The 72,089-nt window shown below is 40.5% G+C and overlaps 2 protein-coding genes across 3 annotated transcripts; one reads left to right on the forward strand and one right to left on the reverse strand.

Annotated features, from left to right (window-relative positions):
- The first annotated feature begins 3,388 nt into the window (after positions 1-3,388).
- LOC110739589 (serine/threonine-protein kinase fray2-like) lies at positions 3,389-24,658 on the forward strand. Of its 2 annotated transcripts, none has more exons than XM_021920046.1 (22): positions 3,389-3,561; positions 6,173-6,336; positions 6,485-6,692; positions 8,144-8,398; positions 12,036-12,160; positions 12,246-12,290; positions 12,739-12,820; positions 12,905-12,973; positions 13,090-13,260; positions 13,379-13,444; positions 15,405-15,473; positions 15,647-15,784; positions 15,869-15,942; positions 16,790-17,035; positions 18,142-18,233; positions 18,346-18,422; positions 19,471-19,584; positions 19,667-19,703; positions 19,792-19,838; positions 21,568-21,629; positions 23,524-23,575; positions 24,194-24,658. In XM_021920046.1, the coding sequence occupies exons 3-22, from the start codon at positions 6,528-6,530 to the stop codon at positions 24,245-24,247; spliced, it is 2,040 nt and encodes a 679-aa protein (XP_021775738.1). In that variant the 5' UTR covers positions 3,389-3,561; positions 6,173-6,336; positions 6,485-6,527; the 3' UTR covers positions 24,248-24,658. The 2 variants fall into 2 exon arrangements, with proteins under 2 accessions (XP_021775738.1, XP_021775737.1); XM_021920045.1 differs by lacking the exon at positions 3,389-3,561 and adding an exon at positions 6,013-6,069.
- A 4,831-nt stretch (positions 24,659-29,489) lies between these two features.
- Positions 29,490-55,496, reverse strand: LOC110739590 (uncharacterized protein HI_0077). The gene is made up of 4 exons (XM_021920048.1): positions 54,832-55,496; positions 54,583-54,702; positions 31,990-32,220; positions 29,490-30,282 (listed from the first exon to the last, which is right to left on the reverse strand). The coding sequence occupies exons 1-4, from the start codon at positions 55,039-55,041 to the stop codon at positions 29,917-29,919; spliced, it is 927 nt and encodes a 308-aa protein (XP_021775740.1). The 5' UTR covers positions 55,042-55,496; the 3' UTR covers positions 29,490-29,916.
- Between the last annotated feature and the right edge of the window lie 16,593 nt (positions 55,497-72,089).

Raw genomic sequence — 72,089 nt, forward strand, 5'->3', positions numbered from 1 at the left:
CCAAAATATTACCGTCACCGCGATAACGGCTAAGGCTAATTTTCAAAGTCACACAACGGAAGTCTAAAAACAAAAACCAACTTTCAAAGCAAAACTTGAGTTCACAACCTCAAAACAAAAGTAGAATAAAATATTCACAAGTTGGAACCAATTTAAACATGGCCCTTCTCAAAAACTAATTAAAAATAAACACAATATTGTTAGTCTATAAACAATAACCAATAATTCAAAAATATCAAAACTAACAAACATAACAAATAACTCTCTACACTCTTTCCTATCATGCTCTTCATGCTTCAAATACCTGTTACTTTCTCTTTATTTCAACCCTCTACTCACCATATAAATGGGTCATAGTAGGGTCAATCCAAAGGAAAGTCAAACACAAACACAAACACAAAAGTACGAATTAGCAAAGCTGAGTACATATGCACCACACTAACATGAATTTCCTATCATCTAAATAAAATAATTAAAACATGCTCACCATACAAACACAAATCAACTTACCTTTGACTCATAACTAGCAATATTAATTATTAATAATAATTTGGGATTAGGCATCGAACGGGTTTCCTTCCTTGAAAATAGCCCATTTAAATATTGAGCTTCCAATCATGGAACTACCCCAATTGGCACCTACTATGTCACCTTGTGACAGAATTCCGGCGCATTAAGAAAGTACAGCGTCCTGTACCCCTGTAGAAGCTATGGTTAAATATAAAACCCCATAACTCCGCCCATATGTACATACTCAAGGTATATATGTTCTAAGAGTTTTGGTGCGTATCCTCTTCCACTTTACGTGATATACCAATTTAACATGTGATGACTCAAACCAATCAATCAAGAATAAACACAACAACATTCAATACAAACTTCCAATTCATTCTTGAATTAATTAGTGAGCACATACAATTTATTTTAATTAAGGTTCCTTGCCTAGTTTTGTGTACAAAATTGCACGATTACTACCTTGGTGCATAAAATGCACTACTAACTTCCTTGACTCCAACTCAACTTACATGAGCAAGTAAATAAATAAATTAAATTCTTGACTCAACACCAATAATAAATAGGTGAGAAATAAATTAATGAATCATGCTCAATAATTCTAAGTTTAGCTCTTTAATTCATATATAAGCCTTGCTTATTAAATACATGTCTTCTTGATACTTCAAAATAAAACATACTTCCATGATTCATACATATTCAACTTGTATCATGCTTCAAATAGCATAATCACATACTTGCATAATAATTTATGCTCAACCAACATCAATTCCAAGCATATAATCAACCAAACATGCTACTAATTTATCACTTAAATCATACTTTACAATCCTAGCATGATACTACGCATACACAAATATTCTTGTGCACATACATACCTTGAATAATGCCTAAACTCGGCCACACTCGCTAGAAATCACCTAGCTCAAAGCTTCCTACAAATAAAAATACATAACTATAATTAATCCACTATTCTCACAAATTTCCAGCAACTATAATACTCTTTAAACCTTACTAATTAACCCAATTTAATGACATAAAAGCCATAAAACCTTTTCTTTAAGTGGGTACTTCAAATCCTTTCAAAAAGACTTAGTTTATATGACTTAAATAAAATTCCAGCATACTTATTTAATATAAAACATCACTAATAGACTAGGAAATCATATTTAAATCATTAAAACCTTTTTCCCTTTTATGGGTAATCAAACCCTAACTCAATAATTAAAATATAGTGTGCATAAATAAATTCCAGCATTAATTTGAGGGCTTTAAACTCATCAAAAACATGTTTAAATAATTAATTAAACAATAACAACAACCTAGAATCAAACCCTAACCATATACATTAAATTCCCAAATTCTAGGGTTTGTAAATTAGGGTTTTTGATTAAATAAAAATCTGAAAATTATATGAATAATTTAACAACATCAAATACCCAAAATTAATACCAAAACATAATCGAAATTATGCTTTAAAAATAACAAAACAATAGAATTAAATTAGGGAGAGAAAAGAGTTTTTTTTTTTAATTTTATTTAATAATACCGAACCAGGCAAAAAGGAGAGAGAAGGAGGGCGGTGGTCACCGGTTGCCGGTGGCTAGTGGTGGCGTTGATGGCTGTCGATGGTGAGGGGAGAGAGAGAGGCGTGAGAGAGAGAGAGAGAAAAAGAGGGGAAAAAGAAAGAGAAAAAGGAGAGAGAAAATAAAGAGAAAACTTTTGGGATTTTTTTTTTGTGAAATCTGACAACTATGATTTTTGAGTGAAAAACCTTGGGGTTTTGAAGTATTTATACTCCCCTTTCAAAAAAAAAAATCATAATTACAAGATTGTCATTATTAAATTCTACTCCCCCTTAACTTCTTCCTTTGGGGCCAACTTGTTAGGCTCTTAAGTGTTCTTAATTCCCAACAAGTTGATCCAACTATTTAAATAAGAATGACCTAATTCAAAAACACTTTTATTGCCTCAATTAATGACTCATATTATTTTATACACACTTACAATATATTTAAATAATTAATTTCTTTTTAAAGGAAATGAATCATTTTGATTTATAAAAATAAATAAAATAAATAATTTATATATATAAAAATACAGAGTATTACAAAATCAATTGTCGATTAACATCAGGTCGAGTTCAGGTCGGGTTACAGGTCACTAGTTTCACCCCATTGTTCGGGTACAGGTCGGGTTTAGATCCTTGCTGGTTCATGTCGGGTTTAGATCATTGCTGGTTCATGTTCGGGTACAGGTCTGGTTTAGATCATTGCTGGTTCATATCGGGTTCTCGTGTCGGGTTTAGATTATTGCTGGTTCATGTTCGGGTACAGGTCTGGTTTAGATCATTGCTGGTTCATGTCGGGTTCTCGGGTCGGGTCATTTTTGACAGCTCTAGGAAGAATTAATGAATTATACAAATAAGTTAGTCAATTACATGAATAAAAAATATATTTTGCTATATTTAGAGCCAATAACCAATCACTCATATAACAACATATAATGTAACACCCAGGTCAATATGACCCACTATTACATATAGTCCTCTTTGGCACTAGTCCGCAAGGATTTGCTATGGTGCAGGACAAGAAGTCCTACCTAACAAGCCTCTATTACGTTGAGGTATCAACCCCCATATAACTCGAGCCGATTACAACCTGACCTAATTAGAACCCAATTTAAATAGAAAATGCAATATAAAAACCAAACCAAGCCGACTCAATAATTTTCAAAATTGACCCGAACCGACCCGCTAATCATTGAACTCGTTATAAACCAACACGTTATTTCCCGAAATTGATAAATCCAACCCGAAACCGAATAGTTAACCCGAATTGACATCGGTACCTTCAAAGCTCCAACGGTCCAACCCATTGAATTGCTCTAATTGTCAAATGTCAACAACTCAAAAAGGGGGAAAAAAAAACCCGGATGAACGTAGCTATACCTCCTCTTCTCTCTCTCAATTCTCCATTGAAGAGCATATGATGTTCTCCATTGAAGCGCCTTCTAATACCTGTATCCCCCTTTGAAGTAGCTTCTGAGGTAAGTTGTTGTTTCCTTTTGTAATCATCGTATCAATATCACAATCTAGGGTTTACTTTAATTTAATTTTCAGTGTAGTAAGTTTAGGGTTCGGAAATCTGAACTATTGGTTCTAAGTACTATGATTATGAAAGATCATAACCAGCGATTATGTTGTTAGTAGATAAAATTATGAGCCTAATTGATGATTGAATCAAATATGCCTTTTCTTCCTAAAATTATGTGACTTTTCTAGCCTTATGTGATAATTGAATCAAATGTGGTTGCTAATGTGTTGCAGAACCCTTTAATGTTAAGATCGAACTATGAAATAAGAATTAAACGTAGTTTATTTGAGCTTACTTTGATAATTAAGTCAACTTTGGTTGCCAATGTGTTTCAGGCTTTGGTTTATACTCTTTAATGTCAGGACGAAACCATGAAAATGGACCTTTTCTCCCTGGGCAAGGCAGCTGCCCCACCTGCCCTTGCTCAGGGATGGGCCTGCTTATATAAGGTGCAAAAATCATTAGGCATGTGAGAAGACACTTGTATGTTACAGATAAATGATTTGTAAAATCTTATGTGACAAACATGATACATTGATATGGGTCATAAAATAAATTACTGAGCTTACATGTTTCCGAAAATGAATTTAATTATTGTGCACAATGAATTGTTGTGCACAATGTATTAATGAGCTTACACGTGTTGCATCGAAGCACATTATAAATTTTGCAACTAGTCTATGCCCGATTTGGGAATCGGAATAGGGTTCTATTATTCATGTATGTAAATAATATTCTAGTATTCCTACATTTGCACAATACCTAAAACTATAGTTTACTTAAATAATATAATAAGTAAGAATAATCCAATCTTTGTCTGAATCTTCCAAAATAATCCCACCCTTTAATTATTCTAGAATAATCCAACCTTTAGGGGTTTTATACTCGTACAAATCTAAATGACCGATTACATAAACATGTTATTTTTTTCCCTTTTCCTTTTTATTTACATATTAATATAATTAACTTATTTTTCATCCCTACAATGAAATTAAAAAAAAATTGCTCCCACCACCTCTACCAAAATCACCAACCCACCATCTACGCCACCACTGAAGCCAACTCCGAACCCAGCTACCATAGCCACCACTCCCCCACCACCACCACCAACTCCGAACCCAGCTGCCATATCACCACCTTTGCTCCTCTCTACACCAACCACCCATCTCGACCTCACAACCCAACATGGAAATCACCACTGAACGCCTTTGCATCACTATCTGGGCACCTACCCCTTCGCCCTCAAATCCATGTGAGATTCCCCAAAAAAAATCCAAGCACCAACATCGCCATCGCCCCATGGAATCCACCCTAACCACCCCAAAGACCATATTAATCCCCCTTGGAAACCACCCAACTCGAAAATAGAAAGAGAGAAGAGGAGGAGAGAGAAAATGAGAAGGCAACTGTTAAAATTAAGGTTGGGTAAAGAGGAAGTGGCATGGTGGATTGATGAGGAGGAGAGAGAAAGGAGCAAAGGGGCATTTGGGAAGAGAGGAAGAAGGGGAAGAAAGGAAGCTACGGAGGTGGGGTGCCATGGGTGGGGAAGAGAGAGAAAGAACTAGGGAGAGGAAGATACAGAAAGAACTAGGGAGAGGAAGAGAGAGAAAGAAGGGGGAGGGTTATTATTATATTGTAATTATTAGAATTATAAAAATAAAATAAAATTATTTTCATATTTAAATAAAAAATTTAAACAAATTAGAACATGACACATAGATTGGCAACTAGAAACTAAGGGTCGGTGACCTGCTGGGTTGCTACAAGTACATGGGTATCATAGGTTGGATTTTTTTGAAAAAATCAAAAGATAATATTATTGTGGGAGAACTAGAAAAATGTTGTATTATTTTGGGCAACTTTTTTCTAAAAAATAATAGATATCATGAAACTACACGCTACGACGAATTAATTTTCTTCTTATAGGTTAATGTAATGTGTGGTCAAAGTCAAACTTAAACTTTGACTCTCAATTAGCATATGGAGTTAATATTTACACTTTGTTTGGACAAAAGGAAATGAAGGGAAAAGCAGAGAAGAGACTGGGAGGAGGACAGTTTTTCTTGTTTGGCTAAAGTTTTGGGGGAAGGAAGTGAAGGGGAGGAAGGGATCCATTTTTCTTCCCTCTTTAATAAGCATAATCCCCCAAGGTTGGAAAGATTTGGAGAGAAAATGGAGCTCACCTTTTCCCTCCTTTTCTCTTCCCTCCCCTTCCTCCCCTTTCCCTCCCCTTTCTTTCCTTCCTTCTTTGTTAAACAAAGTGCAAGGGACGGAGGGTGTATATGCTTTAAAATTGTAGTGTGAACTGATGATGTTTTATAGTGGTTTTCTGGTATATCTTATGTTCTATCATTAGACAACTTTGAACATAATTGTTTAATAAAACTGCTGTATCTTTGTGCAAAAATATTCCTGTTGGTGTTTTTTCTGCTGGCTTACTACTGGCATGTGTCCCTATTTGGTATCTTTAGATCTATTTGCTGCCAATTTTCGGAAATAAAATGGACTTGGATCCAAAAATGTGATATTTATCCCCAACTAATGCTTCTAGACATTCTTTTCAGACGTGATTTAGTGGAGTTTAGCACTGTATCTGATATTAGGTAACAACAAAGAGAATCAAGATTCTGTTGTGTATTGCCAGAGGTAGTGGATTCTGTAAAAGCCTAGCTATTTTAGCTTACAGCAATTGGGACTTGTGTTACTACTAGTGGGTGCTCCTTCATAGGTAAAATACTTGTCTCTACTAGGCTATTATTTTTGTGAGCAATGCCTTCCACAAGCTGCTGAGTTGTGGGAATATGCTGTCGATCTGGAGGATGTCTATATTTGCTTCGGTTCTTGCGTTCATTTTTTTTTCCCTATGCTGTCTGCAGCATCTGAGAGTGAAGAGGATAACAGAATGGCACTATAAGGACAATGGAGGTCCTAGAGAATAAATATCCCGTTGATGCAAAGGAATACAAGTTGTATGAGGAAGTTGGGGAAGGTGTGAGTGCTACTGTGTACAGGGCTCTTTGTATTCCGTTCAATGAGGTAGTTGCTATTAAGGTTCTTGACCTAGAGAGATGCAATAATGACCTGGTATGTGCTTACCTTATTATTTCTGCGCTTATTGTATGACTTCGAAATATTATTTGAATCTAGTTGTTGCAATCACTCCATTTACTTATTGCCTACATTTTCATTATTGTAAAATACTTCTTTTGGAAGTATTCTCTCTAGAGCACGTGATCACTATTATTTGAATGTTGTTGCAACCATTCCATTTACTTATTGCCTATTGGAAGTATTCTCTCTAGAGCATGTGATTACTATTGTATGTGTTCTCTATTTCATTATTTAAAGTTGTAAAGATTTTGGAGTCCCTATAAATATGAGTAGGGCGATAGAGTTACAAATTTACAATGGTGGTCTGTATGGGAGATGACCTGATTAGTAGTCTTATACCATGTACATTGATGAATGCCAAGAGGCTTTTTAGATACATGGATTCTAATTTCTAAACATTAGAGACTTCTTCGAGTTCTGGAGTGTACCCGTCAAGGCAGTCTTGTATGTCATTGAGTGGAGGACAAAATGAATGAAGTAAAAATTGGTTCAAGTAATGGCCACCTTATGAAAAATTCTACATTAAGGCCTTTCATTATTTTACTTTCTATATGTTTTTTATTTACTTATTTTTTGGCATGTTCTAAATTGACCCTCTACTTTTGAGTTTATCTCCAACGTGCCCTTGTACTTGTTAATGGCTAACTTTTGGTTTTTATGGTTTACTTTTGGTTAAATAAGTAAAATCACTAACAAACCTTCCTAATTATCAGAGAACCACACATTTTATGGAGGTGGAAAGAGGGCCATATTGCAATAGAATTGAATGACTGCTGCAGATGTGGTCTTAGCAATGGTTGAGTATTGTGAAAATCCACTGTATTTCATTGCTGTATGAAAGATGGCGGTTTATGATACTTGATATAATTGTTTGCATTGGTCATATATTGGTTAATTTCAGTATTTGGGAAAGCATTAGCCTTGTAATTTGTGTTGGCCATCTACTAATACTTGATAACCCCTTACAACTCAGAAATATATAATACCGTGATGGCAGTGGTCTCCAAGAATGAATCATTTACTCAACTAGGTGATTGGAGAAATATCATGGACCTATATTGTTGCCTTTCATGTTAGGTGTCACTCAATAAATAAAAGATATTCTTTGTCCTTCCATGTATTGGCATATTTTGACCGTATGATGTACTTGAGTCAACAGAGTTCTGTCATTGAGCTCTTGAACTCTGTAGGCATTGAGGTATGTGATGTTTTTGATTCTGCTTTGACCTCCTCTGATGTTATGTGATGCAACAGAAATAATATCTGTATTTTTCTTAGTGGAAAGTATTATAATATGTTTATTTTTTATGTCTTATCCAGGCCCAAATATATAGGATGAAGATTTTGTTTTTTGCTTGATATAATCTGGTATTCTGGCATAATTTTAATTTTACTACTGAGTGCATGTGCTTCATCTTATGCAGGATGGAATTCGTCGTGAGGTCCATACAATGAGTTTGATTGATCATCCAAATGTGTTACGTGCTCATTGCTCATTTACAGCAGGCCACAGCCTCTGGGTTGTGATGCCATATATGGCGGGAGGATCTTGCCTTCACATAATGAAGTCTACATATCCAGAAGGCTTTGAGGAACCTATTATTGCTACATTACTTCGTGAAACTCTTAAAGCACTTGTTTATCTTCATGCTCATGGTCATATACACAGAGATGTGAAGGTAGTATCTTCTGTTGTTTTTTTTTTTTTTTTTTTTTTTTTTTTAATTTTTTTTATTGATTTATTTATTTAGTTAATTATTTAAAATCTTTGTTCAACATATTCTGATGCCTTTTTACATTGGAGATTTGTGGGTGTCCTGCCTCTTCTTAAGCAAGCTTGAAATTATAATATCAAGCATCTCTAGATTTTAGTTTGTTTCGGCATTGTGAGTTATTGAAGGAAGAAGAAATAATAGTTAAGGTCTTTGTATGCTTATGTGCTAGTTCCTGAAATAATGCAAAAAAATTTTTAGGCAACTGTTCATTGCTTGAATTTGCCCGACTTCTTGCCAACGGTTATTGATGACTCATAATGCCAAAGATCTAATTTTGTACTCCCTTTGTTCTTAGTTTCCAATAAGGAGGGTTCAAAAAGTTTTTCATTTGGAATATTTCCATATATGGTTAAAATATTTCCTTCAATCTTCCTTTATATATTTGGTGAATGTGCCAAAATTTATTACTTTTTTTCTCTTTTTCAGACAATTTTGTAAAACAAAATTCCACTATTTTTATTTTCCCATGCATTCCCCATGCATGATTTTAAATTTAATCATCGTTCTTTCCTCCCAATCGCCACATTAATTACCTTGTCCCTATTCTCATCGTTTTCATTTTTTTTTTTTTCATTTTTTTTTATGTTTTGAATAGTGGGACTATCTGATGTAAAAATTGGAATCTTCATTATTCTAATTGTATATCTCTCATTAAGATTTGATATTCTTAATTTACTTCTTGATTCCTAATGTAAAGAACACATAAAATTGGAGGGAGTATTTCCTTTTAGAAAATTTGCCTATAATAACCTAACCTTTGTCTGATTATCCTCCGGGAATAATCCCATCTTTTAATTATTCTGGAATAATCCAACCTTTTATACCCATTTCTCATAGCAACCACAGTAAGCCATCAAACCCTTGGTAGCCACTTGCCAATCCACGTGTCACTTCCTTGTTGGTTTGATCTTTTTATCTTTAATTTAAAAATAATTTTAATTTAATTTTTTAGTTTAAATAATTTAATTTAATAAATAAAAACCCCTCTTCTCCCTTTCCACTACACACCCCAACACCCTCATTTTCTCTTTCTCCCTTATTTCACTTTCTCTCTCCTACTCCATGAATCCGCCACATCCATCACCTATGGCACCACCTATACCATACACCACCACCCTTTACCAGCCATGGCACAAATTGCCAACACCACCTGTGGCATTCTTTCTCTTCTTTATCCTGCTTCTTTCTCTCTCCTCCCCTCCCTTGGAACATACGTTGCCCCACCATCAACCCCACGGCAGCCTGTTGCTGTTGTACCTCATGCCCCACATGAACCGTCGGTAATATGGGCAGGTTAATTAAGGATCTGATGAGCAGATCAAGAATGGCAATTAGGGTTTGATTGAGGAAAATGGGATTGGGAATTAAGTTGTTGTTGTTGAAGAAGGGCACTATATTGTAGATCTGCGAACAAAGGCCACCCTTTTTTCTTCTTTAAAGGGGCTGTGATGTTGAGTGTAGCAGCGGTTGTGGCAGAGGTGGTGGCTGTGGCGGCGCTTATGCACAAAATTGTACGGCGGAGGTGTGGTTTTTGTGTGTGTTATTGGGTTTTGAAGGGTGGTTTCTGGGTAGAGGATGGTGTTGGATTGTTGTGGTTTCTTGGTAGAGGATGAGGGGATCAAGAGGAGGTTGTTGGTGGATGGGAGGAGCAAGAAATTGCTAATGGTGGATTGGGAGGAGAGAGAAATTGCTAGTGGTGGTGGGAGAGTGGTGGCTATGGCGGTGATTAGGAGGTGGTTTTCATGTTAGTTAGGTGGTGTTTGTCTGTTTGATGTTAAGAAGGGCGGCAAGGTGGTTGTTTTAGTGTTAGAAGGTGGTGAAGGTGGTGGTACTGGTGATGACATAGGCGGAGGGAGGGTGGTTCTGTTGTTGGTGGTGGGAGGGTAATTTATTTATTTTTTATATTTATTTTAAAGATGGAAAATAAGTTACTTTTTTTATACAATAAATTGAAAAGAAAAAGAAAAAAAAAATGACCCGTTGTTTGGGTAACCAACCATTTAGGTTCGGTAGAAGATAATACCCCTTAAAGGTTTGATTATTTCTGATAATCCAAAGGTTGGATTGTTCTTAGACAACCAGAAAAAGGTTGGATTATTCTAGGCAAATTATTCTTTACTTTTTATTTAAAGCTGGGTAGGCTTATGTGGATATTACATTGGTGTGGCTTCTGGTAATTTATTTTAATTTAATGTCAAAAAAAAAAAACTCTTTAATGGGGAAGCATTGTGGAGTTTTTTGCAACAGCCTTTTTTTTCCACCCTGCTTCATTAAGTAGGTATGGTCTTCAACGATATGGATGCATTAATAAGGTCTTAGGTTGTTTTTGGATGTTCGGCTCTCAAATTTCTTTTCTATATTCCCTTGGTTAAGTAAAGGAAACTCAAGGAAAGCAGTGGAGGGTGTAGTATCTTTATAGCTAGATATATCAATAGAGTACAACCTTAACTTTTTTATTTTAAATAATTGTTTACTACTCATCAATTCTGAGGGATGGTATTACTTTTCTTGGAGGTTCCTTTCCGAAGGAACCCTCATGAGTTGAAGGAGCTAGCTAATTTGATGAGATCTCCTTATTTTTTTTCTTGTCACATTCCCATGATAGAATCTTAGAGTCTTTGCTTTTATAAGCACTTTTGGAGAATGATAATTTCAAGATCCTTTACTTAGAGTATGGTTTTCAAGTGGATAAAAGCTTTTGTTTCAGTTTCTAATTAAGCTGAAATTAATGCTTAGGGTAGACCCCAGAAGAAATTAACTCCTCACTTTTTCCTTGTATTTTGCTAGTGAGGACATATTTTGATTTACTTTGGTTGGGAATCGTTGGATTGTCCTTTTCGAACTCATGTAATTGTTTGCAATAGTATTGGTAATCGTTTGCCCTTTGTCTTCCTTGGCCCATTGGTTGGCAATAACAAATGTTGGAAATGGTAGTTATTCTCTAATTAATTTTGCAACAATTTTCTCATGACAATGACATGTTAATGGAATTCCATCCTCGACTCGTTTTATACTCAGAAATTTCTACTACCACTCAAAAAACTTTTAAAACAATGAGAAATGGTAATGCATTCATGAAGAAAAAGAGAGATTTAGGGCTGGCCAATCATGGAGAAAAAAGAAATCTAGGTAATTGAAATTCATGGTGAAAAAGAAAGATTTGGGGCAGGACATTGACGTATCTTATTTTATATAGTTACATATAATTTCATCACCATTTCCATCACCGCCTACCTAACATATTATAATATTAGCTGAATTTCTTGAGCATTATGCCTTGTAAGGTTGTTCAAAAAAAATGAATGTTGTAATCATTCATATTCTAATTTCTCCTTGATTGCCTTCTTATGGAATCATGAATCAAAACAAAGTGTGAGAAGGATAGACTTCTAAGTTTGTTACAGAAAAGAAACCAAATAACAAGTTGATTTGTTGAATAAATTATTTTTATTGCTTCTAATGTGATGTTTCGGTATAAACTTTACATTGGATTTGCTCGTGATGTCTGAATCATGATGTGGTTTTGAATTTGTCATTGTAGGCAGGAAATATATTACTTGACTCCAATGGCACAGTGAAGGTGGCAGATTTTGGTGTCTCAGCTTGTATGTTTGATACTGGTGATAGGCAGCGGACTAGAAATACCTTCGTTGGTACTCCGTGCTGGTACTTGTCAATTATTTCATTTATTTATTATCTGCTAGTTTTTATGTATCAATTCCTCTTAAGGATTACTTTGATTTTTTTGCAGGATGGCCCCTGAAGTTATGCAACAACTGCATGGATATGATTTTAAGTATGTGCATGGCAATCTCAACAATGTCATTCCCTTTAGTAGAAAATTTTGTTACCTTTTAATCTTAAATTAATGTGAAACTTACTTGGTCATAACCTGTCTTTAACCTTTTCCATTCATGTATCTATATCAAATGGATTCTCGGACATGGGGTTGGACGCTTTATTTCGGACCAATGTCTGCAAAATATCCATAAAAAGTGTTGACTCTGACACCTAAAAATGCATCAGTGTTTCATACCATAACCCAAGTTTGATTTAGAGACTATCATTGTTTTCGTCTTCAGGGATTCGTAGTTTTGATATTGGTTTTGAGTCTGTTTGTTCTGCATTTTTTTAAATTTTTTTTTGTTTTATTACTTTTTCCTGCTTAAGTCCTAACAAGAATTTTACTACTTAAGACCTGTAGGTTTGTGCAATATTTAAAAGTTTATTTTATGTGTAAACAGAGCAGACATATGGTCTTTTGGGATAACAGCTCTTGAGCTTGCTCATGGTCATGCCCCATTCTCCAAGTACCCTCCAATGAAGGTGTATTAATGTTTACCTACTAATATCAGAGACCAATGCGTTTGTCTAGATCATCATTTCATTCTTTTTTATGGAACTTTATAGGTTCTTTTGATGACTTTGCAAAATGCACCACCAGGTCTTGATTATGAGAGAGATAAGCGATTCTCAAAGGTGGTGGTTCTATTCCTTTTCTTTGTTTCTTTTATTTTGTGAGGAGGGGGGTGCCGTTTAGAGATAAACTTTGCACAAATTGCAACTGTTTTCACCATTTTCCCTCAATTTTACAGTCTTTTAAAGAATTGGTGGCTGCATGCTTGGTGAAGGATCCAAAGAAACGACCCACTTCTGAGAAATTATTTAAGCATCCCTTTTTCAAACATGCAAAATCATCTGATTTTGTCGCTCGCTCAATACTTGACTACCTGCCTCCACTTGGTGAACGTTTTCAAATGCTTAAGGTTTGCTGCTTTTGTGTTGCCTCTGCTGGCAGCTTCAAATTGCCAATCTACTAATTTTCTATATTTATTAAATGTTTTTTTTTTTAAGTTTTGTTTTCTTCTTTGTTTTCCGTTGTAGGCAAAAGAAGCAGATCTTCTTGTTCAGAACAAAGATTTGTATGGGGACAAGGATCAGTTGTCTCAGGTAACAACTTATCTTGCCTTGTAGAGATAATGCACTTAGTTCAATGAACTTCCCAAACAATTTTCTTCTTCACTAGATCTCATCACGTGCTTTAAATCCACAATAAGATTCTTATTCTTCTTTAAATGTTATTGCCTAAGAGTTAAAGTCTTGTATGGACACCACTATCCCAGGAAGAAGTGTGATACGTACAGTTCAAGTAAAAAACATTATAGCATGAAAGTAGATAAAGTAAATTTGAGGGGATGCTGTTATTATGTGATGTGTTATCCATTGCACTCTGTTCGTTTATGTGTTTGTATGAGGGGATTATTTGAATGTATTGACTATTGAGGAAAGGAGGGTTCGTATTGCAAAAATAGGAACTAAAAAAAATAGTGGTCAGCTTGGCCTTCATAGTGATATGCTGCTATGGTATAGGCACTTGTATAGTTGTATTTGTTCATGCTCAGTGAGGAGTGGAAGGTGAAGGAAGGAGCGGAATGCACAAAGGGTGGATAAAAGGGCTGTAGTAATGACGTCAAAGGTGAAGTGTCAGTTAGAAGTTAATTTTAAATAAGTGGGTTTGGATTTTTGGTTAATCTCAATATGTCATTGGGGAAAAGGATGGGTACATGTATAAATCAAATTTAAGGTAGTTTTTTTGCTATATTATTTTTTGTGTCCATTTAATTTTTTTTTCGAGTAATTTTTTTTTTTTTTTTTTTTTTTTTTAAATTAAGAAGAAGGATTTAACGGGATAAGAAGGATTTATATAAGGTTTTCATTAATTTGGAGAAGGCATGTAATAAAAGTACCAAAGAAAATACTTTGGTGAGCTTTAACAAGGAAAGACATTTTGCGGAAATATATTTTTATATTAACATCATTAAGGACATATATGCGAGAGTTAGCGCGAGATAGTATACCACTATTGGGAAGACTGAAGAGTTCCTGTTAAAATTACTTTGAGTTCATTAAGGTTCTACACCTACCCCTTTTCATTTTGTCATAGTCATGTATTAATTTACGGGTTCAATTCAAGTTGATATGCAATGGTGCATGATTGTTGCTGATAATATTGTGTTGATTGATGAGACGCAAGAATGCGTGGAAATTAAATTGGAATTGTGGAGACAATTTTTGGAATCTTAAATTGGAAGGCTTTAAGGTGAGTAGAAGTAAGACTAAGTATTTGGAATGTAAGTTTAGTGGCGTTGGAAACGGGGAGGCGATCACCTTTGATCGAAAAATTGTTCAAGAGGTCTTCCACAATCCGTTATTCAAAAGGATGGGGGAATTGGATGGAGATGTGCTCATGGGTTCAAAGCAGGTTAGTTTAAATGGAAGGTGCTATGGGGTTTTTATGTGATCCTGGCATGCCTCATAGATTGAATGGTTAATTCAACTGAATGACTAGTAGGCCCAATTAGGCCCGGTAAAGCATTGTCACGTTCATAAGATGAATGCGGCGAAGATGCCTATGTTGCGATGGATGTGTACCCATACAAGAAAGGATCGGTTGAACAATGAGATAATTAGGAAGAAAGTAGGGGTTACGCCCGTTGAATACAAATTGAGGAGAATCGCCTAAGGTGGTTTGACCATGTAAAATGGAGGCCAAGTGTCTGGTTGAAGAGTGGCAAAGTGATGGGATTGCAAGGGGTAGGGGAAGACCTACCAAAAAGTTGGAATTGTGTGATTGAGAGTGATATGAGTACTTTGAGGATTGAGGAAATTATAGTGTTTGATAGGTCGGAGTGGAAGAAAAATATTCACATTGAGGCGTGTTATGATTTAAAATTACATTTTTGGTTTATTTGTTTTTAGTGTTTAGTTTCTATTATTTACTCAACTCATGTTTTGCAAACTCTACTCATTTCCTTTGTTAAGGTTTCTCAAGCCTTTATAGTGTTTTACTCTCATAGTTTAGGGTTTTAAGATATAGTTGCCACATTCTTACTTTTGGTGATTTATGCAGCAAGAGTACATTCGAGGCATAAGTGCCTGGAATTTCAACTTGGAGGATTTGAAGAATCAAGCAGCCCTTGTAAGCCTCTTATGTTCACTGAATTTACTCCAATCTCCTTGCTATGAATCTATGTGTAGATGCAAGTGTAGGTGTGAAACAAGCACCTGTTTTGTTTTTTTATGCAATTACCATATATATTAGTGAATTGCAATCTTGTGAATTATGTTTTGAATACTAAAGTGTTGCCGCAGATTCAAGATGACGACAATAGTTTAATTGCAGAAAACCCTAATTTAGGGTTGAAAGACGGGCTCAATGAACAATCTTTCCATACAGATAAACCGTCTTCCGAGGGAACGATTCATTCAAATACTTCAGATAGTCATGAGGTAACGTAGCTATTTCATTCACACTAAGTGGTTGGCATTTTTATTTGATGTATCCTTGATGATTGAGAACACTTCCTATCTCAGGATGGGTTTGATGATCTTGATAGCTTGGAAGGTTCACTGGCTTCATTTCCTATTCAACCCCTGCAGGCACTTAAGTAAGTTTGATTTCTATTTTAAGTTGCTCTACTGGAGACATTGGCTAAGAGCTTCCTGACCACCTTCATTCCATTTAGAACTGATGGTGCATTTTAAATTATTCAATGAACCTTTCATGTGATATACTGCCTTTTTTTTTTTTTTTTTTTTTTTTTTTTTTTCCTGCAATGGGGACATAATGGGCTGGTCTTTAAATTTTTTGACTAATAATATTTTGTATTAATCTTCATGAACTTCATTAAGAACCACTTACATAAGCTAACTTCTAACTACCAATAGCCTATGCCTCCTTGCTCACCAATGATGTGTGGGAGCGTTCTGCATCCTAAATTTCAGTGCTGCAAATTTTTTGTAGAGGCCCAGAAACTGCTAAGGATTTTCAAACAAACATCAACTTGACAGATGGGACTTTTTTAATAATGCCAAAATCACTTGCTGATATAATGTTTCTAAATATTCTTGATATACAGGTTCTAATTTTTCATCTGTAAAGTAAAATAGTTATAAAGAAGAAATGAATCGTGATTTGTAAGAGCTACTTGCAGAAGTCAGTACATCAGACTCATTTCCTTCTGTCTGCTCTATTACTCTGTTAAGCTCTTACTCCGTCATTCTTTTTGCCTCACTAGCTTCTCTAGATCCTCTGGCAGCCTTCCTCAGCTTTTTAAAGCCTCTTTCGCTCTCTTTGGATATGTAAAAATACTCTAACTAAGGTGTCTTTTTTTGCTTGTGTATCCGTGTGTGTGTGTGTATATGTTAAGAATTGATTCTTACCACTTGTTACTGGCTTTGATTCCAGTTCTATGCTACATAGGTGCTTACCAGCACTTCCTATTATTTCTGCAGAGGGTATTTTGATATTGGTGAAGATGACATGAAGAGTATTAGATACAAAAATGCATCTCTGACTGATGCTGAAATAAATTTTTCCAAAACTGAAAATGAGCAAGTAGGAAGAACTAATGGTGACAATTTGGTTCGGAGCAGCTCCCTACCGCAATTTGTTAATGCCGGACAGAAAAAGGTTCTTAGTGGTCCTCTCCTATATGAAAATGTGAGCTCGTCAAGGAAGATGATCACTGATGGGGATAGGTAATTCTATCTTGCATTTCTCTATCTCTCTCTCTTTATTTATTTTTTAAATTTTATTTATTTATTCTTTAACTTTTTTTTCTGGCTTTGCATTTCCAAATTCTTTATATATTATACTATAGTGTACCTGTGCCTAATGCACGGGATATTGATACCATAAGAAAAATTAATTTCAGAGAAATTTAAGTAATAAAAGTTAAGATTTAATTTGACAATATGATCTTATTTTTTGTTTTTTTATTGTCTTTGAAGAACACATAAGCTTAACATAATGAAGTTTTTTGAAAAACTGTCAGTATAAATTAGGTTAACACTTTGTTTGGATAGAAGGAAATCGAGAGAAAGGAAAGGAAGGGGAATGAAGGGATGGATTATCTTTGGATAACAAATGAGTTAGGGAGGGAATTGGTGAGGAGAGAAATAGAGGGATTAAATTGTAAGAAATTGATACCTCCAACAATGGAGAGATTTGGAAAAAAAACACAACATTCTTCCTCTTTCTCTATCTAAACACATTGTAAGTTGAGAGAGAAAGAAATGGTGTTTTTTTGTTTTTGTTTTGTATTATCTTCTTTTGTTCGGTTGTGTGAATGATAGGATTAAAGCTTTTTTTTTTTTTTTTTTTTTTTTGTGGGGGTAGGGAAGTAGGTTGTGGCATGTAGTAAAATAAAGGAACATTTACACCATGTTTGGATAACAATGGTGAAGGGTAAGAGAGGGGAAGGAAAAAGAGGGAAAGGAAAGGGAGGTGAAGGGAGGGAGAAAGTGAACTTCCATTTCCTTCCAAATCTCTCCAACGATGGAGGGATTTGATTTATTAAAAGGGGAAGGAAAATGGATCCTTTCAATTCCCTCCTTTAGATATCCAAACAAAGAATAATGCATCCCTCCTTTTCTCTTCTCTTCCTTTCCCTCCATTTCTCTCTATCCAAACATAGTGTTAAGAATAATTAAAATTGTATTTCGGTAGTATTCAGAATTTGATATGTCAGGGTACATAAGGTGCTTTTGGAGGGAATGCAATTGGTAAAATGGGTTTTTTCAAAAGTTGTGGTATAATAAGAATTCTCAATTGTTATTATGATTCATTTGAATTTCTATCACAGGGACAACATGCAACCAAGGCATCCCGCTGATAGAAATTACAGCGGCCCAATCTCATATCGTCAAAGGAGAGATACCAATAACAATACATTAGGTTTCTTATTTGCCAAATCTTATGTCTCAGAATTTTTTATTTTATTTTTTTTAATCTTTCTTTTCTTTGTGAAACAAGTCTCTCTTCTCTTTTTTCTTCCTTGTTATTGCAGTGGAGGATTCTTCAGAAGGGGCTGTTGTTAAGCGCAAAGGTCGTTTTCAAGTCACATCAGCTGATGTCAGCCAGAAGGTGTACCTTCTTTTTTTTTTTTTTTGTTTTTTCTAGTAAAATTCTTTTATCCTTTGTATGAACTTATGTTAAAGCACCCAAGGTCAGGACTGAAGTTGGATTGGAATTTTTATGTATTCCTTTTCTTATGCTGCAAACACATTTGGAGTTCACTTAGATATACTATATAGCTATGTTACTCAGACACAAGTCCACAAGTGCGAGAGCAGGTACATATCCGTGACACGTCAAGGTTAGAAATTTCAAAAATAGGGACGTCGTCTAAATTTGGATTAGAATTTGGGGACTTTGCATAAGTAGAACATATTCCTGTAAAGACATTTAGCATGAATTCTATTGTAGAAATACATAAAACACACTTTTTAGGCTGACTTGATTGTTAAAATGTTTATAGGAAGCCTATTTCTTGCACCTATTTTTCTCTTCCTTTTAATTCTACCTTTTCTTCTATGGTTATGTGGTTCAAATAGTGTCTAAGTAAGGATTAAAGTGTCGGGTAAGGATTCACTTACTACATTGTCAAGCAAGCATGTGAATATAAGTCTTTGTGTCAATATAACATGCACATTATCAGAGCGAGAACTTTGGGTCATCACTGTATGAAATCTTTAGTTGATAATGCTCCATTCGTTTTTGTTCAACTCACTTTCCATTTTAATGCGTTCTTTTTTGTTCTACTCTGCTTTATTCTATTTTAGGCTTGTTCCTTTTACCATCATACCCTTTTTACCTCAGTAAATTCACCTTTCAACTCACTGCCTCTTACTTTATTCTTCTTATCCTTATACCCACCCACCTTCTAACATTCTATTTCTTGTTTTATCCTACCTAGTCTATACTCACCTTTTTCAATATTATCTTAAATGTTGTATCTATAGCAATTGAGTAGAATATAGAAGAATAGAGGGAGTGGTTTTTCATTGAGTTGCTAACACTTATTGTTTAAAGTTGCTCCTTTGTTTGTGTATCATCGTTTTTCTATGGAGTTGAGCTTAGTAAGTTATCTTGTAGGCATGAGTTTATAACTTTGCCATTTAAATCTCTTTAGGGCCAAATTTGCCTCAGCTCTGGGAGCACAGCTGGGCTCATGCCTCCATACCTTTCTGCTAGTACAATCCTTCCAACCTTGCAGTATGTTTTGCAGCAGAACAATTTGCAAAGGGTTCGTATATATTAATTTTGAAAAGGTAGCATTTAGGTAGGAGGTATTTATTATGGTTATAATATGTGTTTTTTCTTTACAGGATGAATTAATCAAGTTAATTAAGCATGTGGAGCTAGGTAATACTGTTCTTTGCTGTTTAATGTGAACTCCTTTTTTGTTTCCATTATTTTGTAGTGGACCTCACAATTTTCTCTTGCTATGCAGGCAACATCTGTGAGTCTGCTGATGCAACGAGTAATAACATTTCACAGGTACTATTGTACAAAGTACCAACTGTAAAATTATCTGTGTATCAGTATCTACTATACTGATAATTATTCTGATAATTATTCCACTTGATTGTCTAAAGAAGGGGGAAGAACTAGTAACAAATAAAATGCAATTTTTGTGATTTTATTTCTCTAAATTTTTCTTTATTTTCACTTTGTTGTAGGCTCACTTTCACTTAATTAGCTTCTATGACTTAGTTTGAATTTAGATAATAATTATGTTAAGAAGTCCTATGAAGTATCTAATCCACCTGAGCGTGTTGAAAATTTGGCAACTTACTGTTAAGAACTAACATAACTAGACTAAAAATTATAGGGAAAGTTGTGAGGATTTATAATTTGAAATTACAAACTATAAAACTATAAATATTAGATATTCAAGCTTTTGAGAGTCTTGATTCTCTTATAATCACTAATGAAAATGTACTATAATATTCATCCTCCCTTTTTACTTCTCACAGATCTCCTCTTTATATAGCACTTTTCTGTCTAACGTACTTGCTTCTTCCTCTTCAAATTAATTCTAACCAGTTAATCTGTATGCATTGCTTACAATAGCTCTCTCTAATAAGCATGGCTATTATTACATTACCATCCTCCTAAACTTCCACCTTATCCTTAAGTTGGTTTGTAACCGTCTTCATTTAAGTGTTGATAACATTGGTCATCATTCCATTGGTTGAATTGCCAGGAGTTGCTTGGCATTGGAGTAGTAAGTCTGTTGGTAGATGAAGGTATATAATGGTTATGTTGCATTGGCTGGGTAGACTGAACAAGGGATGGGTGTTTGGATCTTGAAAAGTAAGTTGGTTAGACATAGGTTGTCTCATTAAGGATGTACCCACATCTATCCCTTTTACCAATTTCTCTTAGTAACATCTAAGATTTTCCACAAAGCCACGTAAAAATTAGGGAGGCTTCTCCGATACTCCATCCTTTGTCCCCACCAATATAACCTTGAGTGCATATCACTATGACCACTTCCAAAGCAACCTCCACCCAGTGGCGGACGAGGGGGAGGGGGGGTGGGGGACGAATTTTAGTTGTTCAATAACTCGACAAAAATCTCAAGAAAAAAAAAAAAATTGATCACAAACTGTTTGAAGTAGACCTGAGGTCATAAAGCACACCTCTCATTTGAAGTAGACCTTACCTTTGCAATCTTCCTTCATCTACTCTAAGGTTTATTTTTCTTTAATCTTTTCTTTCCTCACATGTAGCCATTATCATGAGGTTTTAGGGTTTTTTCAATAAAGAAATTCGTAAAGCATTGTGTTTGGGGATTTTATGTAGAACAGAGTACAAGATATAGAATTGAATCAAATTTTATTACAAAACTTTTTGAACAAAAAATAATTCAAATACCGTTTGTATAATAATAATCATAATTTACAATAGTATGGACATATGATGTATTCTTGTTTCAGTTTTAAATTAATATGTTTCATCTTTTCCTACTGATTTAAGGAATAGGGGGGAGTGGGTTATGACATCTATGTAACATTAGTAGTACGATGAATCAAGAATGTGGAAAATTTTCTTACATCGCCAATAAGGAGTATCTTCTGGCTGTTCACAGCTGGGTCATGACAACCTTTTGTTGGAAAAATGGGGTTCTAAAGTGACTTTATGTGGCACTTGAGAACAGAATTTTTAAACATTGTTATTCAGTTATTATCTAACACTAAGATAGTTATGTTGTTCTTGTCAGACATTGCCGGTGTCTGCTACAGAAGGTGAACTTTTGTCTCAAGTTATGCAATTACAACAAAGGTTTGTTATATTACCTCCATTTTTTTAAGTTGACACATTTTGACTTTAGCACTATTCACACATTTCCCTTTGACCGTATTTTGTGAATAAAATGTCATGAAAAATATGGTTAGGTTAGATCTTGTTAGATTCGTCACGATATATATTTTCAAAATATCAACCTTTTTATAAATTTTGGTTATCGGTAATTGAATTTGTTAATGGTTTAATCCTAATCAAATTACTTAGACTTCCTCCTAGAACTAAGTATATGATGTGCAATAATGTAGACCAACTCCTTGATCTTTCTAATCTTCAACAGCTCCTTGAATTGATTATTAGCCAAGAAAGTTTAAGCAAAAGCTAAACAAAGTAATTGAATAAATCGGAATTTTGTGTGTATGAAACCCACGAATTACAAGAGTATTTATAGACTAAAATAACTAATAATAAACCTATTAGGACTAGGACAAGCCCCTAGTCTCTAGCTCCAAGTAATCTAAATAGAATAGGATAACTAATTCTACTTAGATTAGAAAACTAGTAACAAACGTAGTTTGACTTGGTCTTTATTTCCTAAAACAAATCCTAATAAACTAAGGAAACATAACCAACTAAAATGACAGAAATTAAACTACCCCAAGTGATCAAAACAAGAAGAATTCTTTCAAATGAAAGGTAAAAAACTTGCAAGCAAAACTTCTAGAATAAACTAACTAAAAAACTTGCAAGCAAAACTTCTGACCACCGTGTAGGTGTGTCGAAGATGGTGCTAAGGAGCTGGTTCGTGGGGTCTAAGTCGGCGTGTGGCCTCCACAATCGTCATCTGAATCCAACTGCACAATTTGTACTTCTTTCCAAATTATGCAATTGAACCACTCTTGAACATTCCCTCCAATATGAAACCCAGTTGGACTCAATAGCAATATAATTGGCTTTTCTACAACATTTCCCACTTGATTCACATTAGATTCGAACCTACATTATGTGATTAAACAAACATGATTCTAACACGCCAAAACAGAAAAAAGTATTGTCACATCTTGCTCATCTTTGATATCAATCCTAACCCATGCCTCATTATTACCAAAATATAGAACACAATATTCACAAAAAAAGCCTCATCATAGTTTCTCCAGTTCTCCACTACACACAAGTACATTGCATGCCCTCAATTAATATACTTAGAATACCTACTTCACCTTCCTAGAATGTATGCAATTACTCCCTCTAAGCACCAAAATGATGCATTTTGTTTATATATTACTCCTACATTTAATGCAAATCACTAACTAAGAATGACCTAGTCAAATTGAATAAAATTCAAAATCTAGAACTACAGATTAATCCATAAATCAAATAGAAAGAAACCAATCAATAAATCTCAAAGTTATTCAAAATATGTTAAAACAATTTCAAGAACTATAACAACACTGAAAAATTTTATTCAACAAAAAAGGAAGATATATTTACAACTATTCAATACTACATGTGTTAAAAAATTTCAAGAATTGTAGCCCCAACAAAGGCACAGTTGAGATCTAAAATATCGTTGAATTGAAACTGATGAAAAGAAATCAAAAAGATTGTAGATTGTGAGTTTTGTTAACGCTGCTTTTGTAATGGGAGGTTTGCATAGGCCTCATTGGCAACAATGTTAGACACATTGTTTATATATAGTTTGATTCACTTTTACTATAAATCTATTTTTTGGCAACTTTTTATCACCCATCGTGCACCCTTTACCCCACAATATTAATACTTTTGCCCTCACTCTCTTTTACTTTATCCACTTTTTTTTTTTTTTTACACCCACACATGTTCTTTATATTTCTTAGAAATAAGAGTCTAGTAATCGAACTTTAGTTATGTGACAGATTTGTAATTGTTCTAACTTCTTTTGGTTACATGACAGAATTGGGAGCCTGGTAGATGAGCTGCAAAGACAAAAATTAAAGAATGCTCAGGTAAGTTGGGTTCTTAAGTTTCATTTTTGAAGCTGGTAATAGAGAGATCTAAGTCAAACAATTTTGTACATGTTCGGTTTTTTTTTCCCCCCCAACTTAGCCTCTAGTATAATCAAACATTCAACACCACTTTATTCAAAATTTCTCCCTGCTGAGTCACATAATTTAACTCACTATCATGATTCTTGTTAACTAATGTTGCCACAAGTGATTATCCAAACTGTTAAGCATTCAAAGGGAAGCTATTTTTCACAGTGTAGCGAGCAATGGCTTCTACTTTTATAATCTTCTGATCTAAAGCATGGATGATTACCATTGTCTTTCATTTCTGTTTTCCCTACCTACTATGGATGCTTTCAACTGGTAGAATGCAGAATCTAATGCTGATCTCTGTTTCTGTTTTATAAAATTTATGTAATTATTTGTTTATTCTTTCTTTTTTACTTTTTAATTTATGTTGTCTTACTGCCTATAGCTATTAATGTGTAAGATGCGATGCACTAAGAAAATAGGAAAGTGGACACAGGGTGGTGTAAATTGGCTGGGTAATGGTTTCCCGTGTAACTGGAGTCATTTTCACATAAAACAATTGTCATAGGATGTCTTTATTCTTTGCAGTTGGAACGGCAATTGGATTATTTTTACAAGAAAGCTGAAAAGACAAAAGATTGATTGCTGATTACCAAAAGTGCCTCCTTATGTAGATGGTGTTAATGGTGGCAGCGGAATGTTATCAGCTTTGCCTATGACACAGTTTGTCTCCTTGTGAGGATGGGGATGGTGGTGAACTGGTGGCGGTAGCATATTTTGATAACCAGCTTCCCTCTATACGGGGACATGCATAGCTTCCATATTTGCTGCATGTTGCAAGCTCTAAGGGCTGCATTGTTCATTTTTTTTGTGTAGAACACGGTACTTTTGTATAATGTAAGTCTATTTTCTTCTTCTTAATGCAATATTGAGTATTAAAGAAAGTATCTCGCTTGGTGTTGCCATGATAAAAAAAATTGAAACTTCTGCTATTTAAATTTTAAAATATATTGTATAAAAAAAAACACAAAAGGATGAGATTTGTTTGAACAATTGTATATTTTGCACTTTTGCTTAATTTGCTTCCTATTTCTTATGCCCTCCCCAAGCATCACGAAGGATTTTTTCCCAAATTGAGCTTTATTGGTAAATTATTTACCAAATTGGTCCCGTGGGAAAAGTATTTCCCAAACTAAGCTTTTGGGGTGAAACGCTGTCTCGAACAGCGTTTTACACCCAGTTTTTTTTTAAAAAAAAATCAAGTAAAACGCTGTCCGAGACAGCGTTTTACCTTGTTGACCTGTTGGTATGTATTTTGGCAAAATATACTAGTATATTTTGCCAAATTATACTGGAATATGTATATGGGCTTTAAAACGCTGCCTGAGGCAGCGTTTTATGTTGAAGCACAAAACGCAGCCTGAGGCAGCGTTTTATTTGAAGCATAAAACGCTGCCTGAGGCTGCGTTTTATGTTAAAGCATAAAACGCTGCCTCAGGCAGCGTTTTTCTGCTAGACTGCATTACCAGCAGCATTTGTTACACTACATCAGCAGCAGTTTCTGCAATCTGCTGCTGCCCCTACACATAACCCTCACCCAGCAGCATCAGCTCAGCCCCACCATGAACCACCACCCCCACCACCATCCACCACCATCAACCACCTCCCCCACCACCACTGGCCGCCACTCTCGACCACCCCTATGCAATGCAAAACACCCTAAACAACGCAAGGACATTCCCACCATCCCCATCATTAACCACCACCCCCACCACCATCAACCACCTCCCCCACCACCATCGCCCGCCACTCTCAACCACCCATAAACTACCATAAAACACCCTAAACAACGCAAGAGCATTCCCACCACCAGCCCCAACCTTTCCACCACCATCGACCACCACCGACAACCATCAAACACTGGAAACAACCCCAACAGCATGATAACCATCGTGAAACAGCACTTTAAGTGCAGGAGACCAAATATATGCTGCTTGATACATATAACGGATATAAAAGATCTACTAACAAAAGTCAAATTCGGACAAATAAGGGAAATAAACTTCAAATTGTACATAGAGACATTTAGAAAACATTTCTTGTATTAATAATGTAAGCGTTATATACAACATTGTTAAATATCTGAGTACCACAAAAGGATCAACTAACTAATACTATCCGGACTCATGTATTGGAGTTAACTGATCTCCATCATGTGTGTCCTCCGTCCGTCTACGAACACACCTCGGACGCCTCGTGTAATGCTGAATGGTGGTGAATGGGTCTCGGGGCGATGGAGGAGTCAGCTGGAGAGACGATGAGTCACCCTGGCTGTGGCCGGGAGCGGTGTTATGGATGAAGTAATCCTCCGCCTATGTAGAGCCCGAAGTATGACCTCCACCACTACTCTGTCCGAAGTCGAACTGTGAATGGAAGGAGTTGGGGTCATGATCGTCCCTGGGGTGGACGAGATGGCCATGGCCATATCTCTGCAAGCTATGTATACCCATATCTCGCACCCGCTCAACCTGGGCTCTGGTGGGTACGGCTGCTAAGGCATCTGAAAGTGCATCAACCATCGCACCCATATCCCCCGCCTGCAGTAATCATCCATGAATTAGTAATATGATATAGAATTTCAAATAATTTTGGAAAACAAGAAACTGAAAAAACTCACAAGTCCGCTGATAACATCATAAGCTGGACGGTGGGGTGTAGGTAGGGTTGATGAAAAGGCGTGTAATCTGCCTGTACCATACCATGTAAGGATCACGCGGATCCATAACACCCTGAAACAGGTGACCGTCAACGATGGACTCCAACCGCTGGTCCCAAAGCTCAATGAATTTAGGGTTTACCCGGATTTAAAGAGTGAGTGAGACAATGCCGGCAACAACTTCCGTTCACTTTGGCGGCGGCAGGGGCGGCGACACGGCAGGGGAGGCGTTGGCAACGGCTGTGGTTCTTTGTTGCTGACAATGAGAGTTAGTGAGAGAGAGAGTGTAAATTGCGTGAAAGAGAGGAAAGAGATTGAGAAAAAAAGGCCTGGAATTCGTTATAATTCCCGCAAGAAACGCTGCCTGAGGCAGCGTTTAATGTACAGATAAAAACGCTGCCTCAGGCTGCGTTTTATGCTTGTACATTAAACGCTGCCTGAGGCAGCGTTTCATTTAAAGATATAAACGCTGCCTCAGGCAGCGTTTATTTGTATAAAACAGGTATGAAATACGAAGTTTATGAAAAAAGTCAAACTACCATAAAACGCTGCCTGAGGCAGCGTTTTATGTCTTGAATTTTTTTTTTAAAAAAACTGAAACTGAGTGTAAAACGCTGTCCGAGACAGCGTTTCACCTCAGAAGCTTAGTTTGGGAAATACTTTTGCCACGAGACCAATTTCGTAAATAATTTCCGTATAAAGCTTAATTTGGGAAAAAATCCCATCACGAAGCCCACACCAACTTGCCTACCCTGCAGCACGATTTTATGTGACAAAATCGGAAAACTACTGGCACATAGCGCCTATATGTATTTTCATGCATAGGCCATGAAAATAAAGTACTATTTCATAGGTAAATAGTACTATTAAATGTTGTAATGGTATAAAATATTTGCTAATAGTACAAATAAGTATGTAAATGGTACATCAAAATAATAAATGTCGTAAACTTCTTTTTAAATGTGGGTTTTTGTGATAAACCCTTATAAAAAATTAAAAATAAAAAATTGGCAAGAATAAAAAATTGGCAAGAAGAAACCCATTCAAAAAAATTTCTTCCAATTAACCGGATTCTGACTTTTGATTCTTTTACTGACCTGAAAACGCTCTTGGCAATTAGGATTCATTTTAGATGTTAGATTCACCAAGCCATGAAGTTGTTGACCAGTTTGTGAACATACAACCTCAAGGGAGGTTGCTTGCTTTCACACCAAAACTTTAACCCATTATACCTCTTGACACCCTAATAAGCCGACCATTTGAATGAACATAGAGCCAAACTCTTGGTTGCAAACTTCATTGTATCATGTGTGACTACGGGCTGTTATGTGCATATTTTAATCATTTTAATTTTTTTCTATTTTTTTTCTTTATTAGAGTTTTGTCATAGGAATCCTTTAAAAAAAACATAAAAAAAAAATTAAAAAAAATTGGGTCAACACACATTTTTCATTCTCGTATTCTGTACAAGGGGTGAATTTGTTTTGGTCCACCTATGTATACGTAGCCTTAGATTTTATCTTTCATTTGACACTAGTTTCGTCCCGATCAGAGTAACATATCAGAAGTTAAGACCGAAACACTACAATCTGTCCATTTTAGGAATTCTATCTTTTTTTTTTTTTTTTTTTTTTTTTTTTTTTTTTGAAAGGAGGAATTCTATCTTTTTGTATCTAAGTTTCAACTTTTTTTTTTTTTTTTTTTTTTCGTGTTAAGATCCTCTAATAAGTTATAGTCAATCTTCTACTACTTCGCTTAGGATTCTAATCTATGTCAAACCTCCAAGATAAAAATTGTAGATTTTTTTTTTCTAATGTTATATTATTTGTTTTTTCTCATGAGCTCTAACTCTTCTTGAATTTTAGTCTACGTCATACTCTTATAAGATCAAATTTTTGAATTCTAATCCTATTCTAATTGTCATATCTTAAGAGTCCTCACTAATCCCATATTCCTTTTTTTTTTTTTTTTTTTTTTTTTTTTTTTTTTTTTTTATCATTTCCTATCCTTCAATTCATCTTCCTTATTTTTTCAATCCCATTTAGTTCAAGGAAAAATTGGTAAAAAAATAATCCTAATTTTGCCCGTTTGCTCAAAATAATATCAACTATTGATTATTTTTAAATAATCCGAACTTTGGGTGTTATTCGCTTAAAATGGTCTCAATTGGTCATCCAACTTGTTATAAAAGTTAAGTGACACGTGTCTGCACGTGATTGGTTGAAAGTTTAAAAAATAAAAAATTTCAAAAAAAAAAAACTCAGCCCCACCCATGACCACCCTCCCCACCACCAGCCAAGGCCCCCTTCCGAGTCTCCTCATCCCCACCGACACCCAGACCCACCCTCCCCCGCACCGGTGCCACCGCACTTCCCTCTACCACCAAACCCGACATAATACCCCAACTCAAAACCCTTAAAAAACACCTCTCCCATCGCATAAACCCCCCAATTGGCCCTCCCTCACCCTTGGAACCCTGTTGACTAGGGTTTTCGAGGGTGGGGGAGGGCTGATTAGGGGGTTTAACAGGTGGGGAAGGGTTTTTTTTTTGGGGGGGGGTTTGTTTTAGGGTTTTGGGGTGGGAATTAGGTGGTTGGGGGTAGGGGGAAGGGCGGCGTCGAAGCCGACAAGGGGGAGGGGCTTTAGGGTGTCGACGAGGGCTGGGCTCGGGGCTGCCGGATAGGTGGCTAGGTGCTGCTGGGGCATTTCTTGTTTTAGTTTTTCCCTTTTTGTTATTTTTTTTAACTAACCACAAACTTTATACAACAGAGGAAGTAGTAGTATAGTATATTGTATAGGCCAACACTTTAAATTATAACTTATACTACCTCCGTTTCATATTTTTTGCAACTTTGGGGTATTATTTGTGAGATAAAATATTCCAAAGTTGCAAAAAATATGAAATGGAGGTAGTAATTAATTTAATAATACCTCTATTAATTATTATATGCAACTTTTTATAATTTTTATATTTCACAAATAATACCTAAAAGTTGCACATAACAATTAATGAATATACTAATATGATATTAAGTTGGTAATGTTACCAAAAAAAAAAAAAAAAATTGGTAATGTTCAATAGTTTTTTTATTTTTTTTATTTTTTATTTTTTTTTTGCTAGAGCATTAATATGGCCTCGTTCACAAAAAATACATGCTGCTACTCATGAAGAATGAATAAACAAATTATAATTTGATTCCCAGCTTTGAATCAAACAATCACAAAGAAAATCCAGGAGCAATTCATTTCATTAATGAGACAAATCCAAATAGGTAGGAGACCTTGTTTATCCCTTTCTGAAATCACTCCGTTGACCTAATGTGAACTAAATACCCCACAAATTAAGAACTAATGTTGAGCCTATGCCTATGGGTATTACCCCACAACTAGTCATTTAAGGAAATAAGGTAGGATTGAGAAAAAACATCCCTAATCTTTGTATATCTTACTTTCTCAAAAAAGAAAAAAAAAAATCATAAAAAGGAGAAAAGGGGGAATAAAACAAGATATAAAAAAAAAATAAAAAAAAAAATAAAAAAAGAAAAGGTGTTTTTGAGAAGCTAAGCACTCTCCTAAAATGGTTAAACTTTGAATTTCAGCTTGCAGGAAAAACTTCCAGTTCTTTAACAGCAAGAGGTTCATACCATTCAGGGAGAAATCCAGCAGCTCTCCTTGCTTCTACATTGAAAGGAGGCTTCAAGGGCCCCCTGAAAAAAGTTCTGACTGTTGTGTGAAACTTCTGAATAGCTGCATCATCGTCTGCAACTTCCTCAACCACACATTCTTCTTTAGGAGCAACATTTGTAGATCTCAAGCAAAGATACTTGAACCATCTCACCCCGGCAGCACAGTGAGTGATCTCCTCAGGATAAATCACAGTTTCTAGTAGATCTGCTGTTTTATGGTCACCACCATTGCGGAAACGAGCAATGGTTGTTGGTATCACATCAAGTCCTCTAGCCTGTATTCAACATATTTTGCAGGGTACACATACTTCAGCAGAGCCAGAATTTAAATACTATCACATAATATAGCAGTACTGAGAATTATAATTTACACATTGATCTTAGAAAAGTTGAGTTGAATAGATTATTAATGACATGATTAACTGACTCAACCTTGTCTCATGAGCTTGTCAATAGTTGAAATCATGAAGAATACACACAAACACACACACACATGCGCGCGCGCGCACACACGCACACACATAAATAGTTTCATCAATGATAAAAGAATATCTCATGCTACCACAGTTGAGAGAGAGAGAGATTCTCTTGCGATTTACAATAACTCCATTTGCAGATCCTCCTTTACTACCATCTCATATCAATTATGCAATTACGATAACGGGATCTCCTCTTGCGACTCTTAGTGCCTAGGATCATGTCTGATCCATTTCAAGCTCAAGGTGGCGGAACCTTTGATTCCTGAAATTAGACAATGGAGTTGTGATTTGGGTATAATTCAAGTATGAGGAGATGTTGTATTTGATGCGGGCACATTCACACAAGTACACTATATGCACGAGGAATTCGGATGAGAATCATAAAGATCGAGGCAAAGATGGCAGAGTAATTATATAAGGGAATCTCACTCCTCCAATCTGAGCATTACTTCACAATGTTTTCCCTTCATCTAAGAGCAATGCCATCGACTGAAAGATTCATAGAGCCTGATGACCAGGTCACTAATCCACCGTTATAAGCACCAGTTTTCCAATCAGCATATTTGAATGCGGAAAATGTAAGTAAAAGGCAACCAATGCCGCAAGCCCGGCCAAGGGCAAGGTGAAGAGGTGCGACCACCTCAGGACGCAAATGTGGGTCAATCTCCAGTGGGAGATCCATATGTCAATGCTGCAAGTGCCACAGGTGGAGGAACACTCCAAGATGTGGTGAATGAAGGCACTAAATGATCCAGAACCAGGGAAAGCATCTAAGGGAGGGAGTCATACACACTGTACCAGTTCATTCAATATAGTTTCAGGTGGCCGGAATGGACTTCATTCTCCAAAAATTGATCCAGGCAAGAGTCGAACAACTGATAGAATAGCAGCAAGAAGGACAGATGCTTTGGAGTATGGAAAAACTTTTCTAGCTGAGATTGACAGTAATGGGACCCTTGTATAAATTTAGGGTGACTTGAACTTGAAGTCATTATCCCTTAGAACTATTTATGGAGTGAAGCATTTAGAAGCTTATAATTCTGGTTTGTCGTACACATCATGCATATATAAGCAAGGTAAATCATTAAACCTTAGCACAAGCTTGTTAATCTAAGGCCCAAGGGCATTCTTAGATAACCTTTCCACGATGTATGAATTCACGATAAGGTAGAAATTTATGCTCAAATCTCCCATTTTTATGCAACAAAATATTTTGTCAGCAGGCTCTCATTTTTGGTATTTCTTCTACAGAATCCCTGAGCAGCGTGTTCTAGGTCATCGGATTTAGAGATTTATCATAATTGTTAGTCGGAAGAGCAAAGCATATTTCTATGCACCTAATATGGTGATCAAAGTTTAGAAACATGATAACAGTGCTCTAATACAACACAAAGGCATCATCATAAAAATCATTTGACAACAGAAAGTATTGGGCCAACTTCATGATAGCAGTGCAAGGAAAGCAAACAGTTGATGTTAGTATGAAGGACAAAACGTGCATACCTCATGCACACAATGTTCAATTGCTAACCGTGCCAAAAGATCATCTGATGTTGCAATGGCCGAGTCCCATAAACCATCATGGGCTGGCAAAGCACCATAACAGGAGCCCAATTCCTCAAGTCGGGTGGCAAGAAAGATGAAGTGTCTACCTTCATCCTGTGCAACTCTAACAAAATCAGTAAAGAATTCCCTTGGCATTGCTTCTTGTTTTCCAAAACGAGCAATCATATCCTAAATACATAGTAGATGTTAATTATGGAAATAGAAATAGTAGCTAGAAAAAAAGAAGTGGAATAATGAGAAATTAGAATGTTGACAAAGCGGTCATGACAAAAAGCACAACAACAATTAGACATAGAAAGTAACTTGTAACTGGAACACACCTAGATAGCTCAATTCATAGCCATTATGAGAAAATGGATTATATAGCATTTTGCTGGACTTCTATTTTATAAATGTTTAACAAATTTTGAGAGTAATAAGAAAAACCATTTAAGTAACTCTGTTTTTTGTTATAACCAGCTTTGTAATCTTGCGTGCTAGGTTCCAGTATTAATTCCTAGTTAATAGCTTGTCTTTGAAATCAGAGCATCCATGAAACCCATGGTTTGAATATGGATGTATGAACCAAATTCAAGTTAGTGAAATTTTGGCTCCTAAAGCCATGGATGGATGACCCAAAACTGGTGCCCTAATTTTTTTCTCCCTCTCTCTCCTTGCAGCGTATACAAACATGTTGCCAATCTTGCCATAGAAAAACACAACCACCATGAGCCACAAGAACATGCAATCAGCACCAGCTGCACATGTTAGGGTTATTGGTCGTTATACTGTCTGGAGTTTTGGTTTGGTTTTATAAATTACTGTATTTCAAGGATTAGTTTAATTCTTAGACGATCTCTCTCTTTCCTCCGATAAAGCTTACTTTGACTTCTTTATTAAATTGAAAAAAACTCTCGAGGTAAGATGTTCAATTTATTTTATTATTTTCTAATCATCAAATAACCATTTTACAATCAAGGGTTTTGTTTCATGCTTTCTTTAATTTTGTGCTTGCACTTAGTAATTTCTTAAATTAATTTTTTACATATTTTTGCTGCTAGAATGAATCTTTACCCTCCAATTCAATAAACCCATCTTTGCCTAAGCATTTATTGAAAGTTAGGTGATTCTTTTAGGGTTCATATAAGTTATAATTAATAATTTTAGGAATTGCAATTCATTAAGTTTATTTTGTGTTGAATTTATTTCTTTTTAGAAATTAATAATTGATCAGAATCAGTGTGTTAAAAAGCGCAGGCGCTAGGCATTTAAGGTAGGTTGCTTGTTTTTTGCTCTAGGTGAGGCGCATAAGGCACATATGAGGCACACCCAAAGCTTATATGAGGGGCATCAAAGCACGCCCAAGTCATGCCTACGCACAGCAGGACCTTTGTCACTTTAGTGTGCATTTAGCTTATTTATGCATTGATCAGTATGATAAAGAAATAATGATGAGTGAAGGAGGCATTGCTCAAGTCGTAGGATCTTAATTAGTTTGAGGTAGTCATTAACTTTTGAGTTAACTACACAAAAGGGCCCTCACTTTTCACTTTTTTCACCGTTTGAGTACTCTAATTTTTTTTTCACCGTTTGGGTACTCAATCTCAAATTCCGGCCAAATCAATTAAATACATCAAATAAAGAGAGTCACTTGGATTAAAAAGAGGGTCCCTTGGGTTAACTTAACTAATGCCCAGCTAAGCACATTTATTGATGCACTTGAATAACTAATGTACAGTCTAAAGCTAACTTTGCTTCTCAATTTGTTTCATTGGCCCTTTATCATCAGTCATGTAAGCCGCCAAGAAGACTCTTTCGACGTGCTTTGATGGGTATAGATAGGCAAAGAAATCAATGATTGTGATGAAGGCGTTCCATGGAAGAAGATTGCCTGCTCCTAGGAAGAAATGTAGAGTGTATCCTATTTTTTTATGTGTCCCTTACTGGCTCACTTGTCTGCATTACTTCAGCATTTTTCATAACTTCCATCTTATGTTTCTCTCTTTTCTATTTATGTTACTCTCTTGACTTAGCTTGAAGGTGAAAGTGATGAACTTATGATCAGTTAAGTATATATCATGCATATTAATGGAAAGATATTTGATACTGCTAGGTCTTAGGTTCGACAGGGATTGGACCCTAGTATTGGCATAAAGCACAAAATGGAAAATTGACACCAAAATTGTTATGACTAAATTGATGGTAGACAAACATAAGATATCGCTGTGAGTACAAGTATGTCTGTTAACTAAGCTTTGCATCACGCTAGCGTCGTAACTAAAATAACTCTAAATTATTTTTTCAATACTTGTAATTTCGGTAATACATAAGGAGGCAGCCTAAACATATATAGTTAAAAGCCTAAACACAATTAATTTTCCAATACTTGTAATAACATAAAGGTTGCTGTTGTAATATATAGACTTCAATGGCTATTTTATTCATTTATTTATTTTTATTTTTTAAAAAAAACTTGGGGCCTAATTTAATGCAGTTTGGTTTTTGTTTAAAAATAATTAATTTTTAATTAGCTTGAGTTAACGGTGAGTTAGAGGTAGTTGGCCGGAATTTGGGTTAGGGTACTCAAAGAGTGAAAAAAAAAAGTGAGTACCCAAAGAGTGACAAAACTAAGAAGTGAGGCCTAATTATGTAGTTAATACTTAACTTTTATTATTATTATTTTGTTATTATTTAATTTCATGCATCATGCCAAATTCAATCTAGCTATTTCATTCTATATTATTGGGGTTTTTTGTCAATTAGTTAGAGCTGCATGGGCATTGGAAAATATCACAATGCCAAACGATTTAGGTGCAGTATTCCATTTACAAGTCACCCAAAACAATTCAAGATATCCATAACCCTCCTGGCCTTCATCATATATATAGGTTTTGCATTAGTTCTTGTTTCGGGTGAAAACAATGGGTCCTTCGTTTGGACCACCTTTCTTGTGGGCTGAAAACTGGACTCAGCCCAAGTGATGATTGGGACGAGGGTTTCCTCACAGCAAACACACGTAAACACATGTAAACTGGCCTCGGGGGTTGTGCTGAGGAAGGCCCCTCCGATGCCAAGTCAGTACAGTGTTTCTAGAAAGAGAAAGCTATGCAAGAGAATTAATTGCTTGAGGCTTCAAGTGAATGAATGTAAGGAGAAGAAAGTGAAGGCTTTTGTACCTTATTTAAATAGATAAATTGGGCCTTGAAGTCAAATGGGCTTGTCATGTGTACTGGGCCTTTGACTAACCTGGCATGCTTTAGGAGAGTTGAACCTTTTATAGGCTTTGTAATTGAATCATTTGTGTACCGGCCCAATTAGAATAAATTGGACCCAACAACTTGCCCCCCATACCCGATTCGGAAGTTTGACGAGTTGGGTTTTGTCTTGCAAAAAGGAGGGAAGCAAATGATTAATTAGCATTTGAATTTTGTGTTTATTAAGGCAATAACGGTTGTTTGTAGTTATTAGTGACTATTGAGGGTTTAGTGGGCGGTTAATTAGAGAGGAAGGTGAATGGATGAAGCAATGAAGTGGAGTTAGTGGTATTTTTCGTGGCACGACCTTCGAGCATTCCCGAATTTGCAGGTATAAATACCACACATCCCTTTCTCTCTCCGTACTTTAATTTCGCTAATCCTTTCTTGTTTTCGCTAATTTCCCCTTTTTGCTCGAATTTTGCAATCCGAAGTCAATAATTGAAATTCGTTGCTCCGAACGTATAGATCGACGAATTTCGCATTCGAACAAGGTAATTTTCTTTGAAATCTGTTTGTTTTTTCTTGCTTTCAAGTACCCCCTCCTTTTACCTCTTTCGCGCAACCACCTTCGAAAATGGCCGGGGACCGTGGAAAGAAAAAGGTAGAGGCTAAGCCGAGTGTTGAGGAAGAAGAAAAGGTTCCGCAATTGACTTTGCGGCGGAACCGTCCCTTGGCGATGATGCCACCCCTAACCCTAGGGCTAGGACTAGTGTTGCCGCCGCTCCTAGCGGCTCTGCAATTAGGGTTCTCCCATTGACCACCTTGCCTTCAGGACCTCGGGAGAAGACAGTACTTCTGGCCGAAGCGCGACTTCGGAATCAAGGCCATTGCCCCCTAAGGAGAGGGAATGGCTGGATGAGCGTGAAAACGCTTGCATTATGTCGTCTCCGCCCTATAAATGGTGGATTGAGAATGACGCCGAGTTCTACTTTGCCGAGCAAATTGAGATTTACTACGGAATTATGGAGGAAGTTGGGTATTGGTGCCAAATGCCCTCTTCAAACGATAGGATTCATCGCCCTCCGCCTAGCTACATTGGGGTTTACACTTGCTAGCTGCAATACGGGCTTCGATTCCCCCTTCACTCGTTTATAACTTCAGAACGGGTATAACATCTCGTTGTGTCAACTGACTCCGGTGAGCATCCGAAGGGTGACGACTTATCTTTGGGTGTGCCTGTTTTATGGATTTACGTCGAGCGTCCATTGCTTCCACTGCATGTATAAACTGGTCTCGAACGCCCAGGCAAACAAGTTTCATGGCCCTAGCTGGTGGCAAATTGAAGATGAGAAGGGCTACCTATCGGTCTGGCCGAACGATACCTCGGATAAAGAACGGAGGGGTCAATGGATCTAGGTAAGGGCGCCCCAAGACGAAGACCATCCAAACCACTTCGGTGCACCGGAGAAAGCTTGAACCCAGCATGCCCATCATCGGTCCTGATGAGTTCTCCGATGCGGACCTGAAGCAAATGGCCCTTTTCGGTCGGACCACACACGGGCCAGATGAAGGACGTGCCCACTACTAGGCTACCTTGCTGCCACTAAATCTTCCAAGAGAAGATGCTTGCTGTTGTCGGCCTCAGCCGAAAGAATCAAGGCGGTAAGGAGCTCGGCTGGGGCCGAGGACTTTATTATTTCCTTTTTGTTTCTTTTGTTTTTAGATGCCTATTTTTTCCGGCAAAGCTAACTGTTTATGTCTTTTACGAAGAGAATTCTGGCATTAATTATGAGGTGCTCGGGATCACTCAGGACGGGAATCGGATCACCAACACTCCCAAGATCACAGATTCCAAGGATCGGCCTCTCAACTTGTACGAGAAGGGATTTTAGATAGTCAGCGCAGCTGAGTACCAAGAGTTAAAACCTTGGTGGGAGAAGAGTGATCCCTACTTTATTCTGTCTGCGAAAGAGCAAGCCGCTGCAGCTCGTGCTTCTTCTACAGCTAGAACTCTCGCTACCGCTGGGACTTCTAGTGCTGGGCCCTCTACTCCTACTGCCGAGCAAACCGAGACAGTTGTTCTAGGAGTCGAAGAGGAAGAAGACGAAGACGAGCATTTACTCAAGACTTCGGTGAGCTTTCAAACTTGAGTCGTTTGTTTGCTGCTGTTGTTTTTTTTTGTACTTATACGGTTCTTTGCCCCCCTGTTTCTTCTTCAGCAGTCTGACAAAGGAGGAAACAAGGGAGAACCTGCTGCGACTGCCGGACTCTTCTTCAAACGAGGAAATGACCGGGCCGAGGAAGAGGTGAGCCATTGTAAAACCGGGGCAGTTTCAGGCTGCCCCCATTCCTACGAAGAAACCTCGGCTTGAAGAGGAGAAGCCAAATGAGATTAAGGAGAAGACCCCTCCTCCTCCTGAGCTTTAGCCAAGGAGAAGGTTCAGGAGAAACTCCCCCTGAGCCGTAGGTTATCGTTGAGGAGATTTCTTCTGAAGACAAGGTGTCGCTGATGACATTCAACATGAGACTGATGCCCTTCAACTGTATCAACCTGAGGATAGCATGGGGGTGCTGAATGATCAGCCAAGGGATTCCGAAGAGGAGGATTCCAAGAAAGATGCTGAGGCTGAGAAGAGAGTTGAGACCGTAAAGGGAACTGGAGTGCCCTCAACTTCTGTGGATAATTCCTTCAGAACCTTCCAGTCTGCAGACATGGGGTTTGAATCGGCCCCGTTCTTTCTTGTTCCTAATAGTACCAGGAACATTCTCTGGTTAAACCGAAACTCAGCTGTTGAGTTCTTCGGTGATCCGTCAAGCCAAGCCAAACCGACCTGGAGAAGGTGGAGACTTGGTCTCTTCGGGCTACGGCCGCGATATCCGAGCCCTTAGTGAGGGTCCCAGACCCTTTTGCCGAAACCTAAAAGCTGCTGATGCAGGTAAAGTTTCTGATACTTTTGCATATTTTCGTACGGTTTTTTTTTTTTTGTTTTTTTTTTTTGTACTCTTTTTGCTTCGGCTAACTGGCTTTTAACCTCTGTAGGTTCATAACCACACCTTGGCAGTGGAAATGAACAAAGAGCTGAGATTTAAGCTTGAGGAGGCCGAAGCCTTAGCTAACCTTGGTGGGCTTCGAGCCATAGCTGCCGAAGAGGAGGCTGCAGCAGCGAGGGATGCCTCAGATATTGTCTTCAAAAATCTGGAGGATCATATATTCCCCGTTTTGGATAAGGGATCCAAATTGCTGAAAAAGTATGGGGTTGAAGACATCCCTGGTCTTGAGTCCCAGATCCAAGAGATTCAACAGCAGCATAAGGAGACTCAGCGAATGATGGTTGAGGAGTTTCGTCTAAGGTCCTCTACTACCGAGGAGGAGTCACTGAGGAGGTAAACTCAGCTACGGGATGAAATTCAGCGGCTCCGGAACGCAGGTGGAGTCCTCCTGGTTCCACGTCAAGCTCAAGGAGGCTCATTTGCTGAAGGCCCAGAAAGAGGAGGCTGTCCGAGCTCGAGAAAGCTCTAGTCTTGATCTATACCCAAGCCGAATATGAAGATGGTTATGAGAATGGGTTCAATGTAGCTCGGCGTCTGGCATTCCATGTTGATCCTAACATTGACTGGGATCAAGTTGAGGTTTGGGCTTCGGATGAGAAGGATGTTCAGCGAGATTGACTTTCTTACTCTCCATGAAGCTGAGGCTCGAGAAAAAGATGAAGCTGAGAAGGAAGCAACTCAGAAGAAAGAGTGAGAAAGCTCTTGCCTAGCCTGCCTCATCCCATGCTGGTGTTGAAACTTCTGCCGGTTAAGATGCAACTGCCTCTCTGCGAATGCTAAAGCATAGGAACTTTGGCAGGCGTCTACAGAATCATGCGGGTCAACTTGTTAATTTTTACATATGCTGCATCTATTTTTGCGTTTTGAACCGTTTTGCTTCAGCTTGCCTTGATGTACAAACTCTTTATTCTTACTTGAGTAGTTGTAATTAGCTCGGTAGCTGTGCTTTTCCGTCTTGTGGACGGCTGCCGATTAGTATTTGGTTTTCTTGACTTTTCTAAACTTGATTTGATGTAGCTTGGTAATCCAAGCATAATTTGCTGCTTTGAATGCATTGCCAACAGCTTTGGCTTTTTTACTTAGTCTTGCACTTTGCTCTCTTTGCGAAATTTTTCTTAGTGTTGAGCTTCGGCTTGGACCTATTTGGTCCCCATTTGCTGGAAAAGTAAGACTGAGTGCTTCTTGCCCCCTCCCAAAAATCTAAAGTGTAAGTCTTCAGATTTCTAAGGTGTTTGCTTGGTTTTACTTGTGTAGAAGAAGTCTTGCTTCGCCTGACCTTGTACTAAGCAAAATTTTGAAGTTTCTGCTCTTTTCTTATCTTCTTTTTTTTTTTTTTTTTTTTTATTAAGAATCTATGAGTTCGCTGCTCATAAGTCTTAGACTCTGAGAAGTATTCTCTTTATCCTTCAAAATTTTCGAGGGAATGACTATCTGAAGCACAATGCCAATTGTTTCGGGGTTTTTTGATGTCCTACGGAAGAGTTACAATTCCGAGATTGGATCCGTGCGCCTGTACCTGCAAAACAACGGAGACTCCTTGTGGTGGGAGTTCCGCCTCCGACGGTCAAGTTAGTACTTGTTTGAGGAGTAATAAGTGCGGAAAAGTAAAGGTTGGGAGATCTGGTTCCTCTAAGGGAGGAGTGATTAATGTGTTTAGGTTCTCTAGGTTCTCTTGTTTGAGGAGTAATAACGTGCCAAATACTAGGTTTAGGTTAACCTAGGGCTGACTGGGCTTCCCTTGGAAATTGGGCCTAGGTGGCCGTTTGGCCTGGTATATGGAGGCCACGCGGCATGACACAACTGGTCCATGGTGGACACATCAACGCCTGACACATGGCAGGCTTCTATTGGCCCATTTGGCGGACACTTAGCAGAGCCTGAATGGTCCACTTGTCAGATGGTGATTGGTAGGGAAAAATCCCCTAATCATTTACCCCTCACAGGTGGCACGTGACTGTTCACATGTCACCGTGACAGGTGTCGGCCTGTAACAGGCGACGACCTGCTATAGGTGTCGCCCTATGACGGGCCGAGCGTTTTTCCCGCTCGTTTTTTGAATTTGGAGGCGACTCTTTGCATTCTCCTTTGCCCTATATAAAGGCATGTTGACCAAGTCTTTTGTTCACATTTGGGAACTTTTTCAAGAGAACTCTCGTACCCCTGAACTTGAGCTCTGACACTTTGCAACTTTTGACCTGCCGATTATTTCTGACAGGGCGACTGCTTTTGTTAGGCGCCTACTCGATCAAGCTCTTCTTCGGAACTTAAGTTTCAGGTAACTGTCTGTTCCTTTATTCTTTTTGCTTTTGCACTTTTTCTTTCTTTTTTGAAAATGAGACCTCAAAAGCATCCGGCACGACCTAGGTTAGCAATCAGCCGGTCACCGGGGACGGCTGAGTCTAGGACTAGGAGTGTCGACTGCCCTGCGGTACTTCAAACTTTACGCAAGTCCCGGAATCCAACTATCTTTGTATCTATGCAGGACAGTATGGCAAGAACCAAAAAAGACAAAGAGGATTGAAAACTATGATGGCTCCTCTTTCCGGGTTCAGATTAGTGAACTGTCGGACCAGCCGCCTGATACCGCAGGGACCCAAGATGGCCCTTCTGCCGAGAGCTCTGAGGAGGGAGCTAAGGTAGTCCCTTCCCACTATACTGTTGACCTGCCAGTCAGCAGTCGGCCCTGAGGAAGAAGAGGGGTCGGCCCTCTCAGGGAGAGGGGAGTCGGACTCTTCTGATAGCGAGTCTGACTCTAGCTCTTCAAGCCGCCTCTCTTGTCACACTTTTTCTGATAGCCGGACGGTGAATTAACTTGCCTAACCTTTGGCACTTGTCACACTTTTTCACCATCTCCATGGCGTCTGCTTCTAAGGTAGGCCAAAAGTAACCTTAGAGCCTTGCTCGTTGAGCAAGCGTCCTGCCACCCACATGAGAGGCGCAGTATCTAGAGTGTAGATCTTCTAAGACCTCTTGTCCTTTTTCTGGGATAACACATTTCAAGAGGGGTTAAAGGTATCCTTTCTCGAAGAGTTCCCCCTTTCGCATCTCAAAGCTGGACGCTCGCTTTTTCAGTAAGGCCGCCTGGTGATGATCATTCGGCATGGTGCCTTTCCATCCAGGTTGAACTTCGATCTAGAACCGATAGGATCCTCTTCAATACTCCTCTTTTCCATAACTTCCCAGAAAACAGTTCTTGGAGTGTCACAGGAGGCCGAGGATGCCAACTTTGAAAGAGCATCCGCCTGGTTCAGACCTGGGTACTTGAGTTAGATGAAACTCTTCAAGTGACCCGACCGCTTGTCGTACCGCCTGCATATATTTAATCATGGTCGGATGGGTTGCTTCGTATTCGCCTTTATACTGACTCACTATCAATAGTGAGTCAGAGGAGGCGTCTATTCTTCTTGCCCCAGCCGCCTTACACATGCGAATACCGGCCAGTAAAGCTTCATATTCCGCCTCGTTGTTCGAGGCTTGGAAGTTAAAACGTAGAGCATACTCATACCTGTCGCCTTCTGGCGACTGACATATGACACCTGCTCCACAACCATTTGTGGTGGAGCTTCCGTCCACATAGACCTTCCAGACTTGGTCTGGAATCTGAGAATAAAATCAGCAAATGCTTGCCCCTTTACTGCTTTTCTTGGCTCGAATGTGATTTCAAGGCTCTGAATCTCTATCGCCCATTTGATCATTCGGCCTGACGACTCCATGGTTGTGAGTGGCCGCTTGATTGGCTGATCTGTGTATACGACGACTGAATGTGCCAAGAAATAAAGCTTCAATTTTCTGACTGCCATGAAGAGAGCAAGCCCGAATTTTTCCACTGAGGGGTACCTCAACTCGGCATTCTTCAACACATGGCTAACAAAGTAGACCGGGAGCTGGCAGCCGTCTCTTTCAGCAAGGAGGACGACACTTAGAGCATGGTCAGACACGGCGGGATACATGTAGAACACTTCTTTGGGCAAGGGACTGACCTTGGTAAGGAATGCAGATGGACTTCCAGTTTTTTGGAAGGCCGCCTCAGCATCCGATCCCCATTCAACCTTGCTTTCTTCTTTATTGCTTGAAAAAAGTAAAGGCACTTGTCGCCTGACTGGCTATCTTCCCAGGGCCAGACAACCAGACAACCTGACAACCTGTTAACTTCTGAACCTCTCGAACTGTGCGAGGTGACTGCATGTCAATGACCGCCTGCACTTTCTTTGGGTTCGCCTCTATACCTCTTTGATTAATGAGGAATCCGAGAAACTTCCCAAACTCAACCCCAAAAACACATTTCTTGGGATTGAGCATGACATGGTGCCGCCTGAGTGTGGTGAATGTTTCTTAGAGGTATGATCCGTCTGAAGTTTGGACTTTACAATCATATCATCTATGTATGCCTCGACATTCCTTCCAATTTGGTCAAAGAAGACCGTGTTTATCATTCTTTGGAAGGTGGTCGGGGTGTTCTTCAAACCAAACGGCACGACCGTGTAACAATACAGCCATTGATCTTTGACGAAGGTCTTCTTCTCCTAATCTTTCTTCCACAACGGAATTTGATGGAAGCCAGAGTAGGCATCCATGAAGCTCATTAAAGCGTGGCCGGCTGTTAAGTCGACTAGACTGTCAATCTTAGGCAATGGATAGCTATCCTTGGGGCACGCCTTGTTCAAATCAGTGTAGTCCACACACATTCACGAGGTACCATTCGGCTTCTTTACTAACACAACGTTCGCAACCCAGTCTGGGAAATAATATTGCCGAATGAACCCTGAATCAAGCAATTTTTTAACCTTGGCGGTGGCCGCCTGGCTTCTTTCTTCACCATGGTTCCGTTTCTTTTGCCGGACCGGCTTCTTTTTCGGATCCACAGCCAGCTTATGCACTGCCAAGTCTGGACTGATGCCTGGCATTTCATGAACTTCGAATGCAAAGATATCTTTGAATTCCTTCAAAAGTTGGTGCAAATCTTCAATAGCAGTCGTCCCTACTTTGACTGTTCGGTCAGGACGAGAGTCGTCCAGGACAACATCCGTGTGCTCGCCAGCTTGCTGGTTGAGGGCGGAATTCGTCCGACCGCTCCTCTGCCAGTGATTGCTATCTTTTTTCTTTTCTCTCGGCCCCCAGTTGAGTAGCCTTTCTTTTCTTACTGCCTGCCACTTGGGCAGGCGCATCCTCCTTGATGAGTTCAAGGTCAGTTTTTTCACCACTTGGGCCAGCAGCCGCCACAGTGGGTTTGATATTCGAGAGGTAACACTCTCGTGCCATCTTTTGATCTCCCCTTAGGGAGCCGACTGTTCCATTATCCCTCTCAAATTTGAGCAGCATAAGAGAGGGGATAATGACAGCTTTAGAGTTGTTCAGGGTAGGTCGTCTCAAGATCATGTTGTAGGCCGACAGTTCTTCAACCACTAAGAACCGAACCACCATGTGACGGCCCTCCCCTTTCTCACCCAGACGGATGGGTAGATCCACTCGTCCCACTGGATGTACAACACTTCCTCCAAACCCTACTAAAGGGTGAGATACCGGACTGTATGCAGTCAATTTTGTACTTGAGCTTTGCCAAGCACTTGTTGCTGATCAGATCAGAGGAACTGTCGGTATCTATGAGGATCCGGCCAACTCTTTGGTTGGCCACCTTACATTCAATGACAATGGGGTCATCATGCGGGCCCCCTAACACCTCCCAGATCCTCTTCTGTGATGACAATTTCTTGGAATGAACTCTTGGCGATCCGTCCTTGGTGAACGGAATTAACATCTAAATGCCTGATATTGTCTTTGTTACCCCTGATAGTGGGGCCGCCTCCTGAGAAGTTGCCTGCTATAGTGTAGACGACTGCGTCATCAGTATCAGAACTGTTAGCCGACCTGTGATTCTTCTTGGCTGACTTCTTGACATAGGAGTCAAGGGCGGTCTAGGTAGCGCATGAGGCTAATACATTCATTGGTTTCATGACCAATATCCTCATGAAAATGACAGAACTTATCTTGGTTCCGATTGCTTGCAGAACCCTTCATGGGGGTCGGCTTCTCGATTGAGATCCGGCTCTAGATTTCTCTGAGGGCTATCCTTGTTGAACGCATACTTGGGAGAGTATGGTTTGAATTCTTTCTTCTTTTTCTGGGATGGCTGTTCAGAGGAGTCGGCCGCCCAGACTCCTTTTCTCTTTTTCTCATCTTTATTTGCCGACTGTTTTGGTCGGCTTTCTTTTTTGTCAGACCTCCTTACGTCCGACTGTTTCCGGTGTTACAGAGATCAGTCGCCTATATATAAGCTTCAGATTCAATCAATGCTTCTTGGAGAGTCGCAACCCTCTTTCGGACCAAGTCGAACTTGAAGGTCGACCCATCCTTAAGACCTCTGAAAAAGTCAGTGTAGGCTACCTCATCCGGCAGCCCTTTTATTTGAATCCTCATCAGGTTAAACCGCCTGATGTAGGAACGGAGTCCCTCCTTCTCACCCTGTTGAATGGTCCCCAAGTCAAGAGTCGTCTTTTTCGCAGGAATGCTCATAGCAAAATTGGAGGTGAACAAGTAGGCAAGTGTCTTGAAATTATTCACACAACCAGTCGGCTGGTTGCCGAACCATTGCTGTGCAATTCGCTTGAGAGTCGCTGGGAAACACTTGCACCAAGTGGGATCATCCAAGGAGGTACATTAGGTTGGTGAACGCCATTAGATGATCTTCTGGGTTAGTAATGCCATCATAGGCGCCTACTAACACATTCTTCACTTTGGCCGGCTGGCGGCCTCAATAATTTCCTTTGAGAAGGCGGACGGTTGTTCTCTTAGTTGGAGCAACCATAGTTGCGAGTCCAATGGTTGGACGTTTCTTGCCGCCTGCCCTCCAAACAAAGGAGGCTGCAAGAAGTATTGTTGTTGCGGTACGTATGGTACATTCGGTACGGACTGATCTTTATGAGATTCGGACCGACGGGAGGTACCGTCTGTCTGACTCTCATAATTTGATTGAGTATACCTCATGGAGGTATTATGCAAACTATCCTGAAAATCTAAATTAGAGGCCGACTCTGACAGTCGGTCACTCTTCTTCTGCTCTAGCAAACCGATCAGTGTACATTTTCTTCGTCCCATCTGCTTGAACATGACGAATGGGCTTTCTCCTCCCAGTTGACGAGAAGTGAAACTTCGTCCAATCAATCACCGGTGGCCGACTAGCCCCAAGTTTTGGGTGAGGGGTTGTCGCACGATCAGTGACTGACTTCATCCTACCATAGTGAGGATTTTTTAGCCGACTGTTCCTTTGCAGGCGTCCTCTTCTTAATCAACTCTTGGATCTCTCCCTTGAACCCCCTCATGAAAGTCATGAGTTCGTTCCTTGTAATGGGAGCAGATCCTTTAGCCGCCTGTTGTTGCTCAGGCGGTGGGCCGGCTGGATTGCTGGGTCCAGCTTGGCAATTTACCCGTTCCCTCCTTTCGGTGTGACGGGTGCGTCGGGCCCTTAGAGTCTCATCTGAGGCCGTGTGTGTTTCAACCTCGACCTCATTTTCAGTATCTTGGTCTGAGTAGACTTGAGGGTCGTCCACTGGTTGCCTCTCTTCTGGATTCGGTACAGGCTATGATGCCATCTCGAAAGTACTCTCCCCACAGACGGCGCCAAAATGTTTCGGGGTTTTTTGATGTCCTGCGGGAGAGTTACAATTCCGAGACTGAATCCGTGCGCCTGTACCTGCAAAACAACGGAGACTCCTTGTGGTGGGAGTTCCGCCTCCGACGGTCAAGTTAGTACTTGTTTGAGGAGTAATAAGTGCGGAAAAGTAAAGGTTGGGAGATCTGGTTCCTCTAAGGGAGGAGTGATTAATGTGTTTAGGTTCTCTAGGTTAGAGTAATTAATTGTTGAATCCCCTTTAATGAGGATTAATTAGAGTATTTATAACCTTGGGAAACGTGCCAAATACTAGGTTTAGGTTAACCTAGGGCTGACTGGGATTCCCTTGGAAATTGGGCCTAGGTGGCCATTTGGCCTGTTTGGCATATGGAGGCCACGCGGCATGACACAACTGGTCCATGGTGGACAGATCCGACACGTGGCAGGCTTCTATTGGCCCATTTGGCGGACACTGGGCAGAGCCTGAATGGTCCACTTGTCAGATGGTGATTGGTAGGGAAAAATCCCCTAATCACCAATGTTTGGCAATGCCTCGAATATATTTCATCTGAAGCATAATGCTAGTGTTTGGCTATGCTTCAGATTTGTCCATGGCCTCTTTGCCCCAAGGAACTGATTTATCCGAAGGGCTATACTTCGGTTGTGAAATCATTGTTCCCTGTTGGGCAAGTTTGGCGACAATCCGAAGTATGATGCCACTGTTGGGCTATACTTTGAACAGTGTCGAAGAGAAACCCTTTTAAAATAAAACACAGAAGACTGAAAATAGAAACTTGCAAAATTGATAACAATGGTAGCTCGGAGGCCTTTCATTAATTTTAAAAGATGCACTTACATAAATTGTTCTTCCCCGAAGGATTTACTCATGAAATTTTTTCAATACATCAGCGTTCCAGTGGTTTTTCAACTCAGTTCCATCCAACTGACGAAGTCGTAGGTTCCGGGTTAAGCTCATCATAGATTACATAAGGTTCCTCCCAAGTGGCTTTTTTGCACTACTGCGGCATTCCGAAGAACCAAGTCCCCAATTTTGAGTGGTCTTGCATTGACCCTTCGGTTGTAAAACTTGATGATTCTTTGTTTGTATGCAGTCATTCTGTCTCGGGCCGAATCTCTGACCTTATCAGAAAATCGAGGGATTCTTTCATGAGTTGTTCATTTTCTTCGGCGGCTGAGAACTGGTGCACTCGCAGACTTTCTGTGCCTATTGCCACTGGAATAACGGCTTCAAATCCATACACCAACTCAAATGGTGAATGTCCCGTAATTTTTAGTTGTCCGAAGTGACCAGAGGGTTCCAAGAAGTTCCTCTATCCACTTGGACTTTTGATCCTCCACCCTCTTCTTGAGTGCATTGAGGGTCTGCTTGTTAGCTGCTTCGGCTTGACCATTGCTGTGCAGATGCCAGACCACAAAAAAGGCCAACTTAATTCTGAATTGGTCAATATACCGCCTCAGCGGCGGCAGATTGTCAAATTGCCTCCCATGATCGAAGACAAAGACCTTCAGAATTCCGAAGCGAGTGATAATATTCTGCAGATGAATATCCTGACATTTCGGGCTGATGGATAACTGGTGCAAATTTTTGACATTTCTCGCATTTTCAGACTAGCTCCTTAGCATCCAGGATCATGGTGGGCAAGTAGTACCTTGCCCTCAATGCCTTGTGGGCCAAAGTTCTCCCCCCGATGTGGTTTCGCTCGAAGGATGTAGTCACACATTTCAGCAGTGGGGCTGAGAAGGATTTTTTCAGTAGCTCTCCTCCGAAGACGAGGAACCTTGAGCTGATTCTCTTCAACTTGGAGGCTAGGTTTCTGTTTTTGAGAATTTCTCCCCAAAGTTTGTAAGCTAGGATGGGGTCCATCCATCTCGGCTCGGGTGTAACGCACAAGATTTCAGGTGCTTCGTCAACACTCCTTTCTTACCGCACCTCCACATAGGTTCAGCTCGGTCAGAGTGGAGAGTATGTCGGCTTGTGCAATCTGACCCTTGGGATCAACTCAACTTCAAAAGTTCTCAACTTTGCAATTATCGTTTTGATTTTTGCGTGGTAAGCAATCATTGAGGGCTCTTTTGCCTCACACTCGCCTCGGATTTGATTTGCGATGAACTGTGCATATCACTGGAAGCCGAGTATGTACAGTGATATGTACAGTTCTAGGCAGCAATCGCTGCCTCATATTCTGCTTCGTTGTTCGAAGCTCGGAATGCAAACTTGAGTGCATACTCAAAGGACTTGCCTTCGAGCGAAGTAAGTACTACCCCCGCCTCCGAACCATTTACGGTGGAGGATCCCTCCGTAAAAACGTTCTAGATCTTCTTTTCTTCATCTAACGTTTCCTAGTAAGAGCACTCGGCCAGGAAGTTCGCCAGAGCCTTGATGGCTGTCCTCGGTTGGTAGATGATGCTGAACTCGGTGAGCTCAAAGGCCCATTTTGTCGAGGACTTTTTCTAGTGGCTTATCAGTTAAGACCACTATTTGATGACAATCAAAATAGGGCCTCAGCTTCCGAGCGGCTACCACTACTACATATGTAACTTTTTCGAGTAAGGGGTGGCAGGTCTCCGTTGGCTGACAAAGTAGATCGGCTTCTAGACTTTGTCTTCCTCCTTTGGCAGACGCGCGCTTATACTGGCAGGGCTAACTGCCACGTACAAATATAAGGTTTCTCCTTTGGCTGGCCGTGCCAGCGGCGTTGGGAGTTAGAGCCAGGTGCTCACGGAGCTGCTTGAAGGCTTTTTTTTGCTCATCCTCCTCCCTGATAAGCTCCTTTTATTTTGGGAGTTTCAGCGCTTTGAAGAAGGGTAGCCCCTTGTCCGAAGCTCTGAGATGAACCTGGATAGGGCTATCATTCTCCCGATGAGGCGTTGAACATCCCTCTTTACTTTTGGCTCGGAAAGATCGAGCACTGCTTGTACAAGCTTGTGGGAGATGAGGTTCGAATCAATCGAATCGACATGCTGAGAAAGCGAACACATCTCTGTTGTCCCAAAGGAGTTGGATAAGTTTGACTCGGATGTTCGAATGGAGTCTGAGCCCTATGCTGACACATTTTTCTGGGTCTCCTTTGGTCAACTCAATATGCCTGTTGTCGATGTCAGCAGGCATCCCAGACTTCAGCTTTCCGAATCCTTTGGTTCGGATGAGGAGCCAGTCTTTCCTTTCCTCTTTGATTTTTCTTAGGCAGGGGTCCCTTGGTGCTTCGGTCTTTCTCTTTTTCTTTCTTCTCACCATCCTTATCGTCGCGACGAGCTTTGGATGGCTTGAGGTAGTTGCATTCGCGGGCAGCCTGTTGGCTCCCTTGAATTCTTTCGGAGTGGCCTTCATCTGAAACACAGATCATCATCTGATGGTACATGGAGACCACTCCTTAAATCTGATGAATCATGGGTCTCCCCATGATCACATTGTAGATAAATGGAACTTTCATGACCAAAAATTTGGCCATCACGTTCTGAGCTGCTCGGTCTCTGCTGATGGTGACGGGAAGGGTGATCTTCCCATTTGGATATGTTGCAGACCAATTGCATCCAGATACCGGGTAGGATACCGGACCCAGGTCCTTGGTCTGCATCTTTAGCTGGTCGTAGGCACCCTGAAATAGGATGTTTGCCCCACTACCACCGTCAACGAGGGTTCGCCAGACATTGAGGTTTGCTATCCCCATGATGATTACCAGCGGGTCATCATAAGGGTATGCCACCTCCCGCAATCTTCGGCTGTGAACGTAATCTTCGACACCGGAGATTGTGGACCTCGGATGGAGACATGGTTGACTTGATTGGTTTGACCCCTCAAGTGGCGTTTCTGAGCGCTACGGGAACTCGTCCCCCCAGAAATGACAAGGCTGTTAGGAGTCTCTTTGTCCTGCGGCTTGTCTTTCTTCCGGTTAAAGTCCAATTGCAGCTGAGAGTCTTACTCGGCATATTTCTCTTCGCGGCGGTCCGCGAGGTATTTCAGATAGCTCTTTCGGACCATATCCTCGATTTGATCTCTCAGCTGCATACAGTCCTCAGTGTGGTGTCCAGGAGACTTATGGAACTCACATCGTCGGTCTTTATTTTTGTTTTGGTGCCACAATGGAAATGGCCTCGGTTTTTTCCACTCCTCTTCGTTCTTCATTATGCTATAGATTTTAGCACGCGGAAGAGCGAGAGGAGTGTATGATTCGTATTTCCCTACGAATGGGGTTTTTTCTTTCTTCAGTTAACCGAGGACAATTCTGAGGCTTTCGCCTTCCCTTTCCTCTAGCCTTCGGACTAATGTCCTTTTGCCTTACCAGTCCGAGATTGGGACTTGGTTTTGTTCCATTCCGCGTCGAGGGCTTCCTCTAAGGTCTGCGGGGTGTACACGACCATGAAGTCAAGAAACTTTCTAGCCTGTAGCCCGTTCCGCTACGAGAAAACGGCTACCCCTTGGTCCAGACTTGTAATTCTCGACGACTCGTTGCTGAAGCGAGTCAAATAATCTCGAAGGCTTTCGTCCTCCCCTTGCAGGCTCATGAGCTCTGCAGTTGTTTCTCTCGGCGATTCGCCATAGAAAACTTGCTCTTGAACTTGTTGAAAAGGTCATTCCAACTAGTTATCGAGCCTTCCTTTACTCCCTTGGTTATCCACGCTTGTGCGACACCTTTGAGGGTGGTTGGGAAATATTTGCACCAAGTTGCTTCGAACCTGGGGTTCAGGTACATGTGCCCCTTGTAGGAGGCAATATGGTCCTTCGAATCCGAAGTACCATCATATGTGATGTGTGCCGGGATTTTCACCGTCGGCACATGCTCTTCCAGAATCCAGCTCTGGAATGGGGAAATGGAGGAAACCATCACGACTTTCCCCTTGTTCCTGGCCGTTGGGACCTCGTTCCCCCCACTCAGAGAGGTAGAAGTGCTTTTGTCCTCGGTTGGGACACTACAGGGTAAGGTGTGGTTCCTTCGGGGTAGGTGAGGCGAATGTGCACACTCCCCTCCCTCGAGCCGATACGTTCGTGGATGTTTCGGCGAGCAGGCTCTAGCCGCGAGGAAGCGGTGTTGCTGCTTTTGAAGTTTGGGGTTTCGAACCCCTCGAAGAACTGGGGGTTTCTTTTTCTTTCCTTTTAAGTTCTCCAAGTATCCTCATCCCAATATTCGAGCTCTTTAAAAGATGGAACTCGCTCTCCCTCCTCTTGCCCTGTTCTCCTTCTCAGGTGCCTCGGCTGCTCTACGGTGTCAGCGCGCACCGAGGGAGCAGGAGGTGGGAGATGTTGATTCACTTGAGCCTTCATGAAGTCCATGAAGGTAGCGAAGGCTCTTGCCATCTCCTCCGTAGTGGGACCCGTTTGGAGCGCCCCCATTGGACGAGATTGGGAATGACGACAAGGGGTTGGACTCCTAGCATTTGATCTCGGCCGCCAAGAGTTAGGACGCCTGACCCTGTGTTGTGAGGTGATCTGTCCGATGCAACATTCCTTGACGAGGTAGCCTCGGAAGATGATGAAGAAGGTGGACCCTTCTTCGAGGGTGAAGATGGAATTGGGTCTTTCTTCGAGGAAGAAGGGCCATTCTTTTTGGCGCTCTTTCCGCTCTTAGTCATGTTGCTAAGATGATGGATTTTTGGCTTGTTTTTTAATGTCTTCCTTACCGACGGTGCCAAATTATTTCGGGTGAAAACAATGGGTCCTTCGTCTGAAGACTGGACTCACCCCAAGTGATGACTGGGACGAGGGTTTCTTGCACAGCAAACACACATAAACTGGCCTCGGGGGTTGTGGCGAGGAAGGCCCCTTCGATGCCGAAGTCAGTATAGGGTTTCTAGACAGAGAAAGTTATGCAAGAGAATTAATTGCTTGAGGCTTCAAGTGAATGAATGTAAGGAGAGGGAAGTGAAGGCTTTTATACCTTACTCAAATAGATAAATTTAGGCCTTGAAGTCAAATGGGCTTGCAATGTTACCAGGGCCTTTTACTGGCGTGGTATGCTTTAGGAGAGTTGAACCTTTTTTGGGTTTTGTAATTGAATCATTGGTGGATCGGCCCAATTGGAGTAAATTGGACCCAAACAGTTCTTTTTGTAGAAGAAAAAAAAATAAATAAATAAAAAGTTCCATTACATGGAATTCCCACCATAACCTCTTGAAAATAATTACCATATTCATAAAAAATTATACTAGAATTAGTGGCAAGAGTGCTACACATTAGAGAATACAGTTTAAAGTTATACAAATTTTCATCTCAACCAGCTCGCACCTTGGTTAAAACTTTTCATAGTGAGTTCCTGACCTTTGTAAATAGCTTAGGCCTAGATAATGTCTATCTATATATGTGCTATGCCAAGGTTCAAATTATAGCTCAGTGGTTTTTAATTATTACTTATGAGTTATCAAACCAGCGAGAGAAGCGGGGGCTAAACCCTAAGCCTATTATGATAAAGGAGACACTTGCTTACATCTAGTGGACCTCAGATTTTATCGATGTTGTATGAAATATTAGGCAACAATAGGATATAAGTCATCTAACTAACCTTTATTCAAGACCCACCTTGACACTGACAATACTTCACATTTTATTAATGATTCTCAAAACTTGCTTAATTTGTGGAAATTGTAAGTTATATTGAGTGTATTGCTTGTTTCTTAGAAATTTTGCAAGCTATAATCTTAACTCAACTAGTACTTTAGCATGCATGCATACAAGTATAATTCATGTTTGCATAACTTTTTTTCATAATATAAACTTGTTCGGTTACTTTTAAAAATGGTAATAAGGATAGTTGGTTTAGTCCTATTGTTGAGTTCCTATATAAAGTTCATCAAGTCAGGCACTCTTTACTTACCTTTCCTTTTGTTCCTACTATCTAAAGGCTAATTTGTTAGTTATTTTTAATACAAATGCTTAAAAACAGGACTAGCTTTAGTTGTCCACAACTCCAAGCTTTATTTCAAGTTTCATCCACGTGTCCAAGTATCCGATTTTTCTTTCCTTTGCATATGTTCACATTTAAGATTCGGTACTTTTTTATTCTCTTTAAATTTTTTTATTTGTTAATTATGTTTTCATTAATTCTTTTTATTGTTTTTATTATTATGTGTGACTAGATTTTTTATTTTAAGATCTAGTGGAACCCAAATATGATTGATGCATAAACTAATTCTTTTTATTCTTTAATAATAATTGCAATGACATGCATGATTGATTGTGCATATGCTGATACTATATCAGAGATAATTAGTATTGTTATAATCCATTGTTCTAATCACAACGGGAGTTGGGTTTTAAGGGATTTGAACAGATCAAATAAGGGTTTATAGTTCATCACGGATATAGTTAGATGAATGATTAAGGCCTTTTGTTTTGAGCTGTCTGCAGTACTCTACTCTGAAGTAGGCATGATTGTGGTTAGGGAAACCATTGATAACTCGGGAGAGATCTTTGGTATTATTTAAGGATTACTTTTCCTCTTATCGGTTGAATCATATATTAGGGGTAGAACGATTATTGCATTGATTGTATTCGCGGTGATGCTTGATCTTAGATGTTTTTATTATTGAATTTCTCTAATTATTTAGATTTATTGCATTCTTTAGTCAATTTGTTACAATTCTCAATATTCTATTTGGTTATTTGCTTAGTAATTATTCGAGTCGTTATAATTAGTCTCTTAGAGATCCGACCCTTCACCCTTACTTTCCAATCTACATAATTAACAGGTCTAGTTAGGTTCATTTTTGGTAGGTATGTGACAAGCATGTCAACTACTTATCTTAGAGATTTTCTTCTTTAACAAAAATATTGGAGCTTAAAGATTTTCTCATCAACGTGACTTTTAGAGCTCCTATCCTGATTACTAATCATGAATTTGTTTTCATGAGTCTTATCTTATACATTTTATTGTGTATATTGATTAATAACACAATTGTTACATGAACTAATGATGCTTTCATAAACTAACACTCATAATGATACGTTTTTGATTACTAATCATGAATTTGTTTTCATGAGTCTTATCTTACTCATTTTATTGTGTATATTGATTGATAACACTATTGTTACATGAACTTGATGCTTTCATAAACTAACACTCATAATGATACTTTTTTAATCAAGGATCTGTGTTATCTTAATCTTTTTCGGGTATTGCCTAAACACCGATGAATACTGAAGTGTTCCACAAAGATACCATGGCTTTGACGTAGATATGCTTTATCAACCTATGCTATGAATTAAGGTATTGGATGCAATCCATCTAAAAGTCACTTTCTACAGTCCTTTTTAGTGAGTTTTTCCTACAAATACTGCTATGAATTAGGTCATGAATAGCAACCTAGGCATTTTAATATGTTCCATAAGAACTCTATAAAATCAATGGAAAATCCGAAAGAGGCATGGTATTCGGTCATTCATATGCAACAGAGTTTCTTATTATATGGACTGTGTTGACGCTCCAAATATATATTCTAGGATTGGTCAGTGCTCCACACTGAAAATACGATAGACATCAATGCCAACATAAATACCGCTAGTAGCTTAACACCTCCATGTCATTAACCCAGTCAATATCACAACAGCAAAAAAAAATGCATACTTTAAATTTCAACAACATCAGGCCACATAATTTCGGGATAAGGGAATACCAAACAGAAGTTCTTGGATCAGTTACGAAGCAATTACCAAGCAAACGAAGAAAGAAATAACAAAAGTATTACCCATGATAAGTCAATTGCCCAACTTTCAGTATGCACGAGACTGTGAACAATTGCTTGACGACTCTGAAGGCTTCCAGCTTTTCCCAATTTAGGCATCAAGCTTGGCGACAACAACTTGACCTACTCATAAACATAAGAATAAAAAAACTCTTTTAGGCATTTTATCAAACAGGTAATATGCAAACCAAATTCAAAAATAAGAACTAACAATAAATGGAGAAAATTGACGACGAAGGTGAAAGTGATTACATTAGTAGGACGAGCAGGACGATGAGGGATGTGAAGATCATTGGAAGGATGGTAAGGCTGAGAAATAATGCCTTGAAGCCATTTGCAGGCGATTTCGTCTCCAAGTTTAGCTTTCTCAAAGAGATCCGATGTGTTGAGTACTCGTAATGCTGCTTCCACTAATGTCTCACTTTCGCAATTCGGAATTTTTGAGTCAGAAGATTGGCTCATTGCTCTTTTCTTTCTCTTTCTCAAATCAAAGGCTTCTCCTCACTTTTTTCAACATGTCGTCAATGGGGGTATATGAGTACGATTTTTTTTTTGTGTAGAGTGGAATCACGGTGAGTCGGTGAGTCCGTTCGTTTGTATGGGTTAATTATATTCTGCTGGTTGTTCGCAGGTTTAGTTAAAATCCCGCGGGCGGCTCGCGGCCTAATCATATAATTCTCGAACTCTTCTTCTTTTTCACAGTTATTTTATTATTTCGACCCTTTTCTTTGAACTCTCCCACGATTTTCTCCATCACTCCATTTTCTCCATTACTCCATTTATAATGTCTGGTGATTTAAACCTAAAATTAAAAGATTATGTACCTTTGAAAGTTTATCTTAAACATCATAAAAAGCGAAAATCCTTAGAAAAAAAGGAGTTGCAATTTCTATGGCTGACAGGTATTTTAATTTGTTTTATACAATTTTCTTTCGTCTTCACTTATTTAATGTTTATAAATCCTTTTACTATTTTTTTTTTAACTTAAATCTTTTTACAACCAAATTTCAGAAGTTTCCTTGAAGAAACCTCGTTGTGAACAGGGGAAAGTTGTAGTTGAAGAGAATTAGTCTTTTGGGTAAACAATTTTCTACGAGTACATATTACTTTGTATAAAGTGCAATGTAAATTTTTTTCTATTTAGATATTTGTGCATAGTACACTATTTGATATTAAACTTCTTTTGTCAGGTTATAGACAATTTGTGTTAGGTTTTTATATTATTTTTTCGGTAATGTGTTAGTTATGTTAGGGTTTTATATTATTTTTGTTTGAAAATAGAATAGTACTGTTAGTCATTATATTAAATTGCTTTTGTTTGATTAGTATAGTTAGATATTATAATATTTCTCTAACATTGTGTTGTTTTAATTTATTTTTGTTTGATTAGTATAGTCGAGTTTAAAATTATTTTTGTTTGGTTTTATGTTTTGATAGTCAGGTATAAAATTATTATTTTTTGGTTATAGGTTTTCATAGTCAGGTTTAAAATTATGTTTGTTTGGTTTTAGGTTTTCGTAGTTAGGTTTAAAATTATGATTGTTTGGTTTTTAGATTATGATAGTCAGGTTTAAAATTATGATTGTTTGGTTTTAGGTTATGATAGTCAGGTTTAAAATTGTTATTGTTTGGTTATTGGTTTTCATAGTTAGGTTATTTCTTTCTCTGATAATACATTGTTCAAGTCACTTTATATCTTACTATTACTTCTGTTTTTTTTTCCTTTTCAGTTCTTGTACTGATGCTCACATGGAGGATATACTATTGGTACTAAATCTAGTTCTTTAAAAGTTTATCAAGTTATTGAAATATCCAGTGAAGAGCAGAAGAATGTTGTTAAAGAGATAGGATTTGGTGGTTTGCTGCATCTTAACTTTCAAGAGAAGATTGTAAGACTTTTTATACAAGTATTTGGTAACCCACTTTAGACCTAAGTCTAGAGTGTTGCTTGTTGGTAAAAAGGAATACCCTATTCATATAGATAGTGTTGATATGGCTGATATGTTAGGTATTCCTTTCACTAATAAATCTGTCTAATGTATTTCTTGAAAGGAATGGTGTCCTTCCAACAAGTGTATTACTCCGATAGAGGGTTCAGAATTATTACAGAGTTAATTCTTCAATAAGGTCAAGTGATCGGAATGCCTAGGTGGAGGCCGCTTCCGATCAGTAATACCAAGGTACAATTGATATTACAGCTTAATCTTAACTGAACCCTTCGGGTCGAACCCAATCGAATCTCCGATCCGAGACGTCGAATTAATCCGAAAGGATTTAATGAGTCGACAGAGTTTTACGAATACAGACGTCGGAAATCGAGCCTAGGGCGTCGAGATCGAGCGTCGCAAAATCACAAGCAACAAGTATGAGCGTAGCCGTAGCTAGGCTAGGCTAGCTCATCGCAAGCCTAGGTGCACCATGTGTGTGCTAGGCGCACCATGGTGTTCTAGGCACCGTCGCAGCCTAGGCGCGCCCTAGCAGCCCATCGCAAGCTAGCATGGGTGCATGGGTGCGCAGGGCAGCTATCGCAAGCCACACAAGCACCAGGCAGCCCATCGCAGCTAGCAGCGTGCTAGCGAGGGTGCCTGGGTGTTGTCGCTAGCCCATCGCACCATGCACAACCATCGCAGTGCTAGGCACTAGCGCATGGGCTTGTGCATGCATGCCTCGCACCATCGCAGCCCTATCACACCAAGCACAGCACCCTCGTGTGCGTATGTGTGCATAGGCGCTCTCGCAACTCCCTAGCATCACGCACTGCACCATCGCCCAGCAGCCTCGCAATGAGGCACCTAGCTGTGTGCTTGCGTGCGTGCCTTCGCATGGCAGCACCAAGTACAACATGCTAGCAAGGAGCACCAAGCCCAGCATGCGTGGCTCGCTAGCAGCACGCATGCTAGGCCTTGCGTGCGTAGTGCGCTGGCTGGATGTGCGCATGCTGGCCTAGCTGGCTGGCAGTGCGAGAGGCCCTGTGCGAGGGGCCATGTGCGAGAGTGTGTGCGAGGGAGTTCTAGGCAGCAGCACTAGGCTAGCAGCACCAGCGCCCAGCAGCTCGCAGCGTGCTAGGGCAGTGCGCGCCAGCACTGCTTGCTAGCACAACAAGCTGGCTAGCTGCCCAACCTTGGTGCTAGGCGCCAGCTGGCAGCCTTGGCAGCCAAGGCAAGCTGCCATCCTAGCTGTCCATAGGGTGACGGTTTTGGTGAGGGGTGGGGACCAAGCTTGGGCAAGGCCTTGAGGAACAAGGCAATGGTCCCCCCACCCATTTATGGTCCTCACCTAACCTTCTCTCTCTATTTGACACTTGTTGCATTGTGATTAGTTTTGCTTAATAATTTATTTTAGAAATAAATTAATTAGCAAAAATATATTCTCCCACATTGGTGGAGGATGAAAAACCAAGGGATCATTTCCCTATAAATACCAAGCTTGGTATTGGGAATTGATACAACCTTGAGTGGAATTAAAAAGGCAACTCTAAGAAAAGAGTAAACCTTTGATTCGTAAAACTCATAGTTATTTTGTCCAGGTCTTGACTAACCTTCAAGACTTAAGACGCTCGGGTCGGGTCGAGGGTACGATCCGTCGGAGATCTCGTCTTTTCGGGATTTTGAAGTAAGAGCTCTTTAGGAGCGAAGCACGCGTCAAAGGTATAATTCTTGTCCTTAATCTTGTTTGATTAAGTTTATTATGCTTGTTTAATTGCTTTAATTAAGGGGCAGGTCTTGGTGGGTTTCCTTCCGCGTAATGTCGGGTCACTACGAAACCCTACAGCGGTATCGGAGCCACGCTCCTTTTAATTTTTGCAATTATTGTTTAATTAAGATGTTTTAAAGAATTTATTTTTCTGGTTCATGTTCATCTAATTAGATTAGATGCTCGTTTTAATTAATTTTTAAAACTCGGTTTTATTATCGATTTGGCTGTTGACCCAGATTTTGGCTCAAAAATAGTGATTTTTGGGTGGAATCGACATTTTAGAACTGTTTCAACCCTTTTAGGATTGTCCAGAAGCCAAATTCGAACCAGAAACCCAATGTTTCTGGGGTTTTTCGTTTTTCAACGAAAGTTTTAATTCTTTTTAAGCCTTGATTAATGCAAGCATTACAAGGTTAGATTAAATGCACATTTGCATCACTAATCTACTGGTTTTAAAATATCCTTGAGCATAATAATGGAGTGTTTATTAGTGCTTAAGTTGATATACCAATTTATCACATAAACTTGTTTTTCACAATTTTGCAAATAAATTGCAATAAGGTGTGAAAACTTGTTGTGATCTTGTATCTTAAGTTCCCAAGTGTTGTTAAAGTTCTAATATTTAAGTGTTTAAATGATTGGAACCCTAACCCTAAATTCCATGTTGAACAAAGTTTGGATTTTTTCATGTTTTGGTTGATTAAAATCCATTAAGTTCAATTACTTGTGAGTAAAATTTGATTAATCTTCATATTAGAAGATATAATCTTGGTATTTTACACAAGTATGCAAGTTGGAAAATTTTTATCATTGGATGGTTAATTTATTTTTCCAACTCCCTTTTGTCAAATCCATTATTAATTTGCATATTGGCAAGATTAATTTTGGACATAGCTCATTTTATTTTAAGCATAATGTTTGACCTAATTTTGTTCAAAATTGAAATTTTGGATAAGGCTTGTGCACCAATTAAAATAAAATTTGTTTAAGTTAGACTTAATGGTTGTTTTATTTTATTTTCCCTAAAATTAATTCTAAAATATAATTTGGAATTAATTCATGTCACACGTAAATCGGGATTAAAATTCCGAGTCATAGCACGCAAATCAAGGCAACACACCCAAGTGCCAGCAAGGCTAGCCGGGCTGCCTAGCAGCCCACATGTGGCTGCCTGTGGTGCGCACAAGGGCGAGCCTTGAATGCTGCTATGCGATATGTGTGTGTGGCTGGGATGCATGGCTGGGGTGCGTGGGGTGGCTGGGCTGGCTTGCGAAGCATGCTGCTGGATGGCTGGGCAGCAGGGCAAGCATCAGCCAGCGCACCACGAGCATCATGATGCGCCTGCCTAGCAGGCCAGATGCTCGCAGGCACCAGCATGCTAGCAAGCATGCGAAGCATGCTAGCAGGCAGCTGGGCTTGAGGCGCTACTTGCTAGGCATAACAGGCCTCAACCACGCACCATGGCGCCATGCCATGGGCTGCCTAGCAGCCATGGTGCGCACCCACCAAGGGATTTGTTGGGTGATTTTTGCTTAACGTTGAGCTATGATTTTGCGTTTTTTCCCGAATTAATAATTTTAATTAATTATTTTAATGAGGCTAAAAACCTCGATTTTCGATTTTGCAAAATTTTGACAAATTACGGGTTATGCCGACTTAATTAATCGGATTTATTAAGTACGGATGCGGAATTTTGTGGGAGCTTAATTGAACGCGTTAGCATTTTGCGTTTAAAAATAATGGATTAAACCACTTTGACTAGTTTTAATTAGGCGCGTTAATTGGATTAACGACCTAAGTTAGTTACTAGTTTTGCGTGTTTAATTATGTATTTCGCAAAATAGCATGGGCCGTTCACAAATAGTGAACGGGTGAATGAAAGATTGCTTTCAAAACAGGTTCTTTGAAAATGGCAACTAGTGGGGCCCGACTAGGATAGAAAATACGGACTGCGTTCCGTTATGTATTTTTGTAAATCTAAATACGGTCTGCGAACCGTTAAGTATTTTTGTACTATTTAGATTAATCTTAGTCGTTCTAGCTAGCTTCTTTTATTTCATTTTGGCCAAGAAGTCTCAAGACGGCGTTTCGAGGAAGACGAGCCAAGATGAAGACCCATGGAAATTGAAGATTTCAAGGGGTCATGCTAGTTGCCAAATGCATCTATTTTATACCTTATATATTGTTATATATATATGTTTGCTAGATGCATGTCTAGGATTTCTATGATGTTGCAATGATTAGTTAAGTTCACTTAAATCAACCAACATAGAAACCCTAGGTCCCTTAATAATATTGAGCTAAAATTTGCCATTCCAAGAACAACACTTACCGAACTAATGCGCGTACGTGATGGATTACGCCAAAGCGAGGCATCACTACTTCCCTAGGAACGTAAGGTATACTAGGTATACAAGTTGTCTTGGTTAAGCTCAACGATATCAGTAAGGAGTCCATAGATGTCGTGGCAAAAGAGATAAAATGTCAAGTATGCATTAGATGCGACATTTTATCAAACCGAGAGTAGCTTGGAGCTATTAGCAATTGGATTGCTTACCTTAAGATATTTAATGGTTAAGACAAGCCAAAGCATGCTTGACCATTTCTTGATCTTTGGGATCTCAGAATCATTTTATTCTCGCCCATAAGGGACAATCTTAAAATGCGTGGATAAAATGTTCGATAAGTGTGAATAAGTGCATGAACGCTTTAAATTTCAACTTATTGATGTATGAATGGTTTTTTACTTCAAATTCTTTCAATTGTAGAAACATGTCTGCAAGTAACTCGAACAACAACCAAATGTGCCCAGAACTCCCCGATAAGTTAGCTATCAAGCTTAACTTAACAAACCTTGATGAATGGGAAGAAGAACTAAGGAAAACTCTCTGGAGTTGTTCCAAGGAGTATGTTCTGGATACTTCCCTCCCAACTCTCTGTTCCAAGACCCTCTTGAGTGAAGAAACTTATTGTGCTTGGTCGAAAGACTGCAAATTAGTGTCACAACTCATAGCTAACTCCATCCCGGAAGAATGGAAAGAAAAACTTCCATTCTCCTTCCCAGATTTGTTCCTTGGAGGACTAAGGGATGTTGTCGGTGTGAGATTCTCTAAGAGTTTCAACGACAACAATGATGGAATCTTGTTTGAAGTGACTAGGTCACTTACGGACATGAATGTAAAGCCGTCGGATCAAGGTTGTCTTGCGAAAGAGAGGTACCATCTTTGGTCTACGGTCTGCAACACTAAGTTGAGACCGGGTATGCCTCTCCGACCCCATGTGGCAAGAATGACTAAGCTCTTCAAGCACATGGAACTCCTCAGAATTCCACTAGAAGATGGAATGGCTGGTCATATTTTGCTCACTTCACTCCACTCAGGATATGATGCATTAAAGGCATATATTTCTGATTCAAAGGAGACACATTCCTTAAAGAATGTGGTGGAGCTTCTGCACCGGGCCAACTCATTTGGGGCAACCAAAAGACCATCAAGAAGGAGGGATCTCAAGGTTAAGGCTAAGATGCGTTGCTTCTAATGTGGCGGGCAAGGCCACTTCAAGAGAGAATGCAAGCTCTTTTGGGAGGAGGAGGAGAGGAATGGAGCATCCGCCTCAGGTATCTTCCTTAACACTTGTGGATTAAGCTTATCATAAGGTATTGGATACCAAGTATGACTCACCTAATGTTGCCTTTTCAGGGACCAAGTGAGAAGTTTATCAAGTGTTGGTGCATGGACAAAAGACGACGAAGATGGTTTTTCGGTCGTGCTTGCATGCACTATTTTGTCTATGATATGTAATTAAACTATTTCTAGTTTTTCATGCTTTGAACATATTATCCATGGTGTTGGACACCTAGGAATTTCAAATGTAAGACTTTTGACAATAGTTGTTTCAAGTTTGTCTTACACATTTATGTTCAATTAAATTGCATGTTTTACATATGACAAAATTTGATACCACTAAGCTAAGACCATCGAGTCGAATCAAACCTACTTGTGGTATTGTCGTCTTGGCCACATTTAAATCAAACGCATCAAGAAACTTCTTCAAGAAGGTGTTCTTGACTCATTCGACTTAGAGTCGTTTGAAAATTGCGAAGGACGCTTATTAGGCAAGATGATAAAACAGCCATTCTCCAAGTTGGGAGAAAGGGCAAGTGACTTATTAGGTCTAATACACACGGATGTATGTGGACCTATAAGCACACCCGCAAGGCAAGGTTACCAATATTTCATCACCTTCACCGACGATTATAGTAGATATGGCTATATTTACTTAATTTCGAATAAATCTGAATCCTTTGAAAAATTCAAAGAATTTCAGAAAGAGGTTGAAAATCAACTTGGCAAGAAAATTAAAGCACTTCGATCAGATCGAGGTGGCGAATATTTGAGCCATGAATTCGACGATCACTTGAAAGAATATGGCATTCTTTCAGAGTTGACACCTCCCGGAACTCCTCAATGGAACGGAGTGTCCGAACGGAGGCATCAGACCTTGTTAGACATGGTTCGGTCAATGATGGGTCTTAGTGAACTCCCTATCTCGTTCTGGGGACATGCGCTACAAACAGCAGCACTAACACTGAATAGAGCTCCGTCTAAAGCTATTGAAAAGACTCCATATGAATTATGGACTAAGAAACCTCCCAGGTTGTCTTTTCTCAAGATTTGGGGATGCGAAGCATATGTCAAGCGATTAATTTCGGACAAACTTCACCCCAAATCGGATAAGTGTTTCTTTGTGGGATATCCAAAAAAACCAAAGGGTATTACTTCTACAATAAATCCGAGAACAAAGTGTTTGTTGCTCGTGATGGTGTCTTTTTGGAGAAGGATCACCTTTCCAAAATGACAAGTGGGAGGAAAATCGAACTCGACGAAGTTCGAGAGGACGAGCAACAATGTCAACCTGACATAACTGACAATCTAGATACTTTGGAAGCATATGAGAAGATTGGTCAGAGTCAAACAGACAATGTAAATGCTCAACCGATTACCCTACGTAGGTCGCAATGTGACAGGTGTCGCACCGTGACAGGCGGCGGCCTGCTACAGGTGTCACTCGGTGAAAGGACGAGAGATTCTCCCGCCCAAATTTTGAATTTTGGAAGTGACCCTTCGCCTCCTCACTTTGCCTATATAAGGGTGTGTTGACTTCAGTCATTTTCACACTTGAGAACTTTTTAGAGAGAACATTCGGACCCCTGAACTTGCTCTGACATTCCGGACTCTTTCTGCCTACCGCCTGCTCTGACAAGCCGGCTACTCAGGATTTTCAGAACTTCGTCAACTTCACTCGTTCAGGTAACCGTCGGTTCTCTTACTCTTAATTTTCTCTTTATTTTATTCTTTTTTGAAATGGCACCACGGAAGCACATGACACGACCTAGGTTAGTGATCAGCCGGTCACCGGGGACGGCTGAATCTAGGACTAGGAGTGCCGCCTGCCCTTTTCCGGACCCATCTTTGCCCTTTATACAAAGTCCGATTGTCTCTGTGTCTATGCAGAACATGATGGCCAGAACAAAAAGAACTGCCAGGATCTCGAACTCAGACGGCTCCTCCCACAGGGTGCCGATTAGTGAAACATCTGACCAAGCGCCAGATGTGGAAGTGAACCAAGGCGGCTTGACAACCGACAGTTCTGAGGGAGGGGTCAAGGTGACCCCTTCCCATTTTACAGTTGACATGTCTACATTCTCTCCTACTCCTTTTGAAGGAGAGAAGGCGGGCCCCTCTGGGAGAGGGGAGGAGTCGTCCTCTTCGGACTCGTCAGAGGACGAATCCGAGTTTAGTTCTTCTGGTCATGCTTCTCTGGACACGGAAGAGAAAAACAACCGCCTACAAGAGGCAAGGCTTTCTCACGCAGTTGAGAAGGGGGACAATTGGGCGGAGCCATCCGCCTCTTACCGAGAGCAAAATACCCCTTACTACTGCACTGTCCCACGGGGCCGGATCACGGCCATGCAAGAGAGAGTGGGGAGCTTTATTGCGAACCAAACAATGGGCCCCGACTTTTTAGTTTTCGTGCCGGATCTAGAAGACACAGTCGTCTGGCCGGCTGGTACTAGTTATGATAGCGCCTGCTTTGGCTGCTACGAGGCGGCCATCAGGGCTGGGCTGCGCTTCCCACTACATCCGGCTATTCAGCGGATCTTGGATGGGTATGAGTTGGGGTTATGGCAGTTAGCCCCAAACTCCTGGGTCAACGTACTCGGCTATGTGGCCGGGTGCGATCTGCACGGGGTGGAGCCAAACTTCGAGGCTTTCGCCCACATGAACTACCTCAGCCGGACCCCTAAGGCAGGCGGTACCGGCTGGTATCAATTGACGAGCCACAGAGGCTACCTCATGACAAGAGGTAAAGCAAACAAGTGGAAGGATTGGCGAAGCACCTTCCTTATCATTGAAAGTTCAGACATAGAGCTGAACAAGTGCTTCAACAGGTGGAACAGGAATCCGCCTCTTCTTGCAGGCGGCCGCAGCATGCCGCCTGTTCCCCCTAAAGCCAAGAAAGAGATCCTGGATAAAGGACTCTTTAAAGTAGAGTTGAGGGTCGACTCTACTATAGGGGTACGAGAGCAAGTACCCCTGCACTGCGTCCCGAGCTTCAAATGGCTCTATGACGAGTACTTTCTGGCCGCCTGTGGCCTTAGCAGTCGGTGTCAAGAGGTAGCCGGCCTGTCGAATACTCTTTTTTTGCCATGAGTTACCGTTTATCTTTTTATTAACTTGGTATCTTGTCTTTGTAGCGGACGCCATGAGCAAGATCACCGCTTCCAAGACTGCGGCGGCCATGTTGCGAGCCTCTATTATGCAACAATCCTCAACCGACTCCCCCAGCAAGGGGGCGCCCTTGGTGAGCTCTGAACCTTTCACTCTCTTTTTTGAGTCTGGTTTATGCATATACTGACCGAGTGTTTTTTTTTTTTAGACGGGCACTCCAAGAACCTCTTCTTCCCAACAGTCGGACTCCAAGACCCGGAATACGACTGTTGCGAGCTCTCCTGGTACTGCCAGGAAACATGCGGCGGCTGAGAAACAGCCGTCCACTCCTTCTAAAACTCCAATCAGGCCGCCTAGAAGTATGAAGCTGTCCTTGTGAATTTAGACTTGCTCCCTTCTTTACTAGGTCTAACCCGTTTGTTTATGCTTGATGCAGCCGGCCCTCAGGATCCAGACTTGGTCGAGGTGGCCAAGTCTATGATCAAAGCCATCCCTCTGGCTGAGAGGGAGGCGGTCAGGGGTGTCGGCACCCTTGACCTAGACGGGATTGCAGGGGTCCTTGCTGAGGTATACTTAGCATATTTTTGGTTATTTAAATTCCAGGACGCCTGTTTTTTGTTTGAAACCTGACGCCTGTTCCCTTTTACTTAGGCCCTGCTCCGAGTGAACGGCCTTAGCAAGCCGCTTGACAGGAAGAACAAAGAGGTAAAGGCTGCAAAAGCTATGGCCGCCTCTGACTGTGATAAGGCGATGTTTCAAATAGCCCAAAATGAGATTTTGACAATTGATATTCTGTATTATCAGGCGCAGGCTACTTCTGCTATCCGGGCTCAGTTGGAGGCGGCCCAAAAGAAAAATAATGAGCTGGAGGCGACCATCAACATTCTCAAGGTCGAGCTGAGACCTCTTCGCCAAAAAATGTCCTCATACGACACCTTGGAGAAATCCTTGGCACACGTTAAGGAACGCCTGGTGACCCAGGAGAAGAGTCTTACTCAGGAGCTCTCGGCAAAGGCCGAGCAAGAAAAGAAGGAGCTGGTATGAGAGATGATGGAAGACTCTGCTCAGATCCAGCGCTTGACCTGGGGTCGCCTCTTCCCCAATGCCGACTTTTCCTCATGGGAAAAAACGTACCGCCAGTGTTCTGATAGATATAATCAAGAGATCCTGGCGGCTGCTGAGGACGAGGCGTTGGAGGAGGAGGAGCCGGTAGTGGCGCTTGTGCCGCTTGGGGTGGATGCATCGAAGAAGGATGCAGCTGAAGCCGAGTCCAGCAAAAAGAGTGCTGACCAGGCGGCAGCTGCTATTATTGAAGATCTGCCCCCTTCTTCAGCTTTATGTCTTCTTTTTACGGCCTGCGTGCCGTTTGTTTCTGTTTACCCGGCCAGGGGGCCGGGGTTTTGAATATTTTGCCGGTCTTAATGACCGGCTTCTTTTTGTAACTTTTACCCGGCCAAGGGGCCAGGGGTATGAATATTTATGCCGGTCCTTCTGGCCGGCTGTTAATATAACTCAGGCGATCATTATTTTAGGTCGCCTTTTTGCCAAAATGTTTCGAATTTGTTTCGTTTCGAATTTGTTTCGACTTTGCTAAGTATCGAAACTCTGATATCTAATTGCATACTATACCGACTGTTTTGCATGGCCGATAGTTGCGGACAGGTACGAGGTAGTTAGTCACGCCACCTATGCCCCTGGACGACTGGTTGTCTGTTTCCAGGCTAAGCGATCAGTCGGCCACTTTAAAGACTGGATCCCCTTCAACCAAGTAGGAAGGTGGTTTCCTACCTGCCTTGTTTGTTTTTTTTTTTTTTTTTTTAGGCTAGAGACTCTAGTCGGTCCAGCCCGACTATTCCCCGCCACATTTAATCTAGTGTGAACAGGCGCTGTATGAACACCTTTTTAGTTTCAGGGTTTTCTGATGTCCTGCGGGAGAGTTACAATTCCGAGACTGGAACCGGACGCCTGTACCTGCAAAACAAACGGATGCTCCGGATGATTGGAGATCCGCCTCCGACGGTCAAGTTAGTACTTGATTAAGAAGTAATTAATGCGGAAATTAAAGTGATTGGGTCTCTCTAGGTGAGAGTGTTTAATGTGTGTAATCTGCGTTTTTAGCGTAATCTCCCTTAATGAGGATTAAGGGAGGTATTTATAACCTCGGGAAACGTGTCAATCTAGGTTTAGGTTAACCTTGGGCTGATTGGGCTTCCCTCGGAAGTTGGGCCTAGGTGACCGGTTATCCCAGGTGTCATGGGAAGGACACGTGTCGTGTCGTAATTGGTCCATAGTGGACGGATCATTGCTTGACACGTGGCAGGCTCCTATTGGCCCATGTGACGGACACATGGCGGAACCTGATTGGTCCACTTGTCAGATGGTGATTGGTGGGGAAAAATCCCCTAATCATTTGCCCCTCACAGGTGGCACGTGACTGGTCACGTGTTACCTGTGACAGGTATCGCCCTGTAACAGGCGACGACCTGCTACAGGTGTCACTCGGCGAGAGGCCGAGAGATTCTCCCGCCAAAATTTTGAATTCTGGAAGTGACCCTTCGCCTATATAAAGGAGTGTTGACTTCGGTCATTTTCACACTTGAAAACTTTGTGAGAGAACATTCGGACCCCAGAACTTGCTCTGACATTTTGGACCCTTTCTGCCTACCGCCTGCTCTGACAAGCCGACTGCAAAGGATTTTCAGAACTTCATCAATCGTCACTCGTTCAGGTAACCGTCGGTTCTCTTACTCTTAATTTTCTCTTTACTTTATTCTTTTTTGAAATGGCACCACGGAAGCACACGACACGACCTAGGTTAGTGATCAGCCGGTCACCGGGGACGGCTGAATCTAGGACTAGGAGTGCCGCCTGCCCTTTTCTGGACCCATCTTTGCCCTTTATACAAAGTCCGACTGTATCTGTGTCTATGCAGAGCATGATGGCCAGAACAAAAAAGACTGCCAGGATCTCAAACTCAGACGGCTCCTCCCACAGGGTGCCGATTAGTGAAACATCTGACCAGGCGCCAGATGTGGAAGTGAAACAAAGCGGCTTGAAAGCCGACAGTTCTGAGGGAGGAGTCAAAGTGACCCCTTCCCATTTTACAGTTGACAATTCTTCATTCTCTCCTGCTCCTTTTAAAGGAGAGGAGGCGGGCCCCTCCGGGAGAGGGGAAGAGTCGTCCTCTTTGGACTCGTCAGAGGACGATTCCGAGTCTAGCTCTTCTGGCCATGCTTCCCTGGACACAGAAGAGAAAAACAGTCGCCTACAAGAGGCGAGGCTTTCTCACGCAGTTGAGAAGGGGGACGATTGGGCGGAGCCATCCGCCTCTCACCGAGAGAAAAATACCCCCTACTACTGCACGGTACCTCGGGGCCGGATCACGGCCATGCAAGAGAAAGTGGAGAGCTTTATCGCAAACCACACAATGGGCCCCGGCTTTTTAGTGTTCGTGCCGGATCCAGAAGACACAGTCGTATGGCCGGCTGGTACCAGTTATGATGGCCCCTGCTTTGGCTGCTACGAGGCGGCCATCAAGGCTGGGCTGCGCTTCCCACTACATCCAGCTGTTCAGCGGATATTGGATGGGTATGAGTTGGGGTTATGGCAGTTAGCCCCGAACTCCTGGGTCAACGTACTCGGCTATGTGGCCGGGTGCGAACTGCACGGGGTGGAGCCGAGCTTCGAGGCTTTCGCCTACATGAACTACCTTAGCCGGACCCCTAAGGCAGGCGGTACCGGCTGGTATCAATTGACGAGCCACAGGGGCTACCTCATGACGAGAGGTAAAGCAAACAAATGGAAGGACTGGCGGAGCACCTTCCTCATCATTGAGGGTTCAGACACAGAGCTAAACAAGCGCTTCAACAGGTGGAACAGGAATCCGCCCCTTCTTGCAGGCGGCCGCAGCATGCCGCCTGTTCTCCCCAAGGCTAAGAAAGAGATCCTAGATAAAGGACTCTTCAAAGTAGAGTCGAAGGTGAACTCTACTTCAGGGGTACGAGAGCAAGTACCCCTGCACTGCGTCCCGAGCTTCAAATAGCTCTACGAAGAGTACTTTTTGGCCGCCTGTGGCCTCAGCAGTCGGTGCTCAAGAGGTAGCCGGCCTGTCGAATACTCTGCTGTTCCGTGCATTTCTTGTTATGAATTTTATTAACTTTGCTATTTGTTTTTGCAGCGGACGCCATGAGCAAAATTACCGCCTCCAAGACTGCGGCGGCCATGTTGCGGGCCTCCATCATGCAACAGTCTTCAATCGACTCCCCCAACAAGGGGGCACCCTTGGTGGGCTTCGAACCTTTCACCCTCTTTTTGGAGTTGTGTTTATGCATATACTGACTCTTTTCTTCTTTTTTAGACGGGCGCTCCAAGAGCTTCTTCTTCCCAACAGCCGGACCCCAAGGCCCGGAGGACGACTGTTGCGAGCTCTCCTAGTTCTACCAGGAAACATGTGGCGGCTGAGAAACAGCCGGCCACTTCTTCTAAAACTCCAGCTGGGCCACCTAGAAGTATGAAATTATCCTTGTAAATTTTAGACTTGCTCCCTTCTTTACTAGGTCTAATCCGTTTGTTTATGCTTGATGCAGCCGGCCCTCAGGAGCCTGACTTGGTCGAGGTGGCCAAGTCTATGATCAAGGCCGTTCCTCCAGCTGAAAGGGAGGCGGTCAGGGGTGTCGGCACCCTTGACCTAGAAGGGATTGCAAGGGTCCTTGCTGAGGTATACTTAGCATATTTTTGAGTATTTGAATTCCAGGACGCCTGTTTTCTTTTTGTTTGGAAACTGACGCCTGTTCCCCTTTTTACTTAGGCCCTGCTCCGAGTGAAGGGCCTTCGCAAGCCGCTTAACCGGAAGGACAAAGAGGTAAAGGCTGCAAAAGCTATGGCCGCCTCTGACTGTGATAAGGCAATGTTTCAAATTGCCCAAAATGAAGTTCTGACCATTGATATTCTTTATTATCAGGCGCAGGCTACCGCCGCTATCCGGGCTCAGTTAGAGGCGGCCCAGAAGAGGAATAGCGAGCTGGAGGCGACCATCAACAACCTCAAGGCCGAGCTGAGACCTCTTCGCCAAAAGATGTCCTCATACGAAACCTTGGAGAAATCCTTGGCGAGCGTAAAGGAACGCCTGGTGACCCAGGAGAAGAGTCTTACTCAGGAGCTCTCGGAAAAGGCCGAGCAAGAAAAGAAAGAGCTGGTCCGGGAGATGATGGAAGACTCTGCTCAAATCCAGCGCATGACTTGGGGCCGCCTCTTCCCCAATGCCGACTTTGCCTCATGGGAAAAAACGTACCGCCAGTGTTCTGATAGATATAATCAAGAGATCTTGGCGGCTGCTGAGGAAGAGGCGTTGGAGGAGGCGTTGGAGGAGGAGCAGCCGGTAGTGGCGCTTGTGCCGCTTGGGGGTAATGCATCAAAGAAAGATGCAGCTGAAGCCGAGTCCAACAAGAAGAGTGCTAACCAGGCGGCAGCTGCTGATATTGAAGATCTGCCCCCTTCTTAAGCTTTATGTCTTCTTCCCACGGCCTGCGTGCCGTTTGTTTGTATTTACCCGGCCAGGGGGCCGGGGCTTTGAATATTTTTCCGGTCTTTAATGACCGGCTTCCTTTTAATGAATATTTTTGTTTTGCTTCAAACTTGTTCAAGTATTGAATATTCTGATATCCAATTGTACACTATACCGACTATTTTACATGACCGATAGTTGCAGACAGGTACAGATAGTTAGTCACGCCGCCTATGCCCCTGGACGACTGGTCGTCTGTTTCCAGGCTAGACGATCAGTCGGCCATTTATCCAATCGGTATTCGAACCATTTTAAAGACTGGATCCCCTTTAGGCAGGCGGTTCTGTCATATAAAATTAACCAAGTAGGAAAGTGGTTTCCTACTTGTCATGTTTTTAGGCTAGAGACTTTAGGCCGTCTAGGCCGACTGTTCCCCGCCATATTTAATCTAGTGTGAGCCGTATGAACACCTTTTTAGTTTCATACTAAATTTTTAAGGGGTGACCAAGTAAACATGATTGTTACCTAGTCGCCAAGTAACTGAGTAGTAGAGGTATCAAGCGGTGGGTACCGGTTGTTCCCCTTTATTCGCCAATGTTTGTTGGCTTTTAACTCATAGGTTGTTAACCTAGCAGGAGTAGTGGTTGAGAGCCCCTGTTTGCTAAAAACAGGCGGACGACTCATACCTTTTAGGCTCCATACTAAGTTTGAGAGAGTGACTATGAGTTAACTTTGGTGTTACTCAGTCGTCGTCATTCCTGCTTGAGTAGTAAAGGTACCAGGCGGCGGAGGCCGGCTGAACCTTTTGATTCGCCAATGTTTGTTGGCTATTAACTCAAGAGGTACCCCCTGCATTTATCCCAAGTAATACAGGCGATCATCTGACTCAGATGTCAACTGCTACCACTGGTTTGGTTAGTGATAGAGTTATCCTTGTCTCAAAAACGGCTACGTGGTTGCCCTTGGGGACAGTCGTATAGGTGCCGTGTAATTAGTTTATAGAGCAATGTTCCACCCAAAAGGGAGCTGCTCTCTGCGACGAATTTCATCCGGAGGGATGCCGCCGGACGCCTGCTATGATGTTGGGACAGGTCGTATTAGTTTTGAAGATTGGATCAGTTGGCTTGGCGCCTGGTCTGATCATTCGGCCTGTGGCCTTGGTTAGTTCTTGGTGAACGTAGGTGCTAAGTAAAAGGAGGGTAGCCGCCTGTTTAGGCACAGGGTCGGCCAGGCCCTGATCATTTTTAGTTAAGTATAAGGGGGGTGGCTTGATGAGTGACATCTATGTTACCCTTAGGGGTAGTGTATTGGTCTCTTTTCTCCTGTTTTTCTTAGGTTTTCTACCTCTTTTCTCCTCTTATGGCTTCCTTTTCTTTTATGGATGAAAAGTATGCTTATTTGCGCTTGTTTTGATAATCTTTATGCATAATTTTATCATCCCCATGCTCTCGTGATCTTTGCTATCTTTTGCAGGTTCCATGACGGTCCAAAGCACGGTAGGAGGCCCCTTGGCCAAGTATGGAGGCATGGACAAAGACAAGAGGAGCAAAAGGGAAGAAGAGGAAGCAAGAAGAGGAAGT

This window comes from Chenopodium quinoa, unplaced genomic scaffold, assembly GCF_001683475.1.
Source record: "Chenopodium quinoa cultivar QQ74 unplaced genomic scaffold, ASM168347v1, whole genome shotgun sequence".
Lineage (NCBI taxonomy): Eukaryota > Viridiplantae > Streptophyta > Magnoliopsida > Caryophyllales > Amaranthaceae > Chenopodium > Chenopodium quinoa.

Bases quoted from the DNA above. Each gene is read 5' to 3' on its own strand.
- LOC110739590 (XM_021920048.1), bottom strand. From the start codon at position 55,041: ATGAGCCAATCTTCTGACTCAAAAATTCCGAATTGCGAAAGTGAGACA. The intron at 54,703-54,831 runs GTAATCACTTTC...GTTTATGAGTAG, and splicing joins GTCCTGCTCGTCCTACTAAT to GTCAAGTTGTTGTCGCCAAG. The intron at 30,283-31,989 runs GTATGCACGTTT...TGTTGAATACAG, and splicing joins TTGAACATTGTGTGCATGAG to GCTAGAGGACTTGATGTGAT.
- LOC110739589 (XM_021920046.1), top strand. From the start codon at position 6,528: ATGGAGGTCCTAGAGAATAAATATCCCGTTGATGCAAAGGAATACAAG. The intron at 15,943-16,789 runs GTAAGTTTGATT...TTATTTCTGCAG, and splicing joins CAACCCCTGCAGGCACTTAA to AGGGTATTTTGATATTGGTG. The intron at 23,576-24,193 runs GTAAGTTGGGTT...TATTCTTTGCAG, and splicing joins AAAAATTAAAGAATGCTCAG to TTGGAACGGCAATTGGATTA.